A 72089-nucleotide genomic window follows, 5' to 3' on the forward strand; every position below is an offset into this window, starting at 1 on the left:
AGTAGCTGATTCGGTATGAGGCAAAGAGTCGAGGTTCAGTTATGCCTTTAATATGTTGTTTTTGTTGGGTCTTCAGTCCTGAGACTGGTTTGATGCAGCTCTCCATGCTACTCTATCCTGTGCAAGCTTTATCATCTCCCAGTACTTAATGCAACCTACATCCTTCTGAATCTGCTTAGTGTATTCATCTCTTGGTCTCCCTCTACGATTTTTTCCCCTCCACGCTGCCCTTTAATGCTAAATTTGTGATCCCCTGATGCCTCAGAACATGTCCTACCAACCGGTCCTTCTTCTTGTCAAGTTGTGCAACAAACTCCTCTTCTCCCCAATTCTATTCAATACCTCCACATTTTATATGATCTACCCATCTAATCTTCAGCATTCTTCTGTAGCACCACATTTCAAAACCTTCTATTCTATTCTTGTCCAAACGATCTATCGTCCATGTTTCACTTCCATACATGGCTACACTCCATACAAATACTTTCAGAAACGACTTCCTCACTCTAAAATCTATACTCGATGTTAACAAATTTCTCTTCTTCAGAAACGCTTTTGTTGCCATTGCCAGTCTACATTTTATATCCTCTCTACTTCGACCATCATCAGTTATTTTGCTCCCCAAATAGCAAAATTTCTTTACTACTTTAAGTGTATTATTTCCTAATCTAATTCCCGCAGCATCACCCGATTTAATTCGACTGCATTCCAGTATGCTTTTGTTTATGTTCATCTTATATCCTCCTTTCAAGACACTGTCCATTCCGTTCAACTGATCTTCCAAGTCCTTTGCTGTCTCTGACAGAATTACAGTGTCATCGGCGAACCTCAAAGTTTTTATTTCTTCTCCGTGGATTTTAATACCTACTCCGAATTTTACTTTTATTTCCTTTATTGCTTGCTCAATATAGGAATTGAATAACATCGGAGAGAGGCTACAACCCTGTCTCACTCCCTTCCCAACCACTGCTTCCCTTTCATGCCCCTCGACTCTTATAACTGCCATCTGGTTTCTGTACAAATTGTAAATAGCTTTTCGCTCCCTGTATTTTACCCCTGCCACCTTTAGAGTTTGAAAGAGAGTATTCCAGTCAACACTGTCAAAAGCTTTCTCTAAGTCTACAAATGCTAGAAACGTAGGTTTGCCTTTAATAATCTTTCTTCTAAGACAAGTCGTAAGGTCGGTATAGTGACGGTAATATGCGTAACCCAACGTGCTGTGATCTACAGCATATGATCTTTAGATAATTTTGTCTGAGAGTCATTTACAGGGCGAACATTAATAAAAAAATGGCTCTGAGCGCTATGGGACTTAACATCTATGGTCATCAGTCTCCTAGATTTTAGAACTACTTAAACCTAACTAACTTAAGAACATCACACAACATCCAATGATCACGAGGCAGAGAAAATCCCTGACCCCGCCGGTAACCGAACCGGGGAACCCGGGCGTGGGAAGCGAGGACGCTACCGCACGACCACAAGCTGCGGATGCGAACATTAATAGAACCGACAAACTATAGAGACGGATTCCTGACTAGGAATGGAGGAATGAGGGTCCTCTGAACATGTGTCCGGAAATGCATCGTTGCCACGGTGGGAGTGCTAGCGAATGACACTTCTTTTGGACAAGTGCCGTGTATTCTTTGTGTGCTACAGGCTTTGTGATTGACGCAGCGTACTATAAGCAGCCGAACGGTCCGGTATTCATGATCCCCTCAAGCAGCAGGAATCGGTCGAGAGGCAGTACGGCTATAATAAAACAAGTACCTTCACAGGCACCAACCACGCAACACAACATTTCAAGCTCGTTTTGGGCGTTTGTGTGATCACGAGTACTTTCACACAGAAGAACGTGCGGAGAGGCGGTGGACCGTGCTTACCCCAGATTTGCCTCTAGTACAAGCTCCAGGAGAGTAGACCGCCAACATGGCAGTAGCCAAAGTATGATTATCTACATCGTGCAATACAATCGCTCTATCCTTATCATTCGCAACGAGTGCAAGGATTATCAGCAGCGGATTCCCTCTATGGGAAGGATTTTGTCGATGGTTTTTGCACCAGACCATCACAGTTAAGGGATTTCTGTCATCAGTTCTCTTTACCGACGTACCAGCCATTACCAGAACTGGCATCATCAGTCTGCATAATCGTCATTCTCGTGGAATGGCAGGGGCGGGTCAACAGCATCGGTTCAGCAAATACGTATGGGCAGGTTACAGTTCCTCGACACCTCAACATCTTCTCCGGACGTTGGATAGGACACAGAGGCCCTATAGCATGGCCTGTAAGATCACCGCCTTTAAACACCCTGGATTCTTACCTCTGAAGAAGTTTGAAAATCGTTATGTATGGCGAACAAGCTTCATATGTGCAGAACCTTCAGCAGTGTGTTCATGACGCCTGTGACGCTGTTCTGAGAGAGGTCGAATGTATTAAAGACTGCGACAATCCATGATGCGACTTGTGAACGTGTACATTGAATCCCATGAAGGCCACTTCGAACATCTGTTGTGACGTGGATGCAGTGCAGCTCAGTACTGTGTTCTGGGACGATTTGTTGTCGTTGCATGCACACACACCATCCGTTTCCGAACACATGTTCATACACCTTTTCTCCACCATTTTCAGCCATGAATCCGTCCCTTCCGTTTGTCGGTTTTATTAGCGTTCACCTAGTATATGTATACATCTTCGTCGTCGCTGCATATCTTTTTATTGAATTTGCCGGCCCTGGGACGCCGAGATTTCACCGAACTAGCAGGGTCTTTACGCGTTTGGAGGATGTGTGTAGAGACATTAATTCTTTCATTTCTTCTCTATTCATATCCACTTTCTTTTTCCAAACGTTCATTATCGGTCTAACAGTCATCAATGCCAGTAAAAGAGCTGTCTGTTGGAACATTGGTGCAGGACTAGCCTTGCATAGTCTGGAAACGGTGGTACACTTACCGTTTTGCTGCAGGAGCAACCTCCAAGGCATCCTGTGACTAACGTGCAGTAAGTGGTTCAGCAGTTCCACACGTGCTACTTCTTTACTAGTGAGAACTAGCAAGAGACCTAATTTTGAATCCTTCCAGCACCACTGCATTGGATAAGGTGGGTTGTCTTTCGAAACTACACCTGCAAATACGCCCTTATGGAATGCTGTCGAGTAGCTGATTCGGTAGGAGGCAAAGAGTCGAGGTTGAGTTATGCCTTTAACATAGAACTTCAAAAGATTTTACAGCGAAGCACATTTGATGGCTTTGCTTCATCTTCGCAATAACAGGGCAGTTACGAACTTTTGTCCAGTCTCATCAGTGTCAACAGCACTAGCAATGGAATTACCGACTGTCTCTGCTGCTTTCTGTAGGTTGTTTTCCGTTTGCAGTACCTCAAGCAGTTTCATTTTTGCCGGCCGGAGTGGCCGAGGGGTTCTAGGCACTTCAATCTGGTACCGCGCGACCGCTACGGTCGCAGGTTCGAATCCTGCCTCGGGCACGGATGTGTGTAATATCCTTAGGTTAGTTAGGTTTAAGTAGTTCTAAGTTCTAAGGGACTGAGGACCTCGGATGTTAAGTCCCATAGTGCTCAGAGCCATTTGAACTTTTTTTTTTTTTTTTTTTTTTTTTTTGAGTTTCAGTTTTCTTTTGCGGAAAGGACGATGTCGAATGTCAGTCACTGAAAGTGTGGGAAGAGAATGTTGTCTTTCGATACTTGAAACAGCTTAAAATTTAGGGTAATGTAGGAAACGTCGCCCTGTCTACCTTTCCCTGGCTTCAGTACAAAAATGTTCGACTTCCTGAAAACACAATTTGTTGCTCTACAGCCTTTCTCCCACAAAATTTTGTGTCATATGGGCCAATTCTCAGATTCTGTACAATTAAAACCGATGAAGTATGTGTTTCTCGAAGTGTATGAAAAATTGTAGTTTTCTGACTTAGATTTTCTATAGGAAAATTTAATGAAATAACAAAGCATTGGTACTCAGCCCATGCAAAGTTTAATGCTCTACCTTTTTGGTAACTTCCGATTTTTCAATTAGACGCTTGCTTTCGGATGGGTTTGATAAAAGAATTCCGGAATATTTGTGGTTTTCTTTTCATTGGGATAACCTCACATTATTCATGAGTCACTAAAATAGTTTCTAGAATTCCAATAACTTTTGGAATGCAACCCCCTTTTTGGAGCTAATTGTACTGGCCTTCCAGAACCGTTGGAAACAGTCACATCCATTAAAAGTTTGGGACTGTGCTTACAGATCTATTTAAGATGGTACGAGAACATAGAACTAATCATAGTAGAGGCAGATTCCAGATTAAAATTAAGTGAAATAATTAACAGAAACAAATTCGTAGGCATCCATGGCAGGTGTCATTTTGGATAAAATAAGTTTGGACACTGGGTCGCATGATTGTACACTACTAAAACATCTAATTGCCGACGTTTAGACCGACTTGCTGCGGTTCTCTTCAGGGAGTTTACAATGACACCGCCCGGTACCCAAAATTATTTTATCCAAAATTCACAGAAGTTTTAGTAGCTTACAAAAACTTCGGTCGACAGATGTTGGAGAATTGCTTCTCAGTTAGGGACGTTGCAGCGTAAGACGGGCAGAAGAAACATAGAAGATCCAAAGAAGCCCAGGGCGTTTCGTCATGAGCTCGGTTAGTGGGCCGAAATCGTCACGAAGATGCCTATCCACTTATTGATGTAACCATTACGGCGTTCACATGTGATGTTATATGGAAATAGGCACAACTGTTTAGGGACATTCCTGTTTTGCGTCTAAAGTAACCGTAAACATTTATGCTGTCAGTCGTATTTGTGGAGGAACTGCAGTATATCTAATGCACTGTGCTTAGGTTTTGAGTTCCATTCGTAACAACTTTCTGTTACATCTAAGGCACTTTAAGAAGTACCGACGGGCTGGTTAACTACATGGAAAACGGCAGCTTTGATTCCAAGAGTATCCGTAGTAAAAAGGTTGACTTTCGCCTCGAGTCTGACATTTTGTTAATTAAAATTGAGTATATTACAATAAAAAGCAAAGTCGGTATTTTCTTTTTATTTGTAAACTTGTGCCGAAAATATGAGAGCTGTATCATTTTCAGGTTGTGGTGGCTAGAAACTGACAGGTAGATATTGGCAACTCCCTTACTAATGTACACATTATGACACTCGCATTTAATGACGTGCAGGGACCAGGCACAACTGATACTATCGACTGAGATTCTAACTTTGCTCCTTCCCTATAAGACACAGTGGTTAAACCATTCCCCATCTCACACGCTGACAGTCAGCAAAGTACGCCAGCGCTTCTTGGACAATCACTGTGAGAGTGTCTGCACATTTACGGCAGATGTTGAGATTGTCATAGTATTCGCGTTTAAGTCAGTATGGAGAGAAATTTCTTATAGCAAACAAAATCATTAGCGAAATATTGGGCTGTTATGCAATTGCCTCTTGTAGACACTAGAGTTGAAAAGGTGAGGAATTCAATCATGTGTCCACGAATACGTATATAAAAATGTGTGTGGTGTATAAAGGTTATGAGAGGCATAATAGACACTTATCGTGGAAGCTAGACAATGTCAAGGAATCTAAGCTGGTGATCAATCAGAACAGACCTGAACGTTTAGAGGAGACGTCTGCTGTTTTTTGCCGCCGAACGGCAAAGATCACTCGTAAAATCCATGTTTAAGCAGCAGACGTTGGTGCTTGCACTTAGAGGACCTAGACGTCTCTCAGGGATACTCTCACCAGTGAGCATAAAACATAAGAGAACTGCCTGATGGCTAACGGCATGTCGCCACCTATGGCAGAGCCATGTGGACATCATCTTCACTGTGTAGGTAAAGGACGATATCAGCAGCATAGGCCATACAATAGAAGCAGTGTCCATGCAATGACAGGCAAAGCAGGCGTTGGCGAAACCCTGGAGTTGAGGTTCTATCGCCAGAGCATACAGTATCGTGGCAAGTGGGAAACGCTGTCAGATGGAGTGCTCGAGAACTACAGGTGTGGTGAGGCGTTCGTTATGAATATTCTTGAAGTCGCGCCACTCAGGGGGCGCATTATCACTGTTACTGTACGAGCCAGAAAACCCATGTGCTGGAGGACAGACTTCAGAAAGTTGTGATCAACACAAACTAATGCCTGACTGAAGTCAAGCGATGCTAATGCACCAGTCAGATGTCGTGTCCTGGTGTGTGCGATCATGGCCGCGTTGTCACAACCCGGGGAAGTCTAATCAGGGGACTTGATGTATCATTCAATTGTGATACCAACAAATGGGTGAAAATTTTCATGTTGCTGTTGAGTAGAGTGACGGAGTGGGTATCACATATATGCGTTTGCCTGTGCGATTTAGGGACCAGGATAATGATTCCATTATGGAAGATGGCTGGGATCATCGATGTTAGGGACGTTTACGATGATGGAAGTCCAAGTAGGTACCAACAGGTAGCTGAAACACCTGTATAATTCGAGCGGGAGGCTGTTAGTTCCAGGAGACTTGTTGGTGACTATCATCTTGATAGCATCTATGACTTTCCTGAAGTTCTTAAGCCGTGTTCTCCGGTAATGTGTGGGCTGCTACCTCGTCAGTTAAGGTAACCAATAACGCATTGCGTAATGTATCATCGTCCTTCCACATCGGTGAGGTTGTGTATGAAAGCTCAAAGACGACGCTGACTATCTGTGAGGAGGTGGTATGTTGATGGCATTTCGTGAGGCTTACGGTTATGAATTTGGAGCCTGACAGGGGTCCCTTCCATGCATCATAATATGAGTGAAATGATCCTAACTTTAGCATGGTGCATCACCATTTGAGGGATAGGAGAGAATGCCATTCAAATGGAGTCACATAGGATGGCGTAATAAAAGTCCATGGTGCTGAAAGGGCAAACCTCGCTGTCTTCGCTATATCTCATCAAAATCTTGCATAGAGCCAGTTTTGCCACCAGTATAGTGTGGGTGTGTAGAGAGGGCGACATCGACGACGGCTCACATGTCCTCTACGATCCATCAGCAGTCAGGGGCGCTCAGGTGGGCAACATTTAATTTTCACAAACCACGATTATGTCAACCCGTTAGCGGGAATGGGTGACATCACAGATGTAGGCCTCGTGGTCAGAGAAAGCCAGAGGCCACACTTTGGCATGTACAGTATTGTCAGGAAGGGAATGTGTGATAGATACGGCTTAGGCAACTGGATGAGTGCACTATGTAATATGTGAAACTCGGGTGGGTGTCATAGACGTTCATCCATGTATCAATAAGATGATATTGGTTGATGATGAGAAAGAGAGTGCTCTGTACAGGGAATGTCAAGGGAATTGATCACTAGGCCCTTGTGTAAAGTCCCTACCAAGGACCAAATCGTCCAGGGGACGCTAAAAAGTGGCGTTTCCTCGTCAGCAAATAAGGTGTGTCTTTCGCGATCTCAGCTGAGCCGGACGGTGCACATACATTTAAGATGTGGATGCCAGACAGCATGAGGGCGAAACCCCTAGCATTAGGAAGGTACAATATATCTTCAGTGGGGAGTCATGCGCAGAAAAAGATAGGCACACCGCTTCCTTAGCCAGAGGCATGGGGGAAGTGAGCTGTGTTCGTCTCAGCGTAGCCCTCAGTGGTTCACAACTACACAACAGGCCATAGCGGTCCACCCACCCCACCGCCACACCGAACACAGGGTTATTGTGCGGTTCATAAGCAGCCTTTTTCAATCTATTCCAAGCATGTTCGATAGCGTTCGTGGTTCAAATGGCTCTGAGCACTATGGGACCTAACTTCTAAGGTCATCAGTCCCCTAGAAGTACTTAAACCTAACTAACCTAAGGACATCACACACATCCATGCCCAAGGCAGGATTCGAACCTGCGACCATAGCGGTCGCGCGCTTCCAGATTGTAGCGCCTAGAACCGCTCGGCCACTCCGGCCGGCGATAGCGTTCATGTCTGGAGAACATGCTGGCCACTCTAGTCGAGCGATGTCGTTATCGTGAAGGAAGTCGTTCACAAGATGTGCACGATGGGGGCGCGAATTATCGTCCTTGAAGGCGAATGCCTCGCCAATATGCTGCCGATGTTGTTACGCTATCGGTCGGAGGACGGCATTCATGTATCGTACAGCCGTTACGGCGCCTTCCATGACGACCAGCGGCGTACGTCGGCCCCACATAATGCCACCCCAAAACAGCAGGGAACCTCCACCTTGCTGCAGTAGCTGGACAGTGTGGCTAAGGCGTTCAGCCTGACCGGTTTGCCTCCAAACACGTCTCCGACGATTTTATGGTTGAAGGCATATGTGGCACTCATCCGTGAAGAGAACGTGATGCCAATCCTGAGCGGTCCATTAAGCATGTTGTTGGGCCCATCAGTACCGCGCTGCATGGAATCATGGTTGCAAGATGGACCTCGCCATGGACGTCTGGATTGAAAGAATAAACTGGTAGCCAAGATCGTAGGAATTCTTTTTATTCAATGATTACCGGTTTCGGTGAAACTAAAGCCGCCATCATCGGATCTTAGGACACATACAGGTTACAACATCAAGGCAAATCTGTATGTGTCCTAAGATCCGATGATGGCGGCTTTAGTTTCGCCGAAACCGGTAATCATGGAATAGAAAGAATTCCTGCGATCTTGGCTACCAGTTTATTGTTTTACAAGCATCTAGATCGCTCCAACATGAGCACAATGTGCTCCCTACAGTCTGGAGTAAAGTTGCGAATCATTCGGCCTATTGCGCACAGTTTGAGTCGTAACAAGACGTCCTGTGGCTGTACGAAAAGCATTATTCATCATGGTGGCGTTGCTGTCAGGATTCCTCCGAACCATGATCCGCAGGTAGCGGTCATCCACTGCAGTAGTAGCCCTTGGGCGGCTTGAGTGAGGCATGTCATCGACAGTTCCTGTCTCTCTGTGTCTCCTCCATGTCCGAACAACATCGAACCACGGTATTGACCGTCTAGGCATGGTTGAACTATAGACAACACCTCCTTCACGGTGGAATGACTGGAAGTGATCGGCTGTCGGACCCCCTCCATCTAATATGCGCTGCTCTTGCATGGTCGTTTACATCTTTCGGCGGGTTTAGTGACACCTCTGAACAGTCAAAGGGACTGTGATACAATATCCACAGTCAACGTCTATCTTCAGGAGTTCTGGGAACCGGTGTGATGCAAAACTTTTTTTGATGTGTCTACTTCTCTTACCGCATCATGCGCCCCGAGCGCCACCAGACAGGATACAACCTCACGGTGGGCAGTGGTCATAATCTTTTGTCTCATCAGAGTAAGCCCAATAGAAAAGGAGACCTTCGGTGTAGCGGTTTTATATACAGTCACTGTGGATGAATGTGTTTAACAAGGTGTTGTGGTATTCCCAGTTACGGATGCAGAGTTAATGGCTTCGCAGTACTTCACTCGTTTCTGGAGACTTTTTTTCCGCAGTTCATTGCATGTTGCGTTCCTCCACATCATAACAAAGAGCGGTTATTAATCTCTTTGCACAGAAGGGGAGCATGCTTTACAAAATTTATCGCACTGTGCACAATGTTCCCTAGGTGTCTCTGTTATGAGGTTAGATGTGTGGCAAAAAACCCTCGAGCGCTTCAAAAATTTTTATGAGAGGTTCTGGAACATTCTCCTTACAGTCCCGATCTCTGCATATGACTGGCATAGCTCTGGCTCCATGATACAATTTCTGGAAAGTCACGAGGTTCACCTGTGATAAGGAATCGCCGGACGCCGTGTAAAATTGGGTCCGACAGTAACCCTGGAGTTTCTACAATGAAGCCATTCACTCCCTTCCCACGCTCTGTAAAAGGTGTATCAATGTCAATGGTAATTGTGTATAATTGTACTGTCCCAAGTGAACGGTAATTGCGATACTATTATAATTTTTTAAAAATGTAACTCTAATCTTTTCGTTTGGAAACGCTTTACACACTCATTAATGACCTTAGCTGGTACCGACTTAAGTCCTTTCGTATGACCTGCTGAAAAACATGTACATAATACTAGAGCTAAAAACAGTCCTTAATTCAAGGCCTTAACATTACTGCATAAAATAGTGAGTAATATATTCAATAACCTTCCAGAGCGGTAAATGTCTTTCGGGTAATGTAATGGGCTTAAAGACCGAATTAAAGTGGTTTCTGTTGGACAGGTGATTCTAATCCACTGATGAAATTCCTCATTGAAACCATTAAATTAGTTTTAATTTATTTTATAACTAGTATTGCCCCTGTAATTGACAAATATTTGTTTATCCCAAGTAGCTACGTGTTTTGAACTTAAGTGAAATGAAGATCCTTCGCTTCTTTCCATATCCCATCTCCGCAGTACGGGTAATAATAATAATGAGTCATATCTGCGAAATGGGATGATGACTATTTCAAGTACTTCAGCTGAAATATTTTGGAAGAGAACTTGTGTTTTACAAAATATTTCAATTCTTATTCCTTTGACCCCTCCCCCATGAACCATGGACCTTGCCGTTGGTGGGGAGGCTTGCGTGCCTCAGCGATACAGATAGCCGTACCGTAGGTGCAACCACAACGGAGGGGTATCTGTTGAGAGGCCAGACAAACGTGTGGTTCCTGAAGAGGGGCAGCAGCCTTTTCAGTAGTTGCCAGGGCAACAGTCTGGATGATTGACTGATCTGGCCTTGTAACAATAACCAAAACGGCCTTGCTGTGCTGGTACTGCGAACGGCTGAAAGCAAGGGGAAACTACAGCCGTAATTTTTCCCGAGGGCATGCAGCTTTACTGTATGATTACATGATGATGGCGTCCTCTTGGGTAAAAGGTAAAATATTCCGGAGGTAAAATAGTCCCCCATTCGGATCTCCGGGCGGGGACTACTCAAGAGGATGTCGTTATCAGGAGAAAGAAAACTGGCGTTCTACGGATCGGAGCGTGGAATGTCAGATCCCTTAATCGGGCAGGTAGGTTAGAAAATTTAAAAAGGGAAATGGATAGGTTGAAGTTAGATATAGTGGGAATTAGTGAAGTTCGGTGGCAGGAGGAACAAGACTTCTGGTCAGGTGACTACGGGGTTATAAACACAAAATCAAATAGGGGTAATGCAGGAGTAGGTTTAATAATGAATAGGAAAATAGGAATGCGGGTAAGCTACTACAAACAGCATAGTGAACGCATTATTGTGGCCAAGATAGATACGAAGCCCACGCCTACTACAGTAGTACAAGTTTATATGCCAACTAGCTCTGCAGATGACGAAGAAATTGAAGAAATATATGATGAAATAAAAGAAATTATTCAGATTGTGAAGGGAGACGAAAATTTAATAGTCATGGGTGACTGGAATTCGAGTGTAGGAAAAGGGAGAGAAGGAAACATAGTAGGTGAATATGGATTGGGGGACAGAAATGAAAGAGGAAGCCGCCTGGTCGAATTTTGCACAGAGCACAACATAATCATAACTAACACTTGGTTTAAGAATCATGAAAGAAGGTTGTATACATGGAAGAACCCTGGAGATACTAAAAGGTATCAGATAGATTATATAATGGTAAGACAGAGATTTAGGAACCAGGTTTTAAATTGGAAGACATTTCCAGGGGCAGATGTGGACTCTGACCACAATCTATTGGTTATGACCTGTAGATTAAAACTGAAGAAACTGCAAAAAGGTGGGAATTTAAGGAGATGGGACCTGGATAAACTAAAAGAACCAGAGGTTGTACAGAGATTCAGGGAGAGCATAAGGGAGCAATTGACAGGAATGGGGGAAATAAATACAGTAGAAGAAAATGGGTAGTTTTGAGGGATGAAGTAGTGAAGGCAGCAGAGGATCAAGTAGGTAAAAAGACGAGGGCTAGTAGAAATCCTTGGGTAACAGAAGAAATATTGAATTTAATTGATGAAAGGAGAAAATATAAAAATGCAGTAAGTGAAACAGGCAAAAAGGAATACAAACGTCTCAAAAATGAGATCGACAGGAAGTGCAAAATGGCTAAGCAGGGATGGCTAGAGGACAAATGTAAGGATGTAGAGGCCTATCTCACTAGGGGTAAGATAGATACCGCCTACAGGAAAATTAAAGAGACCTTTGGAGATAAGAGAACGACTTGTATGAATATCAAGACCTCAGATGGAAACCCAGTTCTAAGCAAAGAAGGGAAAGCAGAAAGGTGGAAGGAGTATATAGAGGGTCTATACAAGGGCGATGTACTTGAGGACAATATTATGGAAATGGAAGACGATGTAGATGAAGATGAAATGGGAGATATGATACTGCGTGAAGAGTTTGACAGAGCACTGAAAGACCTGAGTCGAAACAAGGCCCCCGGAGTAGACAATATTCCATTGGAACTACTGACGGCCGTGGGAGAGCCAGTCCTGACAAAACTCTACCATCTGGTGAGCAAGATGTATGAAACAGGCGAAATACCCTCAGACTTCAAGAAGAATATAATAATTCCAATCCCAAAGAAAGCAGGTGTTGACAGATGTGAAAATTACCGAACTATCAGCTTAATAAGTCACAGCTGCAAAATACTAACACGAATTCTTTACAGACGAATGGAAAAACTAGTAGAAGCCAACCTCGGGGAAGATCAGTTTGGATTCCGTAGAAACACTGGAACACGTGAGGCAATACTGACCTTACGACTTATCTTAGAAGAAAGATTAAGGAAAGGCAAACCTACGTTTCTAGCATTTGTAGACTTAGAGAAAGCTTTTGACAATGTTGACTGGAATACTCTCTTTCAAATTCTAAAGGTGGTAGGGGTAAAATACAGGGAGCGAAAGGCTATTTACAATTTGTACAGAAACCAGATGGCAGTTATAAGAGTCGAGGGACATGAAAGGGAAGCAGTGGTTGGGAAGGGAGTAAGACAGGGTTGTAGCCTCTCCCCGATGTTGTTCAATCTGTATATTGAGCAAGCACTAAAGGAAACAAAAGAAAAATTCGGAGTAGGTATTAAAATTCATGGAGAAGAAATAAAAACTTTGAGGTTCGCCGATGACATTGTAATTCTGTCAGAGACAGCAAAGGACTTGGAAGAGCAGTTGAATGGAATGGACAGTGTCTTGAAAGGAGGATATAAGATGAACATCAACAAAAGCAAAACAAGCATAATGGAATGTAGTCTAATTAAGTCGGGTGATGCTGAGGGAATTAGATTAGGAAATGAGGCACTTAAAGTAGTAAAGGAGTTTTGCTATTTGGGGAGCAAAATAACTGATGATGGTCGAAGTAGAGAGGGTATAAAATGTAGGCTGGCAATGGCAAGGAAAGCGTTTCTGAAGAAGAGAAATTTGTTAACATCCTGTATAGATTTAAGTGTCAGGAAGTCATTTCTGAAAGTATTCGTATGGAGTGTAGCCATGTATGGAAGTGAAACATGGACGATAAATAGTTTGGACAAGAAGAGAATAGAAGCTTTCGAAATGTGGTGCTACAGAAGAATGCTGAAGATTAGATGGGTAGATCACATAACTAATGAGGAAGTATTGAATAGGATTGGGGAGAAGAGAAGTTTGTGGCACAACTTGACCAGAAGAAGGGATCGGTTGGTAGGACATGTTCTGAGGCATCAAGGGATCACCAATTTAGAATTGGAGGGCAGCGTGGAGGGTAAAAATCGTAGAGGGAGACCAAGAGATGAATACACTAAGCAGATTCAGAAGGATGTAGGTTGCAGTAGGTACTGGGAGATGATAAAGCTTGCACAGGATAGAGTAGCATGGAGAGCTGCATCAAACCAGTCTCAGGACTGAAGACCACAACAACAACAACATTCCTTTGACGGTTGAATTTTATGTTTTCTGTAAAAAGAAAAGTGCTTATAAAATTTTCCGCGTGTAAGAAATAAAGAAATAGGTATTATTTACATAATTGTTAAGAAAGTGTTCAGAAATCCAGATACAATCGTCGAGTGCTGCTTATCAGATGAACTTGTTAAAAGAGCAATGTTCTCCATTTTTTTTAACTCAATTAACACCCAAAATATTATATCTCTACAGTCTGGGCTGTGCTCAGATACGACAACGTCACGAGAAGTAGATGTGACCGATAGCCACGTAATTACAGTGTGAGACTGCACGCGCTGGAACACGGTCCCGGTTAGAGGTGCGTGGGGATTGCAGGAGGAGGAAGCTTGTGTGTCGTATCTCGTGCTCATTGTACCGGCTGTGCACCTCCGCTGCCGCAGTCTGATAACGCTCTCAAGGCTGCGCCCAAGAACATCTCGATTCCAGGAACAAGCGGGCGCTTGTCAGCCGCACTCCACGCACAACAAACACTACAGATAGTGCCAGCGAACGTTTGATGACAAACACTTAGTTTTCCCTAGGCATCGGGTAGCTGCTTATGTAATTCAGAGACCACGACAAATAGATGACACAGTGTTGTGAAATGTGTCAGGGAACAGAAGCGGATCCAGAGGATTTAGTCACGTAAGAACTTGTGAGGTTTCACACGTAACTTGAGGTGCCGCACGTAATTGTGTGCTGAGGTGCGAAGTGTTTAGGTGACTAAATTAACAGTTTGTTCTAGGGACCACAGTGCGGCACAGAAGACATCATTGCACACGTGACGGACCAAAAGCGATGGAATAACGCAACCATATTTCAGTACAGCATCGATGCGAATAATAAGCAGCACGCAGTTTTTTGGGATTACGTTGAGACACACGCAGGAACAATTATCATTTAAAATGTTACCCAAAAATGGCTCTGTTTGTGTTCTAGACCTACTCCAAGAAGACACCGAAGCTTTTCTGCAGATAAGATGCGCTGTTGTTAACTACAGATACACTACACAGACGCTTCATAGGTGTGTTTCTGCTGTTCGTGACTCTTGCTGAAGAGTCAACCTCTAGCCTTTCCATGTAGGGGGCAGAGGTTCGCTTCAACGTCAAATTGCAACAGCTTTTGTACTTTTTCTTCACCATGGTGGCAAGTACAACACATATGGCAGAAACATTTGCTGCTTGCCCACACATATGGGATGGTTCTGACTTCTACAACAAAACTATAATAATAATACGGTAATAATAAATTAATTCCATCACAGCTTATCTGCACCTATTTGCTGCCACGACCCATGACTTTCCGTCTTCCAGTATATCATGTGAGATACGTGCGAGCTGCATTTCACACGATCTTTTTTTCTTGGAATCCACATAGACTGATATGGAGGAGGTGATATATATGTGCAACAAATCGGTGATGGGAACGCATGTCCAGAAGCGTCATCCAATGACGGTACAGAGCTTCGAATAACAGCCGCCGAAGCCTGCCACTAAGCTACCACTTCGGCAGCAAATGTGACTTCGTACGCCAACGGACCGAAGGCGGAAAGTTTCGCTGCGTTTCTTGTTATTCAGTGATCGTGACTGAGTGGCACGATCGCCAATGGTGAAGATGTAGCAAGCTGCTGTATATGAAGGTTTTGTCTTCCATGAAGGCAATGCTCTGTTGCATTGATGGATGACGATTTCGGACACAGGTTTCCATCTGTAGTTTATTTTTCTCCCTTATACCGAAAAACATTGGAGATTATCATTCATAGGAGACACGGTCTTTCTACGCAGCAGTTAGCTACATCTTCTCCACTGGTGATCGTGTCAAACAGATGCGACCACAGAATAACAAACAACATTGCGATACATTCTGCTTATGGTCCGTCACCGTACATAGTCATGTTTTCCGCCGAATGGGTTGCGTAGTGGCAGGCGCTATCCCCTATAGCTTCAACGCTCTGTGGCGTTGCAGTATAACGTTTACAGACATGGGTTCCTGCTCTCAATTTGTTCCTCAAGACACCCCAAAACCCCTAGAAGTATGTGTGTATGTGTGTACCTGTGTGAGGGATGGGTTCCCAGGCTCGATTTCTTCCTCAAGGCACTCGCAACAATCCCTAGAATTACTTACGTGTGCGTCTGTGTGTGTGTGTGTGTGTGTGTGTGTGTGAGTGTGTGTGTGTGTGTGTGTGTGTGTGAGTACAAAAGCCACAACAGTATCACATGGAAAGGTAACTCAGGTCTCCATAGAGTGAAGTTTTACTTTTTCTTGGGCGTCCTGTCAGGTATGAAGGCAATGTTAGTAAGACCGTTTGCGTAGATGACAGTCGTGTTCCAGACTGACAGTATTCTGAATATGCAGCGTTGTCACGTTTCTTTTCATGAGATCAAGACAGAATTAAAATCAGATACCCCCAGCGTCAATAGTAGCGGCACAAACCTCAATTGGCAATGGGGATAGTACAAATACACTGACGTGACAAAAATTATGGTATACTTCAAAATGGTTCAAATGGCTCTGAGCACTATGGGACTAAACATCTGTGGTCATCAGTCCCCTAGAACTACGTAAACCTAACTAACCTAAGGACATCACACAGATCCATGACCGAGGCAGGATTCGAACCTGCGACCGTAGCGGTCGCGCGGTTCCAGACTGAAGCGCCTAGAACCGCTCGGCCACAGCGGCCGGCTGTGGTATACTACCTGATATCGTGTCGGACCACCTTCTGCCTTCTGTCGTCGAATAACTCGATGTGGCAAGGACTCAAGAAGTTGTGAGAAGTCTCCTGCAGAATGGAGCCTTGCTATCTCTACAGCACACCATAATTCCGATTTTTCTCTGTGCACGATTTTGTACGTGGAGTGACCTTTCGATTATGTCCCATAAATGTTCCATGGGGTTCATGTCGGGCGATCTGGGCGACCAAATAATTGGCTCGACTTATCTAGAATCTTCTGACATGACAGATTGTCATTCTCAGAAATTTCGACGTTGTTTGTGAACATGAAGTCCATGACTGGCCGCAGATGCTCTCCAAATAGTCGAAGATTACCACTTACAGTCAATGATTGGTTCAGTTGGACCAGAGGACCCAGCCATTTGTATGTAAACTAAACCAACATCATTCTGGAACCACCACCAGCTTGCACAGTGCCTTGTTGACGGGTCGATGACGTAGTGGGGTCTGCACCACACTCATACTGTTGCATCAGCTCTTATTAACTGAAATCTGGACTCATCTGAACAGGGCCCGGTTTTCCAGTCGTCGGGGGTCCAACAAAGTGATACGGTCGCGAGCCCAGGAGAGGCGCTGCAGGCTATGTCATGCTGTTAGCAAAGGTCGTCTGCTGCCATAGCTCATTAATGTCAGATTTCGCCGTACTGTTGTAACAGGTACGTTCGTCGTACGTCCCACATTGTTTTCAGCAGTTACTTAATGCAGTGTTGCATATCTGGTAGCACTGACAACCCTACGCTATCGCCGCTGCCCTCGGTCGTTGTCCGTGGTGAGAGATAAAGCCTGAAATGTGGCGTTCTCGGCACATTCTTGACACTGTGCATACCGGAATATTTAATTCCCTAGCGACTGGAAAAGTGAGATGTTCCATGTATATAGCTCCAACTACCATGCTGCGTTCTCTTGATTCCTATCGTGCGACTTCAACCATGTCGTAAACCTTTTCACAGCAATCACGTAAGTACAAATGACAACTCAACCAATGCACTGCCCTTTTATACCTTGTGTTCGCGATACCACCACCATCTGTATATGTTCATATCACTGTCCCATGACTTTTGTCCCGGCGGAGGTTCGAGTCCTCCCTCGGGCATGGGTGTGTGTGTGCTTGTCCTTAGGATAATTTAGGTTAACTGGTGTGTAAGCTTAGGGACTGATGACCTTAGCAGTTAAGTCCCATAAGATTTCACACACATTTGAACATTTTTTGAACATGAATTTTCTGAAGTCAGTGTAATATTATGTATTTTCAACATGGCTTACACTCTGAACCTGGGACATACTAGTCCGTTCTGCCAGTTTTTCTAGATAATGAAAGATTTTAAAAGAACAGCCCAGTTAGCGAGCACGTCTCACGTCATCAGTCAAAGCATCTGTCAAGATGACTTGGTCAGTCGGCGAAGTGTAATTGAGAAGTATGAAATCGTCTGCCGTACTCGACAACCGGAAACTAGACTCCTCGTAATGTGCGTATCCGTTACGTCAGATGCTAGCGTCCAGGTACACTTGCAAGAGGCAACGCCTGCGCAAGAGTTCAACAGCCATCTGCGCGGCGCGGCGCACCTGGGCGCGCTTTTGCGGAGTAGCGGAACAGCTGGTCGCGCTGGGTGGCTGTATATGGCGGATATTTGAGCGGCGTCTGTTGCAAAGGCAAAAGGGGCCGCAGCCAAGACGGCGATGAAATACGCGGGCAGCCAGATATGGCGCTGCAGAACGCGCCGATTGGACTGAGTGCCACCTGCGTCGCTGCGGCAACGGCGGGGCTGTCGGCCGAGCAGCCGCCTCTGACTCAGTGAGTGGACACCTGGATCCCGCTCTGAACACGCCTTGCATCTAACTATAGAACTGAGATACAGATTATCTGGACTGGTGAGGGGTGACGCAGTCACCTTCGGAACAACAGCAATCCAAAGTCTGACAATATGCAAAAACCAAAACAGACTATGATTACCGGTATTTCTTTTGTTCAGCGACCGGTTTCGGTAGTAGTGATCATATTCAGGGAAAATCAGCTAAAGATGATCATTATGATAGAAACCGGCCACTGCAATATATACACCTGGTGATCAAAACGTCAGAATAAATTTGAAAACTTAATAAACCACGGAATAATGTAGATAGAGAGGAAAAAATTGACACACATGCTTGGAATGACATGGGGTTTTATTAGAACAATAAAAAGACAAAGTTCACAAATTGTCCGACAGATGGCTCTGTAAAGCAAAACATCAGCGACTGCGCATGACAATCGTGTATAAAAGAAGCTGTGATGAGAGTGAGAATCAGATGCGCCAGCTTTCGCAGCATGTTGACGTTACCTGAAAAGGCGCTTTTAGTGAAGCTGTATTATCAGAATGGGGAATGTGCTCATTCAGCGTTACGATCCTATCGCCATAGGAAGGGCATTCGAACGGGTAAAAGTCCGTTGACAAATGCAGCTGTGGCGAGAATGATTTCAAAGTTCGAAGCCACGGGTTGTTTCGACGATAGACCCCGTAGTGGCCGACCGAGTACAAGGCGTAATGCTGCTGAGACAGTTCAGGAAGAAATGGAGACAGCAGTGGGTTCGTCTATGCACGGGGAAGTCAGCGCTCGTGCAGTCGCACGTCGCACCGGCATTCCATACTCTACTGTTTGGTTGGCACTTAGGCGTACCCTCCGATGCAATCCGTACAAAATCCATGGGCATCATGAACTGTTACCTGGCGATTTAGTGAACCGGAGGGCATTTGCGGTGTGGGCGTTTCAAAAGATGGTGGAAGATGACGACTGGTTGAGTAACGTGTTGTGGACCGACGAAGCTCATTTCACGCTCCGAGGGTCCGTCAACGCCCACAACTGCAGAATTCAGGCTACGGAAAATCCTAGAACTGTCGTGGAAACTCCATTGCACGACGAGAAAGTCACGGTATGGGTTGGATTTACCACATCTACCGTTATCGGGCCTTTCTTCTTCGAGGAAATGCGTCATTCTGGTTTTATAACTGCTACCGTGACGGGTGAGAGGTACGCCGATATGTTACAGAATCGCATCATCCCCAGCCTGGCTGATAAACACCTGCTGGAATTTACGATGTTTATGCAGGACGGCGCTCCACCCCATATTGCTAGACGCGTGAAAGGTATCTTGCGCGCGTCAATTGATGATGATCGTGTGCTCAGCCGCCACTTTCGTCTTGCTTGGCCTCCCAGGTCCCCAGACCTCAGTCCGTGCGATTATTGGCTTTGGGGTTACCTGAAATCGCAAGTGTATCGTGATCGGCAGACATCTCTAGGGATGCTGAAAGACAACATCCGACGCCAATCCCTCACCATAACTCCAGACATGCTTTACAGTGCTGTTCACAACATTATTCCTCGACTACAGCTATTGTTGAGAAATGATGGTGGACATATTGAGCATTTCCTGTAAAGAACATCATCTTTGCTTCGTCTCACTTTGTTATGCTAATTATTGCTATTCTGATCAGATGAAGCGCCGTCTGTCGGACATTTTTTGAACTTTCGAATTTTTTTGGTTCAAATAAAACCCCATGTCATTCCAAGTATGCGTGTCAATTTGTACCTCTCTATCTACATTATTCCGTGATTTATTCAGTTTTCAAATATGTACTGACTTTTTTGATCACCCGGTATGTATTTAACCCGATGTGGCTGGGGCCATGAGGCCCTCTCTTACATCGGACCAGGGTTTCACGCACATACAGTATCTTTTTTTACATTGTAGTTACAACTTTAGTACGACAAATACTATTCAGATGTCTATAGTGACAATGTGAGTAACTTATGAACTAATGAAGTTAATGCAGACAGTACTTGTACTGCTGCTGCTGCCAGTAATAATGACAATAGTATTACTAACATCAGTAATAATAACAATGTCAGTAATAGCAATAGCGATAGTGGCAGATACAGGGTGTTTCAAAAATGACCGGTATATTTGAAACGGCAATAAAAACTAAACGAGCAGCGATAGAAATACACCATTTGTTGCAATATGCTTGGGACAACAGTACATTTTCAGGCAGACAAACTTTCGAAATTACAGTAGTTACAATTTTCAACAACAGATGGCGCTGCGGTCTGGGAAACTCTATAGTACGATATTTTCCACATATCCACCATGCGTAGCAATAATATGGCGTAGTCTCTGAATGAAATTACCCGAAACCTTTGACAACGTGTCTGGCGGAATGGCTTCACATGCAGATGAGATGTACTGCTTCAGCCGTTCAATTGTTTCTGGATTCTGGCGGTACACCTGGTCTTTCAAGTGTCCCCACAGAAAGAAGTCACAGGGGTTCATGTCTGGCGAATAGGGAGGCCAATCCACGCCGCCTCCTGTATGTTTCGGATAGCCCAAAGCAATCACACGATCATCGAAATATTCATTCAGGAAATTAAAGACGTCGGCCGTGCGATGTGGCCGGGCACCATCTTGCATTAACCACGAGGTGTTCGCAGTGTCGTCTAAGGCAGTTTGTACCGCCACAAATTCAGGAAGAATGTCCAGATAGCGTGATGCAGTAATCGTTTCGGATCTGAAAAATGGGCCAATGATTCCTTTGGAAGAAATGGCGGCCCAGACCAGTACTTTTTGAGGATGCGGGTACGATGGGACTGCAACATGGGGCTTTTCGGTTCCCCATATGCGCCAGTTCTGTTTATTGACGAAGCCGTCCAGGTAAAAATAAGCTTCGTCAGTAAACCAAATGCTGCCCACATGCATATCGCCGTCATCAATCCTGTGCACTATATCGTTAGCGAATGTCTCTCGTGCAGCAATGGTAGCGGCGCTGAGGGGTTGGTGCGTTTGAATTTTGTATGGATAGAGGTGTAAACTCTGGCGCATGAGACGATACGTGGACGTTGGCGTCATTTGGACCGCAGCTGCAACACGGCGAACGGAAACCCGAGGCCGCTGTTGGATCACCTGCTGCACTAGCTGCGCGTTGCCCTCTGTGGTTGCCGTACGCGGTCGCCCTACCTTTCCAGCATGTTCATCCGTCACGTTCCCAGTCCGTTGAAATTTTTCAAACAGATCCTATATTGTATCGCTTTTCGGTCCTTTGGTTACATTAAACCTCTGTTGAAAACTTGGTCTTGTTGCAACAACACTGTGTTCTAGGTGGTGGAATTCCAACACCAGAAAAATCCTCTGTTCTAAGGAATAAACCATGTTGTCTACAGCACACTTGCACGTTGTGAACAGCACACGCTTACAGCAGAAAGACGACGTACAGAATGGCGCACCCACAGACTACATTGTCTTCTACATCTTTCACATCACTTGCAGCGCCATCTGTTGTTGAAAATTGTAACTACTGTAATTTCGAAAGTATGTCCGCCTGAAAATGTACTGTTGTCCCAAGCATATTGCAAGAAACGGTTTATTTCTATCGCTGCTCGTTTAGTTTTTATTGCCGTTTCAAATATACCGGTCATTTTTGAAACACCCTGTATAAGAAGAATTTATAGGGGTACAGGCCGGCCGCTGTGGCCGAGCGATTCTAGGTGCTTCAGTATGGAACCGCGAGACTGCTAAGGTCGCAGGTTCGAGTCCTGCCTCGGGCATGGATGTGTGTGATGTACTTAAGTTGATTAGGTTTAATTAGTTCTAAGTTCTAGGGGACTGAGCCGACCGCGGTGGCCGTGCGGTTCTAGGCGCTCAGTCCGGAACCGCGTGACTGCTACGGTCGCAGGTTCGAATCCTGCCTCGGGGATGGATGTGTGTGATGTCCTTAGGTTAGTTATGTTTAAGTAGTTCTAAGTTCTAGGGGACTGATGACCACAGATGTTAAGTCCCATAGGGCTCAGAGCCATTTGAACCATTTTTTTCTAGGGGAGTGGTGACCTCGGACGTTAAGTCCCATAGTGCTCAGAGCCATTTGAACCATATAGAGGTACAAAATAGATGTTTTCTGATATAGCGAGTTCCGAGGAAAGGGGACTGTAGCATCTAGGAATATTGGGAAATGAGGAAGAACTGGTTGGAAAGAAGGACGTACTAGGCTAACGAATGGTAATCAGTAGAGACGTCAGTAATTGTCTTCCGAAGCTGATGTTATTCAGTTCTTTAATAGCTAGAGGCGTTTTCGGCCAGTTTCGATTCAAATAATTCAAAATTTGTTGTGCGATACTTTGGAACATTCCCACCTGAGCCCCAACAGTTTCATGAAATTCTGATAACTGACGGAGCTGTACGTAGCCTTCAAAGTGGAGTCTGTGATGGAGGTGCATTCCAAGCAGAGAACTATATCTGAGTCTTTTTCCTTTCATTTTTTTTAGTGACCATGCAGCTCGTTAGAATAAAATTACATTGAAATGAATACCCCTAACTGCTTACAGACGTTGATATAAGTCAATGGGGACAGTTGATAATGTGTGCCCCGACCGGGACTCGAACCTGGGTTCTCCTGCTTACACGGCAGATGTTCTGTCCATCTGAGCTACCGAGGACACAGAGGAACAGTGCGACTGCAGGGACTTATCTCTGGCACGCCTCACGTGAGACCCAAATTCGCAACGTATTGTCGCGCAATGTATATAATGGGCAGGGCACTATGAATATAGTGCGGGACAATAAGCTGCGAATGTGGGTCTCACTGGAGGCGTGCCATAGATAAGTCCCTGCAGTCGCACTATTTCTCTGTGTCCTCGGTGGCTCAGATGGATCGAGCGTCTGCCATGTAAGCAGGAGATCCCAGGTTCGAGTCCCGGTAGGGGCACACGTTTTCAAGTGTCCCCCGTTGGCTTATATCAACGATTCTAAGCAGCTAGGGGTATTCATTTCACTGTAATTTCAAACTTGAGAGTGGCAGATATTCATAGGCGCTGGCAGAATAAAAGCACGGTGACTCGTTGGGCGAGGCGTCTGTCGTTATTGCAACAAGGTCGTGGAGACCCGTCCGACCTCCCCTGTGCCGGTCGGCCACACAAAGCTGTGACTTCTGCAATATTGGACCGTGCGGATACTCTCAATAAATGTGATCGATGGTTGCAAACAAACTTCTTCTTCCCTCCTGTGCATCACAGAGGAGGTCAAAAAATTTCATGGACTGTTCTTCCTCATCCATCGTGCAGCCTGGATCTCGTACCTTGTCACTTCCATCTGTTTTGCCCGATAAAGGATTCATTCCGCCGGAAACAATACGTGAATGATGGGGCAGTAATTGATGTAGTTCGAAGTTGGCTCCGACGTCGACGACTAGAATTGTTCCAAGTGGGCATAAAGGCCCTGCCAGTAAGTTGGCCTAAGCCGTCGCATTAAACGGACATTACGTTCAAAAACACGGTTATCAGCCAAATAGGGGGGATTAATTTGATGTATTGGAATCTTGAATAGAACCAACTCGGAAAAAGGAACATGTTGCTTTACTTACCGAGCGCCGCTTGTTTAATGTAAGCGGTTATTCCAAAGTCGAGTTCCTGCTACTGAGAAGAACTTCCAGAAACTGGCTAAACGACGAATTGGGCAGAAAGGATTTTTCACTCATGGGAACAGGTGTTTCAATCGTGTTGTTCAGACAAGAGCGTTAAGGTTGGGGAGGGGTGTAGATGACAGTCTATGTTGATAAGACAGTAGAGAGAACAGAGTGGATGGAAATCTCTGCACTTGTCCGCACGCAACCTGCATAGCTGTACATAAAATGGTGAAATATTATTAAACAGTGAAACATCAAACACAACACAATCATTCATAACCAGCTCCAGGTGCCTTGAACTTTCCTGAAAAAGGCCTCACAGAATAACATCGCTGTAATCAATAATTGGAAGTGTTTGTACAAGTCAGGAAGGAAGAGCTTTTTATATTTCTTGAGGTATGGAGGGAGTCTGATGCCTTCTTGCACATTGCAGTCACGTCTTCTGTCCAATTTAGATGTTCATCTACTACTACAAATACTTGCTATCGTGGACCGCTTTGGTTTTTACATATCAGTGTCTGGGTTATCATCAATAATCTACGAATCGAGTGATGAAAAAGCACGTGCAGATGAATATGAAGATCATAGGACAACACTAGTCTGCCAAGTTACGCTTGCAAATTGCTGACCAGAAGAACATACGTATGAATGGAAGGGAAGATCAAAAATAAAGATTGAAGATAAAATGAGTTCGCTTTCCCGCGTGGTAAAGCTACTTCATATGAAACAATTTCTAAATGAACTTACTAATGGAACGAACCTTGGAAAAAATTTACGAGAGTGTGCTGAAAAGTAACACCTCCGAACTTTTTATTCTGTTTTGAATGTCAATTGAGGAGTTACATGTCGTCTGTATTACTCAGTCGATTTTACTGTTTCGCTGACGCTGATTGCAACCCTCTGCGGCTAGAGGGCTCTGAATTGTACCGTGTAACGTGGCGGGTTTTGACGTAACTTCGTCGGTGCGTGAGGGGTCCTCATAAAACGGAAGCATGGGTTCGAAGAGTTCGTCCACACCTGGAGCACTCTCCCATTCAGCGTGGCAATGGCAGACCACACACACGAAATCTGCGGCATCTGCAGCAATACGACGCCTCGGATTCACTGTCTTCGATCACTCCACATAGTTCTGATATCGCGCAATCGGAGTTTCATCTTTTTCCAAAACTTAAAGCACACCTTCGAGGACTTCACTTTAATAGTGGCTCTGAGCACTAAGGGACTTAACTGCTGAGGTCATCAGTCCCCTAGAACTTAGAACTACTTAAATCTAACTAACCTAAGGACATTAGACACATCCATGCTCGAGGCAGGATTCGATCCTGCGACCGTAGCGGTCGCACGGTTCCAGACTGTAGCACCTAGAACAGCTCGATCACCCCGGCCGGCCTTCACTTTCATAGTGTTGAAGTGCTGTAAAAAGAGGTGAGGTTACGGCTCCGTCAACGAAGTCTAATGTTCTACAGTGACGGTATCAACGAACTGTTCTCGCGTTGGAAGAAAAGTGTTCATCGCCAGGGTGACTATGTTGAGAAATGAATACGCTAGGTAGGCATCAAGAATAAGATGTAGAGTGTTAATAACGTTTATTTTATTTAAATAGCATAAAAAGTTTTCGTATAAGAAACTGGCATTACTTTTCAGCACGCCTCCACAGAAACCTTTCATGCGTTTATCTACCTAGAGAAAACAGTCGACAATACTGGGTTACTTTGCTAAATAGGGACAAACAGCAGGAAAATATCATCATAAAGTTCAAAAATGATCGTATGGGTGTATGGCTAGAAATGTGTGCACCCACTTTAAGGTGTAATTAAAAGATCGTTGACAGTGACCCTCGTATCAACACCGGTCAAGTGGCCCGCCAGCGTGAGCTAGGAGAGGTGAGAGTGTGGAACTCTACGACAGCTGCCACTGTCCATATAATTTACAATGCGTGCAGGCCTTAATATCTATGGAACTGCTTCTGCAGCCACAGTTTTGTCAATGCTTCGTCACACAGGCCAAAATGGGCTAGAAAATCTATCAACCATCCTATTTACAGATGAGGCTACCATGACAAGGGATAGTAGAGTCAATCTTTACAAGACCCACTATGGGCTTCGGAGAATCACCATGGCAGCAAACTATCAGTATCAGTTCAGCGTCAGTGTGTGGGCAGGGATTACTGGCCACCTCCTCGTGGGACCAGTCAACCTTCCACAATGCCACACAGGCACTTCCTGCGGGCGCCGCTGCCTCCCCCGCTGCATTTGCTGGCACGGATGGTGCTGGGGCTCCACCTAACAACTTCTCTTGTGTGTGAAGCTAAAACACCACTACAGATGGAACATTCTCACAAGCACCAGTACAGATGGAACATTCTCATTTTTATGGTGTTTTCTCATGTGTGCTTTCATTCGTTGAAACCGCATTGTCAAAGATCTTTTATCTCCACCTTCAAGAGTGTGTACCATACTTGGAACGCATTCCCGTCCCTATGTCCAATGGACCTTTTTTCTCTCAGGGATTGTTTCCTGTAGTTTGTTCTCTTTTAGCAAAATCATTCTACATAAAAACGAATAAAATATTCACAATCATAAGATCGTCACTACAGCGTAGACACGGATGAAGAATCTTCAGCATTTACAATATAATTCTATTGTGAACAAAAAAAAAAAAAAGGGGTAGGGCCAAGAAAGACAAGTTCGTGTGGAAAAGAATGTAAGGCACGGTTGCAGCTAATCACCACTATTTTAAAATTTCTATTTGAGAAAGCTGTGAAAAGGTGGCAACTAGCCACCACTTTTTTAAAATCTGTGTTTGAGAAAGCAATGTAAGGAGAGAACTGCAGCTACTATCAACTTCGGAAAGGTTTTGAAAATGCAAGGGGAACAGATACGAGTGCAAAACGTTCGCAGATGACATAGCTGTTTTGGCTGGATGTAAGGAAGACAGTCCCGTTAAAATAAATGAGCGTCATACGTAGCACACGGTATTCCTTAAAGATAACGATCGCAGAGGTGATGATGAGTAGTAGAATGAAAAATAACGAGGTACTTAATATTAAAATACAAGAACGACTGATTAGCAGAAGAAGTGAAACAATTCTCTTAAATCGCAAAATTACACAGGATGACTGAAGCATGTATCGGAAATACCTTGGCTCAGGTGAAGGAAGCTTTCTTCAGTAAAAGAGCTGCAATGACATCAGGTATTAATGTTGAAATGAGGGAGACGGAGCACAAGATTGTATGGAAATGAGAAGTGCACCAACAGAAATCCGAGGAGGTACGTGCTGGAAACTTTTGAAGTGTGATGCTATCGAAGAATATTAACACTTCAGCAGGCAATAAAGTATGAAATGAAGAAGTGCAGGAAAGAATATGTAAGGAAATAAGTATTTGGAAGACCTTTAACAGGCGATTGGACAAGCTAGTTGGACATCTACTGAACAAGGAATAATTAACTTCGTGCTGGAAGGAGCAGTAGAGGAAAAAGAAAAGGCTGAGAAAAAGCTATAGTGTGCAAAAGAGAGTATAGAGTAGCAAACGCAGGCCAACACTAGTACAGCCAACTGTATAAATAAATCTAGGATGGCCTCAGAACCCCAAAGCTGAAAATTATAGCCAGTTTTCATTTAAATTTTTTGGTTCTTTCGCAACTGGATCAAGGCCGTACAATGAATTATAGTAATGAATATTAAATAGATATCAGTTAAGTTTACGGATTGGTAAAATATGTTTCACACAGACTCTCGGCGCTTGAGCGTAGCATTTTTCAGTTGAAGGTCCGTTAACGTATTTTTAATCGTGTTTCTTCTCCCTGAGTTTTCACTAAAATCGGACTTCGTTATCAAACAGCACCCGAAGACGACGGTAGATCGAGCTGGACGACTTTTTGCTTAAAAGTATGGAACCTTTTGCCATGCCAAGTCACCCAGCAATCTTACAATGACTGAAAACACAAAATAAAACATACTTTGGTTAGTAATTACAATGTATTCTGAAATAAAAACACAATTTAAATTATTACACTTACATTGTGACTTGAATTCTGCAATTACGAGTGCCGTTTGGTTGCAACTCGTGAATAAAATAATGAAATGACGTAGTATTAATGGTGGTGTGCCTAAATACGTCCGATCTGGACAAGACCTAGAAAACAAAAGGTGACTTCTTCTTTTGCCAATAATATGACGATCAGAAATCTTCAAATGTTTCCAGCAGCTGCATACAATATTTATACAGCCGTGCACCATATCTATGGCTCATTTTTTTTAATTTTATGGCTTACAATTACGTTTTCTGCTAAGAACAGCTCAGCATGCAAATGTGTCTTTAAAAGTTGAACTCAGTGCATCCAATAAGTGTGGGTAGAGCTTTTTCCATATATTGGGTGAAACCCCCGGCAAACAGACCAGTCGCTTATTGGCCTTCTTCTTCGGCCCGCCAGCTATTTCGCTGTGGGCTCCGTTATCCATCTAACGCTGGAGCTCCCATTGACTGAAATACACTTCCTCTGTGCGTGTCCGAACTTGGCAGAAACATTGAGCACTGGACCAACAGACGAGGCATCTCATTTGGGCTCATATTTGTTATCAACGCTGTGTGAACATCGTACCTGGCACTGAGACATGAGATGGTAACCTCACGGGCTACTTTTTCAATTCACCTTCCACCGAGAGATTTGTGATCTGACCATGGTCCACCAAAACCGCGAAGATCTAGCGTTGCCTGAAAGACAAGTAAAGAGCTTAATAACTCATCTGGCGGAAAATTAAGATACATTCATAAAATAAAAGTCCATTTGGGGGGCGCTTGGTGTTTACAATATGTAGCATTTATTACTGGAGTTGAATCCAAGTGGGTTTTTAATTAAATTCGTCAACTTATGCCTGATAGATAGAGATTTCTGCAACGCCAAATGAATATGATATCAATGCAAGATTAGGCACATTTAGGACAAGATGGGTAAATTATACCAGTGACGAACAAACCAGGAAATAATGTATTTTAACTTCAGATATATATTAACCAAACATTATCTAACATTTCATAAACTTTTCATCTACAATCGACTTGCCAAGTCCGTGATAACGGCGTTGTCTATTGTGTAAAACGCGCGACTAAGCTTAGTGGTTTGCTGGCCATATTTCCGTATTTAAAACATAAACTGAAACATTGTGTAGGTGGTGAAGTTTGTTCATCACCTGCGCACATCGGCCACACGTGATCAGTGCAGCTGACTGCGGATTCGTCAGTCACAGCTTCTTGGCCAGCCAACGTGTCGCCGATGACGTCAGCTGGTAGTCGCTTGTGACGCTGTGCAAAGAAATTCCCCCCGGCCCAGTACTTCTGAAGTCATTTTTCCTATAGTTGCGGGGTGATTAAAATCTTCTCTAACTACTGCAACATGATTTGGAATTTTACGTACAAGGAAAGTAAGGTTCTCCTGCAGTTGCTGATTACTTCTGGCTACCGATAGAACGATGTAATTACAACTTTTATTCTGTACGATTCCGCCACTGGTCTCAGCGAATATATGTCGTTCAAAGAGCTAGAGAGAAATTTTGGTAGCTCATGGGAAATTACGACTTGAAATTCTAGGCAGCTTACCATCAAGCTGTAACTTAAAATACGTTTACAACCTCTTAATACTAGAATTAGATACTGTAGCTTGTATGTGGTTCTGGTCAACTCAAGGCTTTCAGTGACCCAGCGATATGTTACACAAATGGTGCGAGGCTGACGTGAGAATAGACTGTCTAGAGAAAGTGATAATGATGTTGTAGGACCAGTTACTTCCTCCGTTCAGCTATGGTTCTATACATTGCACAAAAGTTATTAGTAAGTCTCTCCTTCCGCAAGAATTGTTTCGTTTCTATTTTGACAACAGCGTTTCTGGTATGTTGGTTTAATTTACGCACGAACAATTTGTCATCGACAGTACTTACCACATAACAGCTTAGTATTCACTTTCTGTGTTTTTAGAATTGTAGCATTTACCACGCAACCAGCAGTAACTTAATTACTTTCACATGTATGGCACACCTCTTTATTTGCATATTTTCTTCTTATGCTGTTCGTATCACAATGGCATGAAACTGCATAACGTGGAAAAAGTGGCTCATTTAATTCCCATTACGCACTACAAATCCGTTTCGAAATTAATCAAACTTATTACGTTTCTACAAATACAGAAACGGACTCTACATCGGTCGCCACGGTAGCCGGACGAAGTGAGCAAATAAACTCAGGCAGAACTTCTATCCTCGTTGTTGCGTCAGTTGAAATGTGCATTCCATTGAAAGTCTCTTGCCTCAGCGATATATGTATCTCACTAATTACCTTCGTAAAAGTAAAACCTTGTGTTTAATGCGACAGCTGCGTCCGGTTAGTACGTTATGTAACCGGGAGAACTAGAGAAATCTGAATGGTCAAGCAAGTCGTAACGGAAACCAATAGAAATGAAAGGAATGACGAAACATCGTTCAAAGTTTTCCTCCTATGACTGCAGAGGAATAGAGCACTAAATAATTACAATCTGGGAACATGGGGACACGCGATGACATCGAGGTTTGTTCACTCATAGCTCATACGGTTCTCGGTGAAAACTTTAATTGAATTTACGCCATAAATAAATAAATAAACTGACGTGGTCAAAACGTGGGCCTTACTGCTTGCATTAGTTTAATATCTGAAAACGTTTGTTTTAGAAGATGGCAGAATTTCAGTTCTGTACTTACCATAAAAATCTGTTTCGGAAAGTGAACTGAGAGCAGGATTTAGAACCAACTGATGACCTTTACAAGCGAAAAGCAGTATAAATTCTACTTTTCAAACTTTGGAAAATATCAGATGATTTCTGTCATTACTGCTGCCGTGTGTCACGTTAGCTTTATTAAGTAAATCATAATGTAAAGGCCCACGTTCGTAACTGGGGTCGGCTCAAGAATTTTCTCACGAATGTATCTTTACTTACACACGTAATAATATCATAGTGCACGTATAAATAACTTCGTCAAAGTGTTTTTTGGATTCCGTGTGGAACGGTACGATTTCTCTCGCTGGATGTGGAGCAAACATTTATTGGTGTCCTCTTTAGACTTTTGTTAATGAAATTGATTCAAGATGTAAAACGTCAGCATCAATAATTGCGGTAATAACTCGAATGTTGGTTTCTGATACCGAAGTGTAGTCACACAGTAGAGTTACAGCTTTGTATAAACAATGCCGTCAACGTATCGTTGCCAGCGGTGGAGGATGCGACAGGACCAACTAAGGATTGAGTCTGTTGACTCCCAGACCTTTGGATACGAAGGCTGACGCTCACTAATCTACCGGGCCACACAATTACGACAGTACTAAAACATGTATCTTAAACACAATACACGTCAGGGCTAGAATATCACAGAAAAATCATGATATACTTAAGATATATGTTTCTGTAGTTTCGTTATTGCTTGTGGATGAGGTTTCTCACCTCTAGACATGTTGCATTAACACAAATTTGATACAATACCGATCAATTTTATGATGGGCAACGGTTACTGTGAAATATATTATTAGCTTGAAAGACTCGAAAACTATCTTCATTTTATGAAAACTGCGATGAAGAACAGGCTTTCTAGTGCTACCCGTTAGCAGCTGCCACTGTGTTTTCCAGCATGACATCCATAAAACGCATTACAGTTATGAGAACCGCCAAGTGAAAACACATTGCCTGACACTCAACCACACATACACACACACAAAATTAAACATCTAATAGACTGGAGGAGGAAACGAAATGAAACTTCACGAGTTCGGAGGATACGTGATGTTGTTACAGTGACTTCAGTATCAAGACAAACTTACAAAAAGCGTGACAGTATAAGCCCACTAACCAGTATGACGTTCGTGACTGTAACAACTTCATTTTTTTTCCTTAAAAAAAAAAAACGAAAAATCAATGCTGACATCGTGATTCATATGAGCTCCAATAACTGACTGTTAATTTTTTTAACTTTTTGATCAATATAAGGTATTTCAAGGGAATGTCCTGACAATTATCTGCTTTTAGATAAAACCACAATACGTTATTTAAGCACTATGAAGTTCTTAGAAACGTGGAATGAGATAGGCGGAAACATGAAAGACAGGAAGGGAGATAAACAGAAGAGCAAAAATTATCTGGAGTGCATATGGTAAAATAATAATATTTTGAAACGTAAGCTTCCAATGCGTCTGAAGAAGAAAGGATACAGTGTCAATTATCAGTACTGATGTGACAAAAGTGGAGGGCTTCTCTGCGAGCAAATGTTGAGAATTAAAAGAGGAGACCGGAAAGCGACAAATGGAGAAGGGAACAGACTGAAGAGAGACGTAATTAGGACCGTGGTTAAAATGAAATAAAGTGTGGCGAGCCGTGCAGGTTAATGGACTGTAGACGGTCATAGTAAGTTAAGTTTTGGACTCCAAGAAATAATAAAAGACCTAGACGACGACCTAGTTCGTGATGGGCCGATGACGTGAGAAAACATGAAGGAAAGACGTGAAGATTTTAACGCAAAGAAATGCCTAAGTGGGGCCTACATCCAGCAGTGGGTGTCTAATGGTTGCTGCTGTTGCTTGTGCTTCTGCTGATGATGAAGAACTGCTACAGGAACAGGTACTCTACAAATGTAATTTAATGTAAATGCATTTAGTGATAGGAGTGTGATGTGGATCGCACTAGGAAGGTAGGATGACGAATGTTTAACTCCCTCAATGACCTTAGAGATTTAGCAAAAACTCGGATTGAGGAATGAAATCGACAGTGTCCTTTTCAAAGGAATTATCAGTTCCAAACTTTTTTAAAAAATTTTGTCCTACAGTATTATTTAAAATGTAAAATAGCTAATGAGGGATCTTCAAAGGTTGCTGAGCGACGGAAGAAGGACGTCAAGTGGGAAAAGGGACTTTTATTAATAATTTTTTGTGAGTGTTGCACGTAATACCGCCAGGGACGTCCGAGCCGACATGCAACTTAGCATTCCAGGGAATGGAATACCTAGCAATCTAATGCGATAATCGTGCAGGTGCGGAATATTCATCAAAGAACTAGAGGCACTACATACCCCATCAGCTGATGTTTTTTAACTAGAAACAGTAAAAGTCTCTCTGCACTGTAGTCAGTCATTGTATTGATTCACTGCAGAATGGCTTATTAATGATTGTGCTAAGCAATTTTTATCGCAGTTATCATTAATATTTTTAAAGACTGTTAGGAAGTTTAACACTACGAGACTCAGTGCTTGTAATCTTATTGGGAGACTGTATTATGTTTTTAATTGTGACATTATTGTTTTATTTACCAAGTGGATGTGTACGAGGGTTGACTGAAAAGTAATGCCTCCACCCTCGTAACTCTTCAACAGTTTGGCATATGGTATTGGTATATGGCAGGTACTGGCTTGTCACGTAGCCTCTTCTCTACAGCTCCAGTGGGCGGGAAGCCTTAGCATTGAACGGTTGTGTTGTTTCAGTGAAAAGTATGGAACCAAGTGTAGGCGGCCGGTCAATGCGATTTAAGAAATGTGCCGTCATTAAATTCTTGACAGCAGACGGTGTCACCCAAAGGAGATTCATCGGAGAATGAAAGCAGTTTATGGATATTGTGTTGTTGTGAGTTCTGTACATCGCTGGGCGAGTAAGTTTAAAGATGTTGAGGTGGGAAAAATCTGACCTGCGTGACAAACAAAGAGTTGGACGTCCTGTGACAGCAACCATTGAGTTTCACAAGTAAAATGTTGACAGACTGATTCAGGACGATCGTCGTATCACTCAGGGAGAAATTACAAGCAAAATTGCTTTGCTTGGCTGTCGGAAGATCTGTGCACGATGGGTACCCCGGATGTTGACTCCTGAGATGAAAGCGCACAGTCTTGAAATTAGCCAGGAATTTCTCTCTCGTTACGAGAGTGAAGGTGACGCCTTTCTCCATCAAATTTTGACTGGAGACGAAACGTGAGTACACCACTACGACCCAGAGACAAAACGTCAGTCTATGGAATATCGACACTAAGACTCGTCCCAGAAAAAGAAATACAAGACGAAAGCCCTCAGCTGGAAAAATCATGGCCACTGCATTCTGGGACGCAGATGACGTTATCCAAGTTGATTTCCTTGACTGTGGAAGAATAATAAATTCAGACGTTACATCATAACGCTACGTACTCTGAAACGACGGCTAACAAAGGTCCGAAACTAAAAGAAAAATGTTTTCCTGCAGCATGACAATGCCAAACCACACACTTCACATGCCACCACGGCAGAACTTCAGAGACTCAATGTCACCATCGTACGGCATCTTTCATACAGTCCACATTTAACACCTTCTGACTTCCATCTGTTCCCGATAGTGAAAGACGATCTGCGGGAACTTAATTATGCTTCTGATGAAGACGTTGAGAGAACTGTGAGACTTTGGTTGCGGAAACAGAGTGCCAACTTCATCCGTGACGGCTTCAGAAAACCTGTCTATCATTGGAGGAAATGTATCCAATTAGCTGGTGACTACGTGGAAGAGTGACTGTTGTTAATTAAAGATCACATTCTAAGGATTATTTATGCGTTTTATTTATTAAAATATTCCCATCCAAACCCAACTGACGATGGTGGAGGCATTACTTTTCATTCAACCCTAGTGTGAAATTGTGCGCTTTTACTTTTGACTAGTTTGCTATTCCTAATCTGCTTACGTCGGACGTTTATTATGTGGAGTTGTTATTTTTAGTTCAATTATTTTATCAACGGCGCCTTGAGCAGAGTAACATTTTCTCTGTGTGCATAGATCTTACGGACAGGGTGAGCAGCAATCTGTGGCTGCTAGCCGATGAAGACGCGGTGTACGGGAAAGTGTCGCCTTTTAGCGACTGTAGAAGGATCCAAGATGACTCAGTCAACATTTTTACTTATGATGAATGCTATCTTGCTGTAAATGTAGAAAAACTGTAAGTTAATGCAGATGACTAGGAAAAATAATCCTGTAATTTTGGAATACAGCAGTAGTAGTGTACTGCTTAACACAGCCACATCGATTACAGACCGTCCAGTCACATTAGTGTGACACCGCCAACGTTCAATGTCGACGTGCAGTAACCACTCACACACGGCAGATGGCGTGACTAGCAGTGCAAGGTATGAAAAGCGCGTCCGGGAGGCACGGAAAACAGTGCCATCGTTGTCGTAATGCGGGAACGGAGTGCTTTATCTGATGTAAAGAAGGGCATAGTCAGTGGCTTTTGGGATAAGTGTGGAAGAATTTCAGAAACGTGTATTAAACTGTTCGCGTACCCCCCCCCCCCCTGATTAAAGAGTCCTGTTGATAGCAAAACGGCGCTATCCAACTCCGGCGCTGAGGCAACTGCGGTCCACCAGGGGCCATCGATGACAGGGCTGAACAGCGTCTGAGATGTGTAACGGCGAACAGACGTGCAGTTTTTGAGCAACAGACCGCCGAGATGTACTAAGGAGCAACCAACAGTGACTTCTTAACGACTGTTCAACGAGTCCTGCAGCTTATGGGTCTCCAGAGAGAAGCCTGGTTCATGCACCCATGCTGACTGCTGTTCATGGGCGACGAAGGCTGCAATTTTCACGCCAGTACTGCAACTGGACGTCCACTGTGTGCTGACAGGTGGCCTTTTCAGATGAATCACGTTTTACAATCCGTCGGCCTGGAGTGAAAGCAGATACCCTGGAACTATTGTCGGAAGGGTCCAGGCCGGAGAAGGGCCGGCCGCTGGGGCCGAGCGGTTCTAGGCGCTTCGGTCCGGAATCGCGCTGCTGCTACTGTCACAGGTTTGAATCCTGTCTCGGGCATGGATGTGTGTAATGTCCTTAGGTTTAAATAGTTCTAAGGGACTGATGACCTCAGATGTTGAGTCCCATAATGCTTAGAGCCATTTGAACAAGAGAAGGGAGTATTATGGTATGAGGAATATTTTCATGGCATTCCTTGTCAACATTGTGGATGGCACAGTGGATTAGCACGAGTATGCATCTATCCTTGGGGGACCATGTTTACCCCTACAGGCAATTTGTTTTTCCTCGGCACGATGGTATCTACCAGCAGAACAATGCAATGTCTCACACAGCTCTCTGTTCGCGTCCGTGGTTTGAAGAGCACTAGGACGAGTTTACTGTGCTCCCCTGGTCACTCCTAGGATTTAAACCTAATTGAGAATCTGTGGGATCACCTTGATAGGGCTGTTCGCGCCGTGGATTCTAAAGGTGGCCACGGCACTGGAGTTGGTGTGGGTTCACATCCCTGTCGGTACCTTCCAGAACTTCGCTGATTCTCTTTCTGCCCCTTTCACAGCAGCCGGCGTTGTAAATGTGAATATTCAGGCTTTCGACAGGCGGTCACGTTAAGGTGACTGGACAGCTTATATCTAAGCGTGACATTGCAAAGTGATATGAAGGAAAGAGCATGTAAGGATTGTAGTAGGGAAGTCGAATGGTCGATCTCGGTTTACTGTGAGAGTTTTAGGAAAGTAAAGGAGACTGCATATACGTACAACACTAGTCTGATCCATTCTTGACTGCTCTAGTGTCTGTGACCCCCCCCCCCCCCCCCGCCCCCCTCCAGGGCGCATAAAAGTAAGATATCAAAGCAGTTCATAGGCGGGCTATTACATTTGATACCGATAGGCTCGATCAACACGCGAGTATTATGGAGATGCTTCCGGAACTCAAGATCGAATCACTGGAAGGAAGACAACGTTCTTTTCGAGGAAAAATATTGAGATAATTTAGAGAACCAGCACTTGAAGCCGAATGCAGAACGATTGTGTTACCGTCAACGTACATTTTGCGTTAGGACTACGAAGATAATATAAGAGAAAGCAGGGCTTGTACGGGCGCATGTAGAAAGTCGTTTTTCACTGGCTCTATACGGGAGTCAAACTGGAAAGGAAATTACTAGCAGGTATCCTCTGCCACACACCATTCGGTCGGTTGCGGAGTCCGTATATAGATGTTCACACAGACAGATACTAAATCTACAGCTACAATTACGAATTTACACTGGTAACTTAATTTTTCCAGGGGATTTTTATTTAGGGCCCTTATTGCGGTGGTCGACCCGAGCAAATTTATTAAACGGTCAACGATTTGTGGAACAGTAGCGCTAGGAAATGAAGGTAAGCTCGAATAACGTTTAAGTAAATCCAGTCCTCATTTTAAGAAAGGGAGCCGCCACATGATGACATTTGTAAGAATGAATAAGTGACTGACATACTAACACATCACCATTCATCTCAGCAGACAAAGAGAAACAACAGTGTCCGTAAATACGACGGAGGAGATGGAACTAAAGCCGGTCACATATTGCCCGCCCTGTGGAGCCGGGCCCCTTTCAGTGTTATTCTCCTACAGAACGCACTCCGGGCGCTGGAGCGTAGCGGACGGTGCGTGGGATAGCCAGCAGCAAAGCCCCGGCTGGCTTTTCTGTTAGCCCCCCGTGTCGTTGGCAGAAGCGGAGAAGCGGCTGCGGTCTGCCCTCTCGCCACACGCGCGAAAGAGGAGGTGTTTGCCGTGGCGCTGCGAGCGGCGGTGGGCGGCGCCGGCCCTGGATTATGTGGGCGGCGGCGCAGCCCGGACCTTACTTGTAATTTGCGGTCGGCGGTTTCGGCCAAGTTGCGCGCGCACTTGGCGGCAGAAGCAATTTGGCCCCCGAGGCTGCGGTGGCCGGCAGAGGCGGAGCGGCGCAGCGCAGGGCGCGTCCATCCGTCCTGCCGGCTTTTGCCGTCTCCATTACCCGCCGTAATCAAAAGCCACTCTGCGGCCCGGCGCTGCACTGCATCTGGACCAGTGCACCAAGTCCACGCACCGCCGCCCGCGCTACCGCGCTACTTTCCCTTCAAGGCAGGTGCGATTTGTCGGCTTGTGAGCGCTACTATACGGTGCGGAGTGGGTTTATTACGGCTGTGTGCTTTAAAAGAATATGTACGAGGCGTGTTTTTTAAGTAAGTACCGTTTTGAAATTATACAGGGTGTTACAAAATGGTACGGCCAAACTTTCAGGAAACATTCCTCACACACAAAGAAAGAAGATATGTTATGTGGACATGTGCCCGGAAACGCTTACTCTCCATGTCAGAGCTCATTTTATTACTTCTCTTCAAATCACATTAATCATGGAATGGAAACACACAGCAACAGAACGTACCAGCGTAACTTCAAACACTTTGTTACAGGAAATGTTCAAAATGTCCTCTGTTAGCGAGGATACATGCATCCACCCTCCGTCGCATGGAATCCCTAATGCGCTGATGCAGCCCTGGAGAATGGCGTATTGTATCACAGCCGCCCACAATACGAGCACGAAGAGTCTCTACATTTGGTACCGGGGTTGCGCAGACAAGAGCTTTCAAATGCCCCCATAAGTGAAAGTCAAGAGGGTTGAGGTCAGGAGAGCGTGGAGGCCGTGGAATTGGTCCGCCTCTATCAATCCATTGGTCACCGATTCTGTTGTTGAGAAGCGTACGAACACTTCGACTGAAATGTGCAGGAGCTCCATAATGCATGAACCACATGTTGTGTCGTACTTGTAAAGGCACATGTTCTAGCAACACAGGTAGAGTATCCCGTATGAAATCATGATAATGTGCTCCATTGAGCGTAGGTGGAAGAACATGGGGCCCAATCAAGACATCACCAACAATGCCTGCCCAAACGTTCACAGAAAATCTGTGTTGATGACGTGATTGCACAATTGCGGGCAGATTCTCGTCAGCCCACACATGTTGATTGTGAAAATTTACAATTTGATCACGTTGGAATGAAGCCTCATCCGTAAAGAGAACATTTGCACTGAAATGAGGATTGGCACATTGTTGGATGAACCATTCGCAGAAGTGTACCCGTGGAGGCCAATCAGCTGCTGATAGTGCCTGCACACGCTGTACATGGTACGGAAACACCTGGTTCTACTGTAGCACTCTCCATACAGTGACGTGGTCAACGTTACCTTGTACAGCAGCAACTTCTCTGACGCTGACATTAGGTTTATCGGGAACTGCACGAAGAATTGCCTCGTCCATTGCAGGTGTCGTCGTCGTTCTAGGTCTTCCCCAGTCGCGAGTCATAGGCTGGAATGTTCCGTGCTCCCTAAGACGCCGATCAATTGCTTCGAACGTCTTCCTGTCGGGACTCCTTAGTTCTGGAAATCTGTCTCGATACAAACGTACCGCGTACCGTGCTAGTCCATACATCAAATGGGCATCTGCCAACTCCGCATTTGTAAACATTGCACTGACTGCAAAACCACGTTCGTGATGAACACGAATCTGTTGACGCTACGTACTGATGTGTTTGATGCTAGTACTGTTGAGCAATGAGTCGCATGTCAGCACAAGCACCGAAGTCAACATTACCTTCCTTCAATTGGGCCAACTGGTGGTGAATCGAGGAAGTACAGTACGTACCGACGAAACTAAAATGAGCTCTAACACGGAAATTAAGCGTTTCCGGACACATGTCCACGAAACACCCTTTCTTTATTTGTGTGTGAGGAATGTTTCCTGAAAGTTTGGTCGTATCTTTTTGTAACACCCTGCATAAAGACGTTGCTAAGATATCTCAATAATTTTATTTTTACATGAAGGCCTGTACCTTAATCTACTTTTCTACATGATTTCCGTCTATCAGGCACTTTTCATAACGCTGGGCCAGTTTTTGAATACCCTCCTCATGGAACTCTGTCGCCTGACTTGTTAACCACGGCATCACCACTGGTTTGACTTCGTCGTCGTCTTGAAGACGCTGACCGCCCAGGTGTTTCTTCAAGTGCACAGTCGGGGCTGTATGGAGGATGATCTAGAGTTTCCCATCGAAAAGATGTGATAAGATCCTTTGTCTGATTCGGCACATCCGGACGGGCATTGTCTTGCGGCAACGTCCATGGAATGTTGCTTTGATTCTGGTGTGACCTAGGCCACCCATGTTTCATTGCCCGTAACAATTTGCCCCCCCCCCCCATGAACCATGGACCTTGCCGTTGGTGGGGAGGCTTGCGTGCCTCAACGATACAGATAGCCGTACTGTAGGTGCAACCACAACAGAGGGGTATCTGTTGAGAGGCCGGACAAACGTATGATTCCTGAAGACGGGCAGCAGCCTTTTCAGTAGTTGCAGGGGCAACAGTCTGGATGATTGACTGATCTGGCCTTGTAACAATAACCAAAACGGCCTTGCTGTGCTGGTACTGCGAACGGCTGAAAGCAAGGGGAAACTACAGCCGTAATTTTTCCTGAGGGCATGCAGCTTTACTGTATGGTTAAATGATGATGGCGTCCTCTTGGATAAAATATTCCGGAGGTAAAATAGTCCCCCATTCGGATCTCTGGGCGGGGACTACTCAAGAGGACGTCGTTATCAGGAGAAAGAAAACTGGCGTTCTACGGATCGGAGCGTGGAATGTCAGATCCCTTAATCGGGCAGGTAGGTTAGAAAATTTAAAAAGGGAAATGGATAGGTTAAAGTTAGATATAGTGGGAATTAGTGAAGTTCGGTGGCAGGAGGAACAAGACTTCTGGTCAGGTGAATACAGGATTATAAATACAAAATCAAATAGGGGTAATGCAGGAGTAGGTTTAATAATGAATAAAAAAAATAGGAGTGCGGGTAAGCTACTACAAACAGCATAGTGAACGTATTATTGTGGCCAAGATAGACACGAAGCCCATGCCTACTACAGTAGTACAAGTTTCTATGCCAACTAGCTCTGCAGATGACGAAGAAATTGAAGAAATGTATGATGAGATGAAAGAAATTATTCAGGTAGTGAAGGGAGACGAAAATTTAATAGTCATGGTTGACTGGAATTCGAGCGTAGGAAAAGGGAGAGAAGAAAACATAGTAGGTGAATATGGATTGGGGGTAAGAAATCAAAGAGGAAGCCGTCTGGCAGAATTTTGCACAGAGCATAACTTAATCATAGTTAACACTTGGTTCAAGAATCATAAAAGAAGGTTGTATACATGGAAGAATCCTGGAGATACTAAAAGGTATCAGATAGAATATATAATGGTAAGACAGAGATATAGGAACCAGGTTTTAAATTGTAAGACATTTCCAGGGGCAGATGTGGACTTTGACCACAATCTATTGGTTATGAACTGTAGATTAAAACTGAAGAAACTACAAAAAGGTGGGAATTTAAGGAGATGGGACCTGGATAAACTGACTAAACCAGAGGTTGTACAGAATTTCAGTGAGAGATTAAGGGAACATTTGACAGGAATGGGGCAAAGAAATACAGTAGAAGAAGAATGGGTAGCTCTGAGGGACGAAGTAGTGAAGGCAGCAGAGGATCAAATAGGTAAAAAGACGAGGGATAGTAGAAATCCTTGGGTAATTTAATTGATGTAAGGAGAAAATATAAAAACGCAGTAAATGAAACAGGCAAAAAGGAATACAAATGTCTAAAAAATGAGATCGACAGTAAGTGCAAAATGGCTAAGCAGGCATGGATAGAGGACAAATGTAAGGATGCAGAGGCCTATCTCACTAAGGGTAAGACAGATACTGCCTACAGGAAAATTAAAGAGACCTTTGGAGAAAAGAGAGCCACTTGTATGAATTTATTTTATTTCGAGTCAAAAACATTACAACAATATTTACAATATATACAATATAACAAATCAGGTCAAATCATAAAAGAACAAACTAAACGGTATTAGCCCAAAATTGTGCAACGGCAGCAGCATTGTCTGAAACATCAACAAGCTCTTGTGTGGAACATGATACAGGACATCTAGGACAGTTAATTAAATGTTTGGTTGTCTGTTCTTCTCCGCAGTCACACAAGGTGGAAGATTCCTTCATGAAGCCCCATTTAAACAGATTGTCCTTAGTTCGTCCGACGCCACTCCTGAGCCGATTTAGAGACTTCCACACTGTCCAGACTTGATTTCCACCAGGAGGAAGGGTCTCAGAAGGAGTCATCCAATCGTTACTGTCAGATTTTGCTGTCCACTGAGATAGTCTGGCTGCTCCAGTCCGACCGGTGAGGGGTGTAGTAGTTCTCATGAAGCTCCTCCTAGATTTGAGTCTACTAATTGGTAGCTGGTATCCATGTAGCAGGTGATCGGTGTTATGATCTGCTTTATGTCTCTCAAGTTTGGCTGCGACTTCACGCCTTATGAATATCAAGAGCTCAGATGGAAACCCAGTTCTAAGCAAAGAAGGGAAAGCAGAAAGGTGGAAGGAGTATATAGAGGGTCTATACAAGGGCGATGTACTTGAGGACAATATTATGGAAATGGAAGAGGATGTAGATGAAGATGAAATGGGAGATACGATACTGCGTGAAGAGTTTGACAGGGCACTGAAAGACCTGAGTCGAAACAAGGCCCCAGGAGTAGACAACATTCCATTAGAACTATTGACGGTCTTGGGAGAGCCAGTCCTGACAAAACTCTACCGTCTGGTGAGCAAGATGTCTGAGACAGGCAAAATACCATCAGACTTCAAGAAGAATATAATAATTCGAATCCCAAAGAAAGCAGGTGTTGACAAATGTGAAAATTACCGAACTATCAGTTTAATAAGTTACAGCTGCAAAATACTAACGCGAATTCTTTACAGACGAATGAAAAAACTTGTTCAAGCCGACCTCGGGGATGATCAGTTTGGATACCGTAGAAATGTTGGAACACGTGAGGCAATACTGGCCCTACGACTTATCTTAGAAGAAAGATTAAGGAAAGGCAAACCTACGTTTCTAGCATTTGTAGACTTAGAGAAAGCTTTTGACAATGTTGACTGGAATACTCTCTTTCAAATTTTAAAGGTGGCAGGGGTAAAATACAGGGAGCGAAAGGCTATTTACAATTTGTACAGAAACCAGATGGCAGTTATAAGAGTCGAGGGGCATGATAGGGAAGCAGTGGTTGGGAAGGGAGTGAGACAGGTTTGTAGCCTCTCCCCGATGTTATTCAATCTGTATATTGAGCAAGCAGTAAAGGAAACAAAAGAAAAATTTCGAGTAGGTATTAAAATCCAGGGAGAAGAAATAAAAACTTTGAGGTTTGCCGATGACATTGTAATTGTATCAGAGACAGCAAAGGACTTGGAAGAGCAGTTGAACGGAATGGATAGTGTCTTGAAAGGAGGATATAAGATGAACATCAACAAAAGCAAAACGAGGATAATGGAATGTAGTCTAATTAAGTCGGGTGATGCTGAGGGAATTAGATTAGGAAATGAGACACTTAAAGTAGTAAAGGAGTTTTGCTATTTGGGGAGCAAAATAACTGATGATGATCGAAGTAGAGAGATATAAAATGTAGACTGGCAATGGCGAGGAAAGCGTTTCTGAAGAACAGAAATTTGTTGACATAGAATATAGATTTAAGTGTCAGGAAGTCGTTTCTGAAAGTGTTTGTATGGAGTGTAGCCATGTATGGAAGTGAAACATGGACGATAAATAGTTTGAACAAGAAGAGAATAGAAGCGTTCGAAATGTGGTGCTACAGAAGAATGCTGAAAATTAGAGAGGTAGATCACGTAACTGATGAAGAGGTATTGAATAGGATTGGGGAGAAGAGAAGTTTGTGGCACAACTTGACTAGAAGAAGGGATCGGTTGGTAGGACATGTTCTGAGGCATCAAGGAATCACAAATTTAGCATTGGAGGGCAGCATGGAGAGTAAAAATCGTAGAGGGTGACCAAGAGATGGATACGTTAAGCAGATTCAGAAGGATGTAGGTTGCAGTAGGTACCGGGAGATGAAGAAGCTTGCACAGGATAGAGTAGCATGGAGAGCTGCATCAAACCAGTCTCAGGACTGAAGACCACAACAACAACAACAACAATTTGGCAGTAAAGGAGTTTTGCTAGCTGGGCAGCAAAATAACTGATGATGGTCGAAGTAGAGAGGATATAAAATGTAGACTGGCAATGGCAAGGAAAGCGTTTCTGAAGAAGAGAAATGTGTTAACATCCAGTATTGATTTAAGTGTCAGGAAGTCGTTTCTGAAAGTATGGTGTGTTGCCATGTATGGAAGTGAAACATGGGCGATGAATAGTTTGGACAAGAAGAGAATAGAAGCTTTCGAAATGTGGTGCGACAGAAGAATGCTGAAGATTAGATGGGTAGATCACATAACTAATGAGGCGGTAATGAATAGAATTGGGGAGAAGAGGAGTTTGTGGCACAACTTGACCAGAAGGAGGGATCGGTTGGTAGGACATGTTCTGAGGCATTAAGAGATCACCAATTTTGTACTGGAGGGCAGCGTGGAGGGTAAAAATCGTAGAGGGAGAGCAAGAGATGAATACACTAAGCAGATTCAGAAGGATGTAGGCTGCAGTACGTACTGGAAGATGAAGCAGCTTGCACAGGATGGAGTAGCATGGAGAGCTGCATCAAACCAGTCTCAGGACTGAAGACCAGAACAACAACAACAACCATTTTGCTTAAGAAATCATCACCGTCGTTTTGGTACCACTCAAGGAAAGTCAATGCACTGTCTAAACGTTTGGTTTTGTGCACATCCGTCAACATTTTCGGTACCCAACGTGCGCACAATTTTCGGTAATTCAAGAGCTCGGTCACAATGCTATTCAAAACACTACGAGAAACATTAGGAATGTCATCCCGCAAGGTCGAAATCGTAAAGCGTCTCTTTTCTCTCACCTTATTGTACACTTCCTGCACCAAACTTCCATTAACGACTGAAGGCCGCCCACTCCGTTGTTCATCATGCCATCTTTAAATGCTCTCACCCACGTTCTTACAATTCCATCACTCATAATGTTTTCTCCGTAAACTGCACAGATCTCACGATGAATATCGATCGCTTTTAGGCCTTTAGCACTAAGAAATCTTATAACAGCCCGTACTTCACAGTCGGCGGGACTCGCGATTATCGGAGGCATCTTAAACACTCAGTACACAACGTAAACAAGGAAGAATCAGACTCTACTGGCGTCAGTGCGTAGATTAAGGTACAGGCTTTTATGTAAAAATAAAATTATTGAGATACCTTAGCACGTCTTTTTTTTAATTTCAAAACGGTAGTTACTTAAAAAACCCGCCTCGTACATCTTTAAGTTCACATCATTATCATCGTCATCAACGTCACCGTCATCAACAACAGCATCATAAATATTAGACTACTTAGTTTCTAAGGATCTCAAACGTTATCTTTCCATCCTTTTTTCTATGGTCTTTCCCTACAGCGTTTTCGTATGCATTTCTAATTAAACATTATATTTGAAAATCTACAATGCCAGAAAAAAATATTAGTACACGTCGAAAGACGACGTCAATTTTAATCCGATGACAGCGTATGCCAGTTGGGGGATAGTAGATGTACTAATTATGGTTCCGACGTCGTCCACAAATAGCGTAGAGACAGAGCGTCGTCTGTGTCTACCCTTTGGTAGGAAATGCTCACAGCCTGAAGTGTGGTGCACACGTGTGATGCACGGAGGCAACCGTGCCACGGAGATACACTCATGTTTCTTACAGCCAACAGAGCGAGTTGAACAAGGGTCACCATCCTACCCCTTCCGAGCGATGGGATGACGCTTTCGGAGAATTGTCACACAACCGTGCAACGATGTTGGTATCAGTGGTCATGTGAACATTCTCACACCCAGAGAAGAGGTTCTGGACGTTCACACAGCACAGTCGCCCGCCACGATCGTCGTATTTTAAGGGCAGCAGCTACCACAGCACAAGTAAGAGAGCGAGTGAGTCCAGAGATGTCGACACTAATTTACGACGTGTACGGTTCTAGTAATGCCTGAGCCGTAGTAAAATTTGCTGTTTTGAAGAGTGCGTCGCAGCGCGTAGTGTGAAGCAGTCGTCTCCGTTTCTGGCGATGGCGCCGCTGTGGCAGTCGCAGCTTTGGTGTCTCCCTTTGGTGGGAAAGGGGAAAGGTTGCCTGCTCACGTGCATTTAAGGGCCGCTGTAAGCTCGCCAAGGGGAGTTGGAGCCAAGCAGTGGGAGTCGATCAGTCGAGGCGAGTCTAGTCAGTTGGTCAGCTGGCTCAGTGTGGGGCAGACAGTGTCTGTCTGTCGTCGGAGTGCGAGTATGTCTGTCGTTTGGATCAAACTTTAAGTTAGAAAATGAGAGTCTCGCGACTCCGCTAGTAACAGAACTCAGCTAGTGATCGCCCGGTCGGGGCTGAGTTCCTGCATCTGAGTCTGCGCGTTAGGCCGCCAGTCTGCTCGAGATGCTCGGGCAACGGTCATTGGCGGTTGGATTAGTCGGTTGGTTGGTCGCGCACTGAGACACGAGATGACTTGTCCGCCTTGAGCGTCGGCGCATGTGAGGTCCCCACGTGAGTCCAGTGGGCAGTGGCATATAGAAAGGGGTAATGGCTTCGCGGTTCACAAGAGAGCAACAGGAGTGGAACCACGACATCGGGCTGGCCGGGGCGAGCTGCGACGCCGTGCGACGGGAGATCGGCGCGCCTTCCTGCGTCCGCTGAAGCGGCTGGCAGCGGACGGTTCGGGAGAGCGTTCAGGGTGCTGCCCTCGGTCTTCGCCAACAATCGCAGTTTATTAGAAGTGATTGGAGATATGTTATTTCATTTACTTTTTAAATTCTACTTGTTTTCTTGGTGAGGTCACCAGCCGCTTTGTTTTGTGGTCGTCCCACCATTCTTCTCCGTTTGCCCACCCGCGGGAAGGTGGTTATTTATGAGTTGGGTGGTCCGTTTTTCCTTGTGGAATTGGGGAGGTTTAGAGCAATCTGCTGTTCGGGTTGTTCAGTACCCCCCCCCCCCCTCCCCCCCTGTCCTAAGCGATTCAGTTGGGAACCGCGCGACCGCTACGGTCGCAGGTTCGAACCCTGCCTCGGGCATGGATGTGTGTGATGTCCTTAGGTTAGTTAGGTTTAAGTAGTTCTAAGTTCTAGGGGACTGATGATCTCAGATGTTAAGTCCCATAGTGCTCAGAGCCATTTTTGAACCCCCTTGTCAATCTGCCATACGTTAATCGCTGTTTCTGTCATGTTTTTCGGATTCGGTGTTAACGAATTTATAGAATTAAGGTAAGGGCCGAATTCCTGAAATATGTTTTTATCTTGCCTATCATCTTGCGAGACGGTATATGAGTAATGTAGAGCATGTTGTATACTTTATGTACGTCTGAATTTCATGGGTTTTATTTAAATAGTAATATTAATAAAGTTGCCACCCTTCCACCGTAAGAGCCCTTTTTAAAAAAAATTGCACTTTTGGTGGAAAATAAGTTCATAGTGTGAGTGTTTGTACCATTTCCATCCCTCTTACGCGGTGCATAGTTAATGTGTTTGTATGAGTTGTTAGAAATTTTAGTTTAAAGTAATCTGGTGTGTCGCAGATTTGCACCAGTGTAGTTTTTCAGAGGTCTTTGTGAGCGGTCGTGACTACGGCCGTGTTGAAAGGGGGCGGAAGCTTGTCAGCCCGAAGATGAATGGTGCGCTGTGATCTTCAGCGATGAAACCAGAATCTGCCTGGACGCAAGTGGAGTCGTTTGCTCGTACGACATAGACCTAGTGAGAGCTGTCACGTACAGTGAATTGGTCGAAGACATCCTGGCCCCAATGTAGGCGTAATGGGCCAAGACATGATAAGCTACATCTCTCGTTCAGTTCTGTGGAGGCGGCGCTAACCAGCGCTCGGTACGCGCACAATGTTGGTTGTCAGACCCATTCTTTTTGCCGTTCTTGCAACAGTAAGGTGATGTGTTGTTCCAAAAGGATAACGCTCGAACGCGCATTGCCCTTGAAGGTCAACGTACACTAACATCTCTGGTCAGCACGATCTCTGCATTTGTCTCCCATCGAGCACGGGTGGGATACAATGGGACGGGAAGAGCCACGTGCGATTTGTATACCAACAACTCTTACAGAACTACGTGAACGGGTCGAGCAGGCAAGACATAACATATTCGAGGACAGTTTACGTCATCTGTACGATCGACTGGACGCCAGAGTCAGCGCGTGCATTGCTGTCGTGGAGACTGCACCAGATACTAAAATGGGTGTTTCAGCATGGGTCGATACCCGGCACCTCAGAATCGCTTGTGCTATTGATCTGTAAACGCAAACACTTCATATACTGCATTTGCACTATTGCGACAATAACTCTTGAGTGAATTGGAAACCTCTAAAAGAGTGTAATATTTTTTTTCCAACAGTGTTTTATCGGCCCGTCTTTTGACACGATTTAACCATTTTATCTTATTATTTTGACTTCTTCTACTATATTCTTTACACTTAATGTGAATCTTATGTCTTCAATTCGGAAGCAGTCACCTCTTGCGTATCATGAAATCGAGCGTAATTACATGTCTCCTTCCTGAAGTCTTCATATTTACTTCTTTCATGGTTCAGCCCACTGCCATGATTCTACATAAAACTTTATTAGTAACCTTGTCTCTTCCATTAAAGATAGTTTTGATTGCGGCCCATACGAGCGGTAATCACAAATGTTTTATTATCGTTTCGAAGCATTAAAGTTACGTTATCAATTTTTTAGTGTTCCGTAGGTAGACTGATACCTTTCTTGTGCACATTGATATATCCTCTCCGGAGTACGGAAGCCGCTAGAAGGTGCAAAACAATAGTAAAGTCTGTATCCATTTTTTTCAATCCGTACCTAGACTGTAGACATTTATGTGTCAGTACACAAATAAAAAATTAACTACATAATTATATTTTTCAAGATGACAGTCAAAATTTTACGCATATCCATTGCAGACGGGAGACTGGTTTAATTTTAGAGACTTGCCACTGTAATTGTGTAATCCGCACGAAACAAGCTGATCTAAGGCGCAGTCACTGATGCGATCAACTGTAACGGATTTCTCATTTACCGTCCATCAACCACCGCCCCGAGTTTCAGCTTGATTTGCGCGGACAGTAAACAATTCTGTCTCATACTTTGACTTCTGTTCTTGTCAATTGCTTCCTGGTTAGTTTCACTTAAAGATATTTCAAAATATATTCTTTTGTTATTAAACATCATTTTGCATTGAGTTTTGCTAATCGTCTATTTAGCCAGTTATAACTACTTCGTCACTTTGCAACGTGTGGAAACGGCAGAAGAGGCAACGCAACTTTGTGGAGAATTACAGAAGTTGTGCTGTAGAAGCATTCGAAGAAGTCAGTCTCGACATCCTTCTCACCTTGAAGCGACCAATGGTCATCCATATTACCGTTATCTTTAAGGACAGAAAAAATTAAGAACCTACGTGACTAAAAATCGATTATTCAACAAATGCTTGACGCTTGATGCGCTAACCAATAAACATTTTGGTCCAGAACAAAAAATTATTTTCCGATTCGTATCTACATTTACATTACTCCTTCCAAAGAGAACACTACCGAGCCTAGTGGCGCAGTGGTTGAGCTGCGGGCCGGATGCCACTGACTTAAACGCCCAGTGCGTCGGTGACATCAGCCGGCTAACAGCTGACGAAATGTGTCTCAAAGTACGCCTTCACCGACTTGTTCCATCAGAGACTCCCGCAATGAGAATACAAAGCAAGACCAAACACCGGTGCGCAAACCGCTGCTGATGCTGCAAAACTGACGAGAGGAGTCTTGACTCATCCGACATAATGGCCAGACATGATGCCATCAAACTATCATCTGGCCAGTTCACTACAAGTTTTTCAACGTGGTGTCGCTTCGAAGAGGCCAATGCTCAGCAAAATTTCTCAATTCAGATGATATGAGAGAAAACCGTTCAGAAATGCCCAGCCACTAATGCAGTGAGTATGTGCAGGCTAAAGAAGATTTAAGTATGGGTTCTAATTTTGATCGGAAGAAATTTTGAGACGTGATATGCGGCTTGGGAATACATGCTACTGTTCGAAGGTGGATGAAAGGCGGTGATCATCTTGATTATGTTAAACACATCAGATGACTCTAATGTTAATGGTTGATGAAAATCACATCAGTTGTTAAATTTCCTGGGAGATTAAAACTATGTGCCAGACCGAGACTCAAACTCGGGACCTTTATCTTTCGTGGTCAAGTGCTCTACCAACTCAGCTTGTGGGGTAGGAGTGGAGGTATGGTGGAAGTACAGCTGTGAGGACGCGTTGTGAGTCGTGCGTGGGTAGCTCAGACGAATGGACAAGATGTTCACTACCCGTTTGCTGACGGAGAGAAAAATGAGCTTGATTTTTTTTGCACTTCCTTAATGAATGAAATTAAGCAGTTGTCCTCAGTCACAAATACAGAAATTTTTTTTGTAATTTTCTTTGTACTGTTTTGCTTAGCGCACCCCAGAGATGGGCTATTATTGCAGTGAGGAATTGATCCACGCATTTTCCACGCTTAGTACCGGTTATTCTCTGAACTTTGAAATGTTCTTCTCCGAGAAACTATGATAATGACTCGGCCAAATATCTCACGAACTAAGCATCAAACGAGAAAAGTACAAAGAACGAAACTCGTCTAGCTTTAAGGGGGAAACCAGATGGCGCTATGGTTGGCCCGCTAGATGGCGCTGCTATATGTCAAACGGATATCAACTGCGTTTTTTTTAAATAGGTACCCCCGTTCTTTTTACATATTCGTGTAGTACGTAAAGAAATATGAATGTTTTAGTTGGACCACTTTTTTCGCTTTGCGATAATAGATGGCCCTGTAATAGTTACAAACTTGTAAGTACGTGGTATCACGTAACATTTCGCCAGTGCGGACGGTATTTCCTTCGTGATACATTACACTTATTAAAATGGACCGTTTACCAATTGCGGAAAACGTCGATATCGTGTTCATGTATGGCTATTGTGATCAAAATGCCCAACGGGCGTGTGCTACGTATGCTGCTCGGTATCCTGGACGACAACATCCAAGTGTCCGGACCGTTCGCCGGATAGTTAAGTTATTTAAGGAAACAGGAAGTGTTCAGCCACACGTGAAACGTCAACCACATCCTGCAACAAATGACGATGCCCAAGTAGGTGTTTTAGCTGCCGTCGCGGCTAATCCGCACGTCAGTAGCAGACAAATTGCGCGAGAATCGGGAATCTCAAAAAAGTCGGCGTTGAGAATGCTACATCAACATCGATTGCACCCGTACCATATTTCTATGCACCAGGAATTGCATGGCGACGACTTTGAACGTCGTGTACAGTTCTGCCACTGGGCATAAGAGAAATTACGGGACGATGACAGATTTTTTGCACACGTTCTATTTAGCAACGAATCGTCATTCACCAACAGCGGTAACGTACACCGGCATAATATGCACTATTGGGCAACGGAAAATCCACGCATGCGACAGGTGGAATATCAGCGACCTTGGCGGGTTAATGTATGGTGCGGCATTATGGGAGGAAGCATAGTTGGCTCCCATTTTATCGATGGCAATCTAAATGGTGCAATGTATGCTGATTTCCTACGTAATGTTCTACTGATGTTACTACAAAATGTTTCACTGCATGACAGAATGGCGATGTGCTTCCAACGTGATGGATGTCCGGCACATAGCTCGCATGCGATTGAAGCGGTACTGAGTAGCATATTTCATGACAGGCGGATTGGTCGCCGAAGCACCATACCATGGCCCGCACGTTCACCGGATCTGACGTCCCCGGATATTCTTCTGTGGTGAAATTTGAAGGATATTTGCTATCGTGATCCACAGACAACGCCTGACAACAGGTGTCAGCGCATTGTCAATGCATGTGCGAACATTACGGAAGGCGAACTACTCGCTGTTGAGAGGAATGTCGTTGAACGTATTGCCAAATGCATTGAGGTTGACGGACATCATTTTGAGCATTTATTGCATTAATGTGGTATTTACAGGTAATCACGCTGTAACAGCATGCGTTCTCAGAAATAATAAGTTCACAAAGGTACATGTATCACATTGGAACAACCGAAATAAAATGTTCAAACGTACTTACGTTCTGTATTTTAATGTAAAAAACCTACCTGTTACCAACTGTTCGTCTAAAATAGTTAGCCATATGTTTGTGACTATTACAGCGCCATCTGTCACAAAGCGAAAAAAGTGGTCCAACTGAAAGATTCATATTTCTTTACGTACTACACGAATATGTAATAAAAATGGCGGTTCCTATTTTAAAAAAACGCAGTTGATATTCGTTTGATCTATGGTAGCGCCATCTAGCAGGCATCTGGTTTCCCCCTTCAAGCTAAACAAGTTTCGTTCTTTGTAGTTTTTTCGTTTGACGCTTATTTCGTGAGATATTTGGCACCGTCACGATTAGTGGACTACCCTGTATAATCCTACCAAGTCTGACGAATTGCCGCTTCCTCCTCCTCCCGACGTGGGTTTCCTGCTATGCTCGATGGTGTAAGAAAAGAAATTAAAAAAAAACTTGTCTCATTGATGTGCCTTGTTCCTCTGTTCAACGTTCACTACGCTTTCCTTGAATCCCGAGGGGGAGGCAACGGGACGGGGTGACCAGGTCTCGGAGGGAGACCACTACTCAATTTGTCCCCATCCCTACCTCTCTGGGCACAAGGAAGGTTACAGTAACAAAAGAAAAAAATGTTGGTACAGAAATGTCCCGAGTTGGAGTTTCGGTTCAGCACACAGTTTTAATCTGCCGTGAAGTTTCATATCTGCACTCTCCGCTGCAAAGTGAAAGTTTCATTCGGGAAGCATCCCGCAGGCTGTGACTAAGCCATGCTTCCGCAGTATTCTCCCTTGCACGAGCGCTAGTCTTGTAAGTTTCGCAGGGGGTGGTTGAAATGGCTCTAAGCAGTATGGGACTTAACACCTGAGGCCATCAGTCCCCTAGAGGCTTCATCGAACCAGTCCCGAACAGCGCGAGGAAAAAGAAAACTCTCATTCCTCTTATTTTGTTGTGGGGACAGTTTCTCCCTATTTAGGTTGGCGTCAACAAAATATTTCGCCTTCGGAGGAGAAAGTTGGTGATTTAAATTTCGTCAGAAAATCCCGCCGCAACGAGAAATGCCTTTGTTTTAAAGATGCCCCTCCCCCCCAAATCCTGTATTATGTATGTGACACTCTCTCCCCTATTTCTCGATAACATAAAACATACAACTCTTCTTTGTCCTTTCTCGATGCACTCCGTTAATCCTATCTGGTAAGGATCCCACACCGTGCAGCAGTATTGCAAAAGAGGACGGACAACCGAAGTGTAGCCAGTCTCTTTGGTAGATCCCTTGCATCTTTTATGTGCTCTGGCAATAAAACACAGACGTTGATTCGTCTTCCGCACAACATTTTCAATGTGTTATTTCCAATTTAAGCTCTTCGCAATTGTAATTCCTGGGTATTTAATTGAATTTTCGGCCTTTAGATTTGATTGATCTATCGAGTAACCGAAATTTAACCGATTACTTTTAGTACCCATGTGGATGACCTCACACTTTTCATTGTTAAGGGTCCACTGCCAATTTTCACACCATACATCGTTTTGCAATTGGTTTTGATCTTCTGATGACTTTATTAGACGACAGCATCATATACAAACAACCTAAGACGGCTGCTAGATAAGGAACAGCAAGGGGCGTGCAGCACTGTTCTGGGGAACGCCAAAAATCACGTCTGTTTTACTCGATGACATTCCGTCAATTACTACGAACTGAGACCTCTCTGGCGGGAAATCCAAATCCAGTAGCATAACTGACACGGTATTCCCTAAGCACGTAATTTTATTGCAAGCCGTTTGGGTGGTACCCAAATACATACGTCGTTGGCATCGCCAATTCGAAGAGACTGAATAATTGTGAAAGGTCGATCTTGCTCTTCTCATGGCTTCGTGAAATCGGTAAACGCTTGAGCGGAGTCCAAGAAAGTCTGCTCGCCGCGCAGACAGAGAACTGGCAATGCCTCATACATCTGGCTAGTGTTGAGGCGTCATTTGGTCTGTAAACCACAGAGACTACAATTAGTGCGGGCTCTTCAGCTTGGTGACAAAAGAAAAGGGTTGACCACAGTAATGCTCTGCTAGAGGACATGGAAGATGATACATTTTTACCACGGTTATTTTTCAGTGATGAAGTAACATTTCATGCTAAAGGTAAAGTAAATCGACATAAAGTGCGCATTTGGGGACTCTAGAACAGTTGTGACATTGTTAAGCACGAAGGAGACTTACCTAAAGCGAACGTTTTTTGTGACAATGATCGAGAAAAATTGTTCGATCCCTCCTTTTTTGAGGAAAACGTGGTGACTGGATTGAGCTATCTTCAAATGCTTCAGAACTGACTTTTTCCACAACCTTAAGAGGACTGCGATGACTTTGTTTTCCAACAAGATGGAGCTCCACGACACTTGCACAACAACGCACGTCAGTTTCCCAGTGATACTCTATCTCAACGCTGGACAGGGTGGAAGGGACCCGGCTCCAAGATCGGCAGACAATACCCCATGCGATATTTTCTTGTGGTGACATGTGAACGAAAGTGTGTTCATCTCCTCTGTACCTTGCGACATAGAGAAGTGAAGAAGAGAACAAGAGAACAACAGCCGCCATAACTGCTTTAAAAGCAGATATATTCTGTAAAGTTAATGACGACTTTAGCTTTTGTCTACACGTTATTCGAGCTGCTGCCAATGGGCACATACAGCATTTGTAATAGCATTTTGTATTTCTCAAATTATCTCATGTTTTTATCAATAAATATGGTGTTTTGACATCAGGTAATTCTTTTTTATCGGCAAGACATATCAAGCGAACTAGGAGCAAAACATTGTGATTTGTTTCGGAAAGAGGTTGTATAGTGGTAAAACGCGTATTCACTGTGTAATGCAGATTACCGTGTGATTATCCCCAGGCCAGAGTCCCATTATGATGCTCTTCATTAGACTTTCCTACGCTTCGTAAATTAATTACACAGCGCGGTATTCTGGTCAGCATGACTCGACGCGTTCTGTAGCCCCGGGGCGCCGTTGCCTTCGCACTGGCGATCAGGCCGCATTATATTTAGACCTGCCCTCGGCTCTTATTTAATTGGGCGCATCAATATCAGCGTCTAATAAATATTCATGACCTGCCCGCTGTATATTATTCCTGTTATCTCCTTACTTTTTTGCAACACATGACGTCGTCGCATAATTACTCTCAAGAGGGTAAGGAAATATAATGCTGCGTCAAAGTTTGCTATTAACTAACAGTCCGCCTGGTTCATCGGTTGAGTGACTAGGACAAATAAGGCGTTTAGGCTGTCGGAGTACAACGTACCGCTGCTGCTGAAAATAGCTGCGTTCTTTTCTTAACTGGCTAGCAATAGAGCGTATACTGTGATAGAAAGCACTTTTAGCAAATTGCTTTCAAGGTTTTTCATTGTATAAAACAATTCTTTCTACAGCTGTGTTCTTTATAATTCGGTTCATTTCACTGTTCTGTCGATTTGGGGCGTATCACTCGATCTTCCCGCATTTTCTGGAGGTATATGAACTTCCGAAAAATATATTTCCTCGACTTTTGTGTAATCTGAAGATAAGTATTCATTGGCTGCTAAAAACCGGATGTTGCAGGCTGGGAGCCGATAATTGTTTACCATGAAGTTCCAGAAAAATTGAGTAAACTTTTGTTGCGGGAACGTTACTCGATGTATGTTTAGCAGATACCTGCAGTCACATGACGAGAAACTGGAAGCATTGTGAAATGAATAGAACAATAAAGAACAAAACTGTAATGAGAATTTTACGAATGAAAAATCAGTAAACCGTTAATGTGCTGTAATAGGCAGAAAATACTGTAAATAAAACACGTAGTGATTTTCATTCACGTATACAAATTTATGCTACAAGGAACCACTAACATGTCACGAAAAACTGTTTATACAGTGGAATCAGCAACAATTCCTTGCCTCTAACACTGCACCCTTCCCAGAAATTAGCACATTGGTTATTTTCGATTCCAGGAAAGGTAAATATTACTTAAAACTGCATTTTTGACTCATGTAATCAATTTTTCTATTAAACCATGGACTAAATCTTGAAAGCGACAAGCACCGCCCGAAATTTGGAATTTCGTATTCAGTGTGAGAGTTGGTACCTAATATACAGAGTGTTTCCATAAGAGCGTGTAAAAATTTTAAGGGACTTAGTAGATGTTCCACTGAAAAATTTGAGGTAGAGAGCCTGGGATAGGAAAAGCCAACTTAAGGAGATAACAGAAATAAAATCACATTACAGTGTACTTTTTTATTTACATTAGTTACAGAAATACCATCATTGACACAGCGAACGTAGTATTTGTCCTATGTTTTACAAGAGCTTAAACTGACGGCCATCAACCTCAATGCAAGCGTGACGTCGGCGAACAAGATTCTGACGCACCCTGACAGATATCCCGAGTGTTTCGAATCACATCATAGGCAGCTACAATTCTGGCAACTAATTCCACTCCGTTTCCCCTAAGGACTTATAAAAAAGTGACTTTTGATATCACCATGGGAAATAATGAAGGGGACTCACGTCAGGTGACTCGTAGGACATGGAATAAGACCTCCACTTCCAATCCTGCGACTAGGAAATAGAGCACTTAAATGATTAAGGACATCCACACTAAAGTGAGACGGTGAAGCGTCACGTTGTATCCACAACCTCTCACGAACAGTCCCCTTACAATCCCGCGACTAGGAAATAGAGCACTTATATGATTAAGGACAACCACACTAAAGTGTGACAGTGAACCGTCACGTTGTATCCACATCCTCTCACGAACAGCCAAGGATACGTTCTCCAACAATTCGGGTTCGATATGCCGTCACGATTAAAAGAGACCTCGTCAGTAAACATCACGATTTGGAGGAAATGCGGTCGATCAATCCATTGTTAGAGCAACCACTGACACAATGTGATCTTGGTGCAAAGAAAGTCACGGACATTGCAAGGACTCGTTGTGGGTTATATGCGTGTAATTGTTGTTCGTGGAGTACTCACCACACACTAGTATGTGCAGCGTCTATGTCGCGTGCAGTACAACGAGTACTTGCACTGGGGTTCGCTGCAAAACGTTCCAGCACTTCTATTCGAAATCAGATATCCGAGTGCTCCTCGTGTTGCCAGGTACCACGTTTCGTCTTTACAGTGAACCAGTCTCCCGCATTCGTCGATCGAGAGAAATACACACTCGTCGTGACGGATGATGCCCGTTAGGAAATCGTTCCCTGTACGGCCTTTCAGCAGCGAGAGCATTACAACTTACTTCCCCATACACAAGGTGCTTGTCAATGAGTTCTGCGAAACTGTACCGGTACAGCTCCACCGCATTGTACTGTACGTCTCTGAACAGCACTGAATAATAATTGGATACGTCGTTGATCCATGGGACACTGTAAAAGCGACACGTCAAAAATGGTTCAAATGGCTCTGAGCATCTGAGGTCATCAGTTCCCTAGAACTCAGAACTACTTAAACCTAACTAACCTAAGGACATCACGCACATCCACGTCCGAGGCAGGATTCGGCGACCGTAGCAGTCACGCGGTTCCGGACTGAGGCCCCTAGAACCGCTCGGCCACCGCGGCTGGCGCGACACATCAAAAAAATGGTTCAAATGGCTCTGAGCACTATGGGACTTAACTTCTCAGGTCATCAGTCCCCTACAACTTAGAACTACTTAAACCTAACTAAGCTAAGGACATCACACACATCCATGCCCGAGGCAGGATTTGAACCTGCGACCGTAGCGGTCTCGCGGTTCCAGACTGTAGCGCCTAGAACCGCTCGGCCACTCCGGCAGGCGCGCGACACATCAGAATCACCTTATGGACAAGTGAAGTAAACGAAACCAGCATCATGCCTTCCTAGTAATCAGGTTCGTCCTGCTTGTTGCCGTGTAGAAAATAAAGAATGTTCATGGAAACAAAAAACACAGCAGTGTACACTTGTACGCTAGTTAGATTTAAATAAGATGGAAAACAGCTATGCTAGAAAAAGCGTTAGAGAAGATTACTTCCACATCTCCTTAATCTGGCTGGCTTCTCCGACCCCTGGTTCTCTACCTCAAAGTGTTCAGCGGAGCATTCTCTTTATCCTGTTACATTTTTACATCTTCTTGCGGAAACATCTTCTATACAGGTAGTCCATAAGGTTCTGCTATCATTTCAGAGATAACTGTGATTTGTTATGAAAAGTTTAGCAGCCCTCAAAGTTTTTCACTGTTATACCAAAATTTTAGTGAGTCCTCCACTCGTCGTTAGTAGAAATCGTCAAGGCAATGTTCGAGTTCTGCTCTAAGGGTAGCAATGTCATTAACTAGAGTTAAGTGCACGTGATCCCTGACGTAATCCCAAGAAGTCTAACGGTGTGACATTGGAAGAGTGCAAGGACTCAGCCAAGGGGTCATCACGATCTGTCTACCTCTCAGAAAATATTCAGCACATCCTGATCGTTCAGACACTAGAGTGTGGGTCCACCACCAAGCTGGTCAACGAGTGCAACTTTTCGATCTGTTGTAGCAGGAGTTGTTGCAGCACTTCTAGGTAAACGTTTCCTTCTATGGGTTAAGTGCACGTGATCCCTGACGTAATCCCAAGAAGTCTAACGGTGTGACATTGGAAGAGTGCAAGGACTCAGCCAAGGGGTCATCACGATCTGTCTACCTCTCAGAAAATATTCAGCACATCCTGATCGTTCAGACACTAGAGTGTGGGTCCACCACCAAGCTGGTCAACGAGTGCAACTTTTCGATCTGTTGTAGCAGGAGTTGTTGCAGCACTTCTAGGTAAACGTTTCCTTCTATGGGTTTTTCTGCGAAGTAAAACGCGTGTACCTTCTCGTGCATTAGGCCATGCGAAACATTAAGGAAAATTTGTAAATTTGTGGTAAGGTCTTATGGGACTCAACTGCTGTGTCACTGGTCCCTAAACCTACACACTACTTAAGCTAACTTTAACTAACTTACGCTATGGACGACACACACACCCATGTCCGAGGGAGGACGCGAACCTCCGATGGGGGGAGCCGCACAGACCGTGACAAGGCGCCCTAGACCACGCGGCTAAGCCGCGCATCTAAACGTTAAGCATCAAGCTATCACGGATATTTTCACGTGTGGTGCGTGGGTTTTCCGAGCCTCAAATCCTAATCTTATGGCGACTCTCATGCCCAGAAAGCCTTATCTGCATCTAGCTTATACTCTGCAAGTCACTTAGTGGTGTTTGGGGGAGAGTACTTCTGGTAGTACTAAATGATGACCGAGCGAGGTGGCGCAGTGGTTAGCACACTGGACTCGCATTCGGGAGGACGACGGTTCAATCCCGTCTCCGGCCATCCTGATTTAGGTTTTCCGTGATTTCCCTAAATCGTTTCAGGCAAGTGCCGGGATGGTTCCTTTGAAAGGGCACGGCCGATTTCCTTCCCTAACCCGAGCTTGCGCTCCGTCTCTAATGACCTCGTTGTCGACGGGACGTTAAACACTAACCACCACCACCACCACCATGACCACTAAATGATAGATGTGCGGAACGTGGGTTCATCTGAAAATAGGCAGTTTTTATTATCAGCATATATGCAGGTCAGCATTAAATACGCGAATGCGGGACATGGAGAACGATCGTTGGCTTCACCCAATGGAACATTTGAAATTCATTTGCAATCATGCTTAACAACTTCTGTAAAACTTTGTGGACAGGCGACCTCGCTTCCTGCAATTCTCATGGTGCACGACAGTTTAGCTTTTATGGACTGTTTGAAATCCAGTCTGTTTCACACTGCCAATCTCTTTACAGCTTTCAAACTACCTCATATTGCTTGTTTTTTACCGTGGTTCCCTTGCGTACTGGCGTCGATAATTCCGCAGTACTGTTGTGACAGATTTTCATTCGGCATACCCGATGACACGTTGCGTCTTCTTCAGGTCTGTTGCCATTTTGAAGCACTGCAGGTCACATCTGCAACAAAGAAAACAATAGCCCTGACAGCTGCTGAACGTTTTACAACAAACCAAAATTCTCTATCTCTAATAGTTCCCAAGTTATCATTTTTTGAAGTGATAGTGGGACTTGATGGACAACATTCACACTGATGAGCCAAAACCACCTGCTTTACACATTGTTTGTCCGTTTGGGAACGAAATACATCACTGGTTCTGGGTATCAGGGATCCGACAGCTTCTTGGTAGGTTTGTGGAGGTGTGTAGCATTAGGTGTCTACGGACAGGTGATGCAATCCGCATAAATAACCGGCCGCTGATTTGCGTACGCGGTGACGGGTTCCATAGGATTTACATCAGGCCACTGTAGCACTCTCCTGACTCCGAGACACGGAGGGTTAGACTACTGAAGATATTAAACATGAAGGGATGCAGGTGGTTCGCAGTTATGTGCGTGTCTTCAATTACTACCACAGGTCCCATGCAAGCGCAGGAGAATGTCTCCCGTAGGATGCTACAGCTCACACCAGCCTGTGTCTGTGGCGCGCTGCACGTTTCGAGCCGTCTTTCACTTCGATGACGGCGTTTGTGCAGAAGACCATTGGCCTAGTGTAGCAAAAATGTGATTAACCTGAAGAGCCAACACGTTTCAACTGATAAACGATCGAACCCCGATGGTCCCGTACCCACTGCTATCGTAATTAACGATGTCGTTGGCTCCACATGTGAACACTTAGGAACTCCATGTTCAACTATGTACGATGAACGGTGTACTCCGAAACACTCGAGAGTGCACCAGCATATGCTCTTTCGGCAGTGACGCCAGAGATCACCATCTATCCTATTCTACAGAGCAGGCGAGCCTCCGACTCCATTTTCTGTGAAGAGTCGTGGACGTCCATCACCATCTATCCTGCTCTACAGAGCAGGCAAGCCTCCATTTTCTGTGAAAAGTCGTGGACGTCCAACCATTTAACTCCTAGTGGTAGTTGCACTGTTCTTCTACCTCTTCCTGTAGATGCTCACGACAGTAGCACGTGAACATTCGACCAGCTTCGCCATCTTAGAATTAATGGAACATGGGTGCTACAAGATAATAATCTGCCTTGGTCAAAGTTGCTTTTCTCAATGGATTTCCCCATTTCCAGACCTTATCTTCGCTAGGGTGGCAATATGTGGGGCCGTCGTACGCCGCTGGTGGTCATGGAACGCGCCGTAACGGCTGCACGATACGTGAATGTCATCCTCCGACCGATAATGCAACCTTATCGGGAGCATATTGGCGAAGCATTCGTCTTCATGGACGACAGTTGGCGCTCCCATCGTGCACACCTTGTGAAGGGCATCCTTCAGCATGACTACATCGCTTGACTAGAGTGGCCATCATGTTCTCCAGGCTTGAAAGCTATCGAACATACCTGGGGTAGATTGAAAAGGGCTGTTAATGGACGACGTGACCCACCAACCACACTGTGGCATCTACACCGAATGGCCGTTGAAGAGTGGGACAACCTGGACCAACAGTGCCTTGATGAACTTGTGGATAGTATGCCGCCACGAATACAGGCATGCATCAATGCAAGAGGACGTCTACTGGGTATTAGAGGTACCAGTATGTACAGAAATCTGCACCACCATTTGCGAAGGTCTCGCTGTGTGGTGGTACAACATGTAATGTGTGGTTTCCATGAGCAATAAAAAGGACGAAATGGTGTTTATTTTGATCTCTATTCCAATTTCGGTACAGGTTGCGGAACTCTCGGAACCCAGATGATGCAAAACTTTTTTTGATGTGTGTATTTGTTGTATATATTCCAGTCTCCTGCTTCCCTTACGGTTTTTACCCTCTGCAGCTCCCTCTAGTATCGTGGAAGATATTATGTGATGTCTGTGGTTTACTTTGCTGCCTATGTAGCAGAGTTCGTTAACTTCGTATAATTCATGATCCCCAATTCTGACTTTAAGTTTTTCATTGCTCTCATTTCTGATAACTCTCTTTACTTTCGTCTTTCTTCAACTTACTCTTAGTCTTTATTCTGTACTCATTAGATTCTTCATTCCATTCAACACATCCTGTAATTTTTCTTCACCTCCACTGAGCACAGGAATGTCATCAGTGAATCTTTCGACGATATCTTTCCACCCTGAATTATAATCCCATTCTTGAAACTTTCTTTTTATTTCCTTCATTGGTTCTTCGATGTATGGATTGAAGAGTAGTTGGGAAAGACTAATCCAAGCACTTGCTTCTTGGTCTTCCACTGTTATTGTTCCCTCTTAATTCTTGTACATATTGTATATCACTCTTCTTTCCCTATAGCTCACCCCTATTTTTCTCAGAATACAGAACAAGTTGCACCATTTTACGTTGTCCATCGCTTTTTCATGTCGCTAAATCCAACGATGATTTTTCTTCAGTCTTCCTTCCATCATCAACCGAAACGCCAGAATTGCCTCTCTGGTGCCTTTGCCTTTCCTAAAGCCAAACTGAACGTTATCTAACAGATCCCCGATTTTCTTTTCCCTTCTTCTTATGTTATTCTTGTGAGCAACTTTGATGCGTGAGCTGTTAAGCTGACTGCGATAATTCTTGCACATGTAGGCTCTTGCAATCTTCAGAATGGTGTGCATGACGTTATTTCCAAAGTCTGATGGTATATTGCCAATCTCATACATTCTACACGCTACCGTGAATAGTCGATTTTTTACCACTTTCCCCCGATGATTTTAGAAACGTCGATGGAATATTATCTATCCATTCTATTTATTTGATCTTAAGTCGTACAAAGCTCTTTTAAACTGTGATTCTAATACTGGATCCCCTACTTCTTCCATGTAGACTCCTGTTTCTTCTTTCATCACGTCATCAGACAAGTCTTCCCTCTCATAGAGGATTTCTCCTTTCACCTGTCCATTGCACTCTTAATGTTATCGCCCTTGCTTTTAGTTTCACAGAAAGTTGTTTTCACTTCTCTATATTCTGAGTTTATACTTCCGACAATCTTTTCTTTTTCGATGTCTTAAATTTTTTCCAGTAGGCATTTCGTCTTGGCTTCCCTGCACTTCCTATTTATTTCGTTCCTAAGTCTGGTATTTCTGTATTCCTGAATATGCCAGAACATTTTTGTATTTACTTCTTTTGTCGAGCAGCTGAAATATTTCTTCTGTTATCCACGGCTTCTTCGCAGTTATCTTCCTTGTACCTACGGTTTTCTTCCAACTTCTGTGACAACCCTTTCCAGAGATGTCCCTTCCTCTTCAACTGAACTGCCTGCTGAGCTACTCATTATTGGTCTATAGCCTCAGAGAATGTCAGGCGTGTTTCTTCATTCCTTAGTACTTCCCTATCCCTCTTCTTTGTGCACTGATACTTCCTGGGTAGTCTCTTAAACTTCAACCTATTCTTTATCATTACTAAAGTGTGATCTGAGTCTATTTTCTGAGTATGCATTACAATCCATTACCTGGTTTCGGAATCTCTGCGTGGCCATGATGCAATCTAACTGAAATCTTGTCGTATCTTCCGGTCTTTTCCAGGTATACCTACCCCTCTTGTGATTCTCGAACAGAGTATTCGCTATTACTGACCGAAATTATTGCAGAACTCAATTAGTGTTTTTCCTCCCTTATTCATATTTTACCACGGCCGTATTCTCCCGTAACCCTCGCTTCTACCAGTTCCCTACAAGCGTCTTCCAATCCTCCACTACTATTAGTTTTTCATCTCCCTTTGTGTACTGAAACACTTGTTCAGTATCCTCGTGTAATTTCTCTATATCTTCATCCTGTGCTTGCGACCTCGGCATTTATACCTGAGTTCTATCTGCAAGAAAGTCGAAAATCTAATTAGGCATTGATTGTCCAGTCAAGGAGAACATGGCGCGGAACTCTACTAAATGCATTCCGGAAGTCAATTATGGCATCAAAATCAGCGCCTTTGTCTACGACGCTGACGAACAGAGCTATCTGTACTTCGCAACACATCTGTTTGTGGAACCCTCGTTGATTTTTGTACAGGAGATTTTCGTTCTCCAAGACAGCGATAATTCGAGAGAGTGAAACGTATTCCGTAATTGTACATTAGACTGACGTCGACGATGTAAGCCTACAGTCTGTCCGACGATCATTCTTGAAAACTCGGATGTCCTTCGATTTCTCCAATCGCTTGGTACCAACCATTACTACGGCAACCAACAATAAGCTTTTGCTAGAAGGCGAGCGAAGTCTTTCATATAATACGTGAAAAATTTCTTAGGTATCTTATGAAGTGCAGATGTCTTTCCGTTACTAAGCAATTTTAGCTTCCTACTTCACGATCACTTTTCTCAGTACCTGTTATTTACACGTTAGTGTGATCATTACCTGTGAAAGAATTTTGGAACCCCAAATTCACAATTTCGGTCTCCCTTTGTCCATCGTCAGGGCGCCAGAATGGCTGGTTACTACTGATCGACACTGGTTTTACGCGAGATTAAAACTTATAAGTATTTCTGTAACTGATGATGGTCGAAGTAGAGAGGATATAAAATGTAGACTGCCAATGGCAAGGAAAGCGTTTCTGAAGAAGAGAAATTTGTTAACATCGAGTATAGATTTAAGTGTCAGGAAGTCGTTTCTGAAAATATTTGTATGGAGTGTAGCCATATATGGAAGTGAAAAGTGGACGATAAATAGCTTAGACAAGAAGAGAATAGAAGATTTCGAAATGTGGTGCTACAGAAGAATGCTGAAGATTAGATGGGTAGATCACGTAACTAATGAGGAGGCACTGAACAGAATTGGAGAGAAGAGAAATTTGTGGCACAACTTCACTAGAAAAAGGGATTGGTTGGTAGGGCATATTCTGAGGCATCAAGGGATCACCAATTTAGTATTGGAGGGCAGCGTGGAGGGTAGAAATCGTAGACGGAGACCAAGAGATGAATGCACTAAACAGATTCAGAAGGATGTAGGTTGCAGTAAGTACTGGGAGATGAAGAAGCTTGCACAGGACAGAGTAGCGTGTAGAGCTGCATCAAATCAGTCTCTGGACTGAAGATCACAACAACAACAAGTATTTCTGTTCAGACTGGTTAGCAAAATTTTACTTTCGAGTTCACTGAACGTATTCTGATATCGTTCTCCTTGCGTACATCTTCTTTTCGTTCAGATTTTGTTTGTCAACAAGAATTTCGCTTCTGGTAGAACTGTGAGGAAGCTCTGTTTGCTTTCGACGGAACCTTCTGATATAGCTACTAACCGTGGAATATCTTTCCCTTCTCTTACAAAATTTATAATAATCGAGAAAGGAAAACACCTTGAGTAAAGCAAAATTCGTGCCGGATTTTAGACATAAGAGGAAAATATTTCTTACAATACTTTTAACTGTAATATTCAAGCAGCATACACGAAATTAATGACAATGTAGCAGTATATCGCAAACTCAGTGCAAGTTTGGTAAAAAGGAACAGCTTATCGGACTGCCATTGCTATCAAACAATTTTTACATTAACGTAACTCCGCAAATAAGCAAGTCGAAACAATCGGAATAGGAACTATCAGTGCCCTCCACGTGGGGTAACAGCAGATTAGCCATGCGATAAACAAAAAGAAGTCAAACTTTTAACTGATGAAATTCATTCCAGTGTTTCCATTGTTTTGATAAATACTTGTAAATCAGCGTAAGTAATTTAGTTGTATGCTTTAAAAGGAGTTGTTAATTTTGTTTTGTAGAGTAGTACGAACTATTCTGTCAGTTTAATTTTCGCTTTTGTGCTGGTACTGCTTTCAAATTTATTTGACGAAACTGACTAAATAGAACAAACGACCGCGGGAAAAAAACTGTAAAAGGGCGGAAGAAAGGATATATGTGTACAAAAACGCAGTGCTGTGCTCGCTACTCTCTCCAACCGTTGGGCGAAAACACATTACAACGAGATATGCATTCTGTTTCACAGAGGGAGAAAGGGTTTTAGGGCTGCATTTGTTGTAAAATAAAAATGTCCCCATGCTGTTAGTGTTGTTTTTGTTATTTGTATTTCAAACGACGTGGAGGACAAACACATTCGCAGTGCGTACTGCAGACAAAACACAGTTGTTTGTACGGCTTTACCTTACCGTCAGCGTACAGGAGCTAAACGAAGCCACGCGTCTGCCGCAGCGTAAATAATCCCTCTCAGTTCACATTTGGTTTGTGGAGCGGTCCTTGTTTATGACATGACACGTGGGACTCATTTGCGTCGCTGTTCCGTGCGTTCGCGGGCACTCTGCTGATTGTCAAATGGGCATATGCTAACGGCAAACGCATTGTTTCTGATCCTTGCAGACCAATCGAATCGCACAGTAGATTGATATAACATACTTTAATTTTTTAAATTAACCCTTCAATTAATAGTTAGACCTAATTTTTCGCAGACTGCGTAACATCTAAACAATAATTACATTTTATTCGTGCAATTGCAGACCACAATAATAGTTACGAATAAGTGACGTTTCCTTACAATATCTCCCACATCCGTTCATTGCACAGTTATATTGGGAGAAAATGACTATTTTTCTGAGATTACGCTGTCACAATTGTACACTGACTTGAAACTTCCTGGCAGATTAAAACTGTGTGCCGGACCGAGACTCGAACTCGGGACCTTTGCCTTTCGCGGGCAAGTACTCTACCAACTGAGCTACCCAAGTACGACTCACGCCCCGTCCTCACAACTTTACTTCTGCCAGTACCTCGTCTCCTACCTTCCAAACTTTACAGAAGCTCTCCTGCGAAACTTGCATTCCTGAAACCACCCCCCAGGCTGTGGCTAAGCCATGTCTCCGCAATATTCTTTCTTTCAGGAGTGCTAGTTCTGCAAGTTTCGTAGGAGAGCTTCTGTAAAGTTTGGAAGGTAGGAGACGAGGTACTGGCAGAAGTAAAGTTGTGAGGACGGGGCGTGAGTCGTGCTTGGGTAGCTCAGTTGGTAGAGCACTTGCCCGCGAAAGGCAAAGGTCCCGAGTTCGAGTCTCGGTCCGGCACACAGATTTAATCTGCCAGGAAGCTTCATATCAGCGCACACTCCGCTGCAGAGTGAAAATCTCATTCTGTATACTGACTTTTACATAAGACGCGTGTTGGTTGTGATATCTTCGTCCGATGCTTAAGGCATTCACTCCAAGGAAACATTGCGTCCAGTAGAGCTCTAAGTTCCTGTATCTGGTTGTGTCACTCAGAATCGCGGCGTTCATTGAACTCGGGGGGGAGGGGGGGAGGGGAGTACTACGCTGGATTCTTACAGCGGGTTTTATAATGTTTTAAAATTCATTTTCTTCAACTTCCTTAAGGTTTATCTAACCAGACAACCATTTATTTAAGTCGGCTAACCTAGCAGCGATCAGGCCCATTATATCCGAGTGAAGGAGAGCTCACGTAAGTCATCGCTTACGCATTATGAAATGTATATGCTGTTCAGGCAGCTAACCCGAAATTACGATAAATTTACATATGTGTATACATGATGGATACCTAAAACTTGGATGGTCGTAAGCTGTTACATTATCTCTTCCAACGTAATCTGTGCCAGTAACACATGCCGCGGCATTTATACTGGCTGAAGGTGAAAGTACCACGTTCATTACACTTGCAGTGGGTTTAGGTGCTTCATACAGTGCTGTTAGGCGGGCGTGACGATCAGGGCTCTAACTAATGCAAGTACCTTTGCTGTTCCAGTTGACGCACGTGGACGAACTGGGAGTTTAGGTGAAGGTGTAAATACGAAAAAACTGGATAATCGGAGACTATGTGAAGTATATTAAATAGTCACAAACACGGCGAGTAAATTCTGTTGAAGTAAATTTATAGTGTTCAAGCTAGACGTGAGATGTTGTAGAAATAGGAAAAGTGACGAATATAGTATTCGGCAGATATTTGCATCAAAAGATTGTATTATATAACTCAGCTCAAAATCCGAAGTCTGGACTGGACTATACGCTCTGTTTGTCTGAAAAACTATTAAAATTAGATAACACCAGAAAAATGAGGTGAAGAGCTTATATTGCTTTGACGAGAATAATGCACTTAGAATATCCGCAACAACGGCCGATGCAAACGGGTTTCCCCCACTCTTGCTCTATGTGTCCTTAAATCACCACCCATTTAACGTGTCTCTAACACCTCATTTGATTTAAAAAGAATCAGGGAAAAAAGGTGACAGAATAGATATTGGTTGATCCTATGACGAATTGGGAATTTGTGCGTGATAGTTGCGACTCAAAGCACTCTGCGGACCCGCGTATCGGACGATATGGAATCCACCAGCCTCCAGAAGACGTATGCCGAAGCACCACGCTTTCGTTGAGCTTAGGACGAAAGTTACCGCTAGTGACAATGTGACTCTCCCTTCAAAGACATTGTGCACCCAATGCATTGACCATAAAGCTGCCAAAATGTTAGAGAAGAGAAACGCGGTGGGACTGTATTCCTGGATGACGGTGTGATCCCTGTGTGATAACGTAAAGAGGAGAGATAAAACAGACGCTTTTCAAAGATGAATTATTTTCAAACACAGAATCCTCAGACCCATTGTTTCTCGAGGGCGTCGACAAAGAGTAGCTAAGGTTCTGCGGTATGGTGTTGATGTTTCTTGTTCGCCAATGGTCGCAGACACACCCTTCACCCCTATCATTACCATAACAAAAATTATGTTAAAAGTTGCACATTATTATACACATCTGTAGTCCTATATATTTATGAGAGACGATCGAAATCGATCACGGATCTGGCCATCCTGTCACAGTACCCAATGAAAATCTTAAAACGTTCCATTCTTCGTCCTTTTACCCATGTGTAACAGTCATGTCAAATACGCATCAAACACGCTTGTGCCAGAACTATTCGTTTGGAGACAATAGGGCTAGCACAATCATGTTTGGACTGTACATGACTCATGTAATTATTCCAGTCTTGTATTAGTCCATCTCCTCTTCCCCTCTCTCTCTGTCCACCTGCTCCTTCTCGTCTTCTCTGTCCATCTCCTTCTCCCCACGCGTGTACCCTTGATGACTGCACCACACAAAGCTTTACGCCTCGCCTGGGCCCGTCAACACCGACATTGGACTGTTGATGACTGGAAACATGTTGCCTTGTCGGACGAGTCACGTTTCAAATTGATTTCGTATGGAGACAACCTCATGAAACCATTGGCCCCGCATGACAGCAGGGACTGTTCAAGCTGGTGAAAGCTCTGTAACGGTGTGGGGCTTGTATAGTTGAAGTGATATGGAACCCCTGATACGTCTAGATTCGCTTCTGACAGGTGACACGTACGTGAGCATCCTGTATGTTTACCTGCATCCATTCATGTCCATTGTGCATTCCGACGGACTTGGGCAATTCCACCACGACAATGAGACTCCCCCCAAGCCCAGAATCACTACAGAGTGGCTCCAGGAACAATGTTCTGAGTTTAAACACTTCCGATGGCCACCAAACTCCCCGATAATGAACATTATTGACCATATGTGGGATGCCTTGCAAGGCACTGTTCGGAAGAGATCTCCATCCACACGTACTCTTAAGGATTTATGGACAGTCCTGCAGGATTCTTAGTGTCAATTCCCTCCAGCACTACTTCAGACAATACTCGAGTCCATGCCACGTCGTATTGGGGCACTTCTGGTATTCGTGGGAGTTGTAAACAATATTAGGTAGGTGCACCAGTTTCTTTGGCTCTTCAGCGTACTTCAGCCCAGCTGTAGATCGTCTGCAGTCTTCGTTCCTACATATCTCCTATTTGAGGCAGACGTAGATAGTATACAATGGCTGCTTCTTCGGACACACGTGCATATCTGAATGACATTGCATAGTACTACACAAACACTGCAAATACAGACACTGCCAGATTGTGTTGCGTATAATGACGTGCGCTATTTCCACGGATGGAAGAGGAAACTGTTACCAGAACGCTCACATACTGGAAATGCAATATTCCCGTACTTGTGGGATACATTGCTTGACGTTTCATCCCCGTGAGAGCATATTCTTACCACAAAGAGTACAGTTTCTACAAATGATGAATTTTGTGAGTACATGGCGTATCTAAAACTAGTGGAATTTTCAGGAGATGGCAACACAGAATGCTCAAGGGAAGTTCGTGTGTAGCGTATCACTTTTATCGGACTTTGAAATAGGACAAATCTCGTACATGATGGAAATGGGAGCATGGTACCGACAGAGCGCACAAGCTGTTGTTGAGCAAATACTGTAGAACGAGAAATAATAAAATGCACTCGTGACCACACAGTTGCAACAAGAGCATGTACAGGTCCTACCAGAAGGATAAAAACACGGAGAAGATCGTAGGATTTTTTGACTGGCTCTGACGAATAGGCAGCCAACAGCAGAAATCTGAGAAGAGGTTACAGGCAGAGCGTCTCCACGATTCGTCGTGAAGAGCGTAACCAGGATTCGTCATGAAGAGATTGTTGAAGCTTGGCAGAGATCTCGAGTCACTTTAAGGGATTTATCCCTGACAGGGTACCACAGTCAACAGAGACCTCTAGTGTGTAAAGCCGGAGTCAAAAGGGATATCAAGCAGCGATGTATGCTGTTCGGCAATCAGTCTGGTTTCTGTCTGTGGTGACGAGATCCACGTGTCCGTGGATGACCTGATGGAAGTTCTAAGGAGGTACTGATCTCGACGTATATGCCTCTCAAACTTCTCGAGTAATGGTCAGGGTAGCTACTGAATATGAGAACAAGACTGACCTGATTAAGAATGCTTGACGGAACTGCAAGTGGCAGCACTGTTGTGAAACTCGTTATGAACAGCGTTCCAAATCATATATTCAGCAGCTCAATGTAAGATCCTGCGCTGCTGTCCACAGCACAAATACCTTGAGGATGGTACAGGCACTTGATTGGAATGTCTGATTTGTCAACTCGGGGCATATCCGGGATACGATAAGAATTCGTTTGCTGTGTTACCAACCAGCAGACGGTAATCTTCATGTATTGACGTAACATATGTTTCAGGTATGGCAAGAAATTCCTCAAAATGACATTCGAAGGCCGTTTGCTCCACACAACACGAATACAAGATTATATTCGTGAATGTAGGGGTCCCACGCACACGGGGTTGATTATGGACATCATTTCCGAATTAAATGAAAGTTTAATTACTTAATAATCATCATACGATGAACATCACGAAATTTGATAAATATCGGGCTGGTGCTTCATGGTGTAACACTCTGCATTAATGTTACAGAATAAGCCAAATCAAAGGAGGATGAAGATCGCTTGGCTAAAGAAAAGCTGGACAGAGCAAAATAGCCGGACAGTGTAGTTAATGGCCAGTTGCTACCGGACAGTGTTGATAAACAAAGAAAAACCAAAATGTCATGCCGAAAGATAGAATTTATTTCAAAAACTTTCAACCTCGACTTGCTTGTTTGAGTGTATCGGATTTTGAACTGTTTTATATTTTTCGAACACAAACTTCCATGGCACTTTGGCACTATCTTTTATTTCTTTTCGCAACATAAACTTCTATGTGATTTTAAATTACAAAAGCTTACAATGCTCAACATTTACACTTGTTGCGTTTGCATTTACTTTTGTAAAGACTTCTCCTGCAATTCTGTGACCCTTATATACTGTTAGCCGAAGCTGCTTCTCTTACACTTATTTTTCTCCCTTTTTCCGACTCCACTGTTTCCTTCAGCTCTATTTTTTTTTTTTTTAATACAGGGGTCGCTTTCTGATCTATAACATTTACGTTTCAATGAATTTGAAACAAAAAAGCAGGAAACAGATTGTTATTGGAGTCCTGAATAAAAAAACCTATTGCAACTTATGTGTTTTCATACTAAGTTTCTGTAGAATATACTGTCTTGTAAATTGAAAGTGTTATGGTATAAAACAATTGTTAAATTTACTTCTACATATCTTAAGCCAAACGGTGCTGTCATTTACATTCCGTAAGTACACTGCACATTTAAAAAAAAAGTTGTAATGAAACTTGTTCTTAGAAAGATTAAACTGTCTTCTCATCTTCTATGATCAAAGCCAGTAGACTTCGAGGAGGCACTCGAGCATGATACAGATCTGGTATGAAAATACGTACAGTTGTTCTTTGTTAATTGGTGGAAATTTGCTTGATGGCAGTCTTATCATTTTTGTTGCTTATTCCTGCAAATATTCTCTGGACTTTTGCGTTCCACCTTAACTTTATTTCTGTCATGAATGAGAGATCCATCAAAATCAACTGAGACACTTGTACAATTCGAAGATTATGAAACAGTCAACAATGAAATCTTAGTATTGCAAAATTTAAATGTTTGTGAAACATATTTCAGCATATATATTAAAGTAAATAATATATAAGACATGGA

This window comes from Schistocerca piceifrons, chromosome 5 (assembly GCF_021461385.2).
Source record: "Schistocerca piceifrons isolate TAMUIC-IGC-003096 chromosome 5, iqSchPice1.1, whole genome shotgun sequence".
NCBI classification, from domain to species: domain Eukaryota; kingdom Metazoa; phylum Arthropoda; class Insecta; order Orthoptera; family Acrididae; genus Schistocerca; species Schistocerca piceifrons.